The following is a 72,089-nucleotide window of genomic DNA, read 5'->3' as shown; positions in this document are numbered from 1 at the left end:
GGCAAGCATAGGCCAGCTTCCCAGCAGCTGGAATGGGTCAGTGGAACACCTCCAGGCTACGCGATCTTAAGTAACCCCTTTTCTAACATCAGAGCCTGCTTCTTATTCAGGTTTCTCACTTTTCCTGCCAGGACAGCAGATTGAGCCACAAGCCTAGCTCTGAAGAAATGGTCAGATGAGACAGCTGAGCTAAAGTAACAGCTGGCACTGGAGGTAAGGAGAAGTCCTGTGGAGAGACATGTTTCCTGTAAACCCTCCATGATTTCTTTCTTAATAAGCCAGTTCAGATCATGAACCTGGCAAGCATCTCAGTTCGTCTTTGGGGGAGCTGGCTTTCTGCTGGAAGAGTGAACTGAATCTTTCCATCCCCAAGGGCTTGAGTATGACAGCCCATGAGGAGGATGCCACAGCAGCATGCATTTGCTATGCCTCAAAAACCTGAGTAGCTGCTACATAAGAGGTCATTTGGCAAAAGGTTTTGTTTTGCTTTAACAAATGACTGGAAAGTAATGATAATTACAGGTTCAGTCTCACTCAATCACTTAACAGCTCAGATGTTAGTCTTTTACATTGGCAAGTCTTTGGTTAGGCAGAACATGAAAACCAGTCTCCTATTTTCTTCTTTTAATCAGAATTTCCTTTTTTTGATGGGATTTTCTTCTTCTCAAATTATTTTTAAAAAGGCTTAATAATATCTTTGTGTTTTTGATTTGAAGATCTTTAGCTCCCCTCAAAGTCCTTTGAGTTCTGCTTTGTATCTAAGCAAGAGGATGCTCTTAATAAAGATTTGGTGTGTTTTGAGGGAGGGGGTTGGAGAGATGATTTGCTAATTGTGAAACATCTGCAGTATACATAAATTTGAAGAGGTAGCCTTTTTATAATTATAAATATAAATATAAATTATATAAATATAAATATATATAATTTATATTTATATAAATTTATGTAAATATAAATATTTATATAAATTATAATATTTAAAATAAATAATACATGTAGCAGAATGTATTGAATCCTATTTTGTCTGAGTGCTTTTTACACTTGTGCCCACATGGAAAAACAGTACCTTCTGAGGAGTCATAGACACCTGGATTGAAAACCCTAGCAAGCAAAAAACCTCCCTAGACAGCAGGTCACACTGGCAAGTGGGGGTCTCTGTTCCCCATGGCAGGGAGTCTCCCATTGCCATTCCCCCACAGCTTCCTGCTGTGGTGCTGCCAGGCTGAGGTTTAGCCAGCTCATGTGCTTCATGGGACAGAGTCACCAACCCCTCAGCTGCTGCCAGGGCCCTACGCCTGCTCTGTAACTGCAGATCTGCAGGTGGAGCAGGAAACATCTTCCTGATGCTAAGTTTCACAAACTAACAACCTTCACCATGAAGGGAGCCTGCATTTCACAGCTTGATAAGCACAGACTTTGCCTGCCCCTCCTTTGATGCAACTTGGTCTTGTATCTCAAAGGTCTTGGAGGATGTTTAGTCCTGCTTTTTGCACCGATTCCTTGCAGTCTGCTGACCTTCTTCTGCAACTAGTTTACACAGACTCACCACCAGTGCACAACTCCTGTGGCCAAGGACACCCTCTCCTTGTGCTCCAGTGAAAAGCCCCCAGTTTCCTTGAAAAGGAAACCAGCACCTGTAGGGCTGCATCCTCCCTTGGTAGGATGTCAGTGTCAGTGTCTTTGGTGTATCATGGCAGAGCCTCCAGACAGTGCTAGGCAGAGTCCTTTGCAGTGCACTAACACAAGCAATGCTGAGCACCACCTCAGCAGATACTCTGTCCCCCTTCTACATGAAATGTTGCATCTGTTAGCCATATATGTTATCTGGACTCTAGATTTTCTCTTATATTACTAGTTCCAGCTGTCTCTGAGAAAACAGTTAGCACCTTACTTACATAAAAATACTCTTAGTTTCTTTTGCAGAATTGAAATTCTGTTGGTTTAGCATTTCTTTTCTAGAACCCTCTAAGCTTTGAATATTTCACTTATAATGAATAATGAAGGCTGTGCAAGGATATGCCTTGAAAGACTCATAGAATCATAAATCACAGAATGGCTTTGGTTGGCAGGGACTTTAAAGCGCGTCTAGTTCCAACCCCCCTGCCATGGGCAGGGACACCTCCCACCAGACCAGGTTGCCCAAAGCCCCATCCAGCTTGGCCTTGAACACCTCCAGGGATGGGGCACCCACAGCTTCTCTGGGCAACCTGTTCCAGTGCTTCACCACACTCTCAGTGAAGAATTTTGTCCTAGCATCCAATCTAAATCTCCACCGTTAAAAAAAAAATATAATAAAAATAAAAATAAAAAATCCCCTTGCCTTGTCATTATCTGCACGTGTAAAACGTCATTCTCTATCTTTTTTACAAGACTCCTTTAAGTACTGAAAGGCAGCAATGAGGTCTCCCCGGAGCCTTGTCTTTTCCAGGCTGAACATCCCCGGCTCCCTCAGCCTGTCTTCACAGGAGAGCTGCTCCAGCCCCCTGATCATCCTCATGGCCCTCCTCTGGACTCACTATAATACATCCATGCCCTTCTTGTGCTTTGGGCCCCAGAGCAGAACACAGTGCTCCAGGTAGGGTCTCACAAGGGAGAATCACCTCCCTCAACCTGCTGTCCATGACTCTATTGATGCAGCCCAAGCTGTGAGAGCAAGATGAAAAAGTACAACTCAAACAGGCTAAGAGATAGGAGGCAGTGGCTATGGCTGTTCCCTACCTGTCATAGTTGAAATGCCTCTTAGAAAGTCCAGGTGAGGGATACAAATGTAGGTTAAACAAGTACAATCCAGGACTGTGTCCTGAATTTTAGTTTGAAATATTGTTTCTATGCTAAACCACCAACCCCATGACTTGCTAGAATAAACTTACCAAAAAAAAAAAAAAAAAAAGACTGATTTGGCAGATCTTATATGTCTGGAAGGAATAAGTACAAATTATAATGTTCTAAGCACGCACTTCATTGCACTCTACTATGTCTGAGCGATCCAGGACCTGGGAGGTGTCCAAACTTCTTCAACTGGTGAGCAGGAGCAGTACTGACAGCATGCTGCAAACAGGACTAAACTTGTGCTTTCCTGTAAGGAGCAGGCTGCAGAGAGGAGCCATCCGAACCACCAAATGGAAGTACAAAAGGGAATAAAGCTGCCTTAAGTAGACACAGCTGGAGTGACAGGGTTTTGCAAGGTAAACAAGAAAACCTTAAACAGCAGCTATACCTGTGAATTCATGAGAATGGTCTTTCCCCAAAAAGACTCAGTACTATACACCTTTCAGGGTAAAGGATACAAATAGTCTTACTTAGCAATTGACCCACGCAATATAATAAAATAAAAAGACTTATGTGATAGGAGTATAATCTTGAAAGTTCATGTGCTATAATAAGATGAAAGGCCAAGAAAGAGAAACACAAATTCAGTTATAGTTTCAAGATGAATTTGAGCATCCACAGATAAGTCTCAGCAAATATTATTAAGATGAACACAAACTTTTGTGAAATCTTTTTGTATTATGCCATCAATATAAAGTGCTCTGACTTATATAATTACCTATGATCACATTGTTTTATTTTGCTATAAATGAAGGGATACATATGCTTACCTTGGTATGCTTACCTCTTTCTTTACAACCCACAATGAGGAAAAGGCTCTTCTTTTCTCACCTCTTCCCTCTCCTCCCCTCCAGCTTACAAGGGCATTGGCACTAGGCTGAAAGAACACAGTGCAAGGCATCTTCCAGTTGTCTCTGAAGCCCTCAAAAATCCCTACAAAGAGAGAATAAGTTGAGAGCAAGGGAAGTTTTTCTTGGCATGTATTTTTTCCTTTACTTCATTTGTAAAAGTCTGATATTACTTGACACCTGTCATGCCTGATATGGTTTTGGATACCTGTCTGAGCAGAGGCATTGCCATGTTAGAGGTAGTCTTGACCTATCTTTTGCTTCTCTCTACACAGCTGTTTTGTTCTGTTGCACATCTCTTGGATTTCAGCTACTTTCCACACCACTGCTCAGGGACACAATATTAAAAGATGACAGAAACAGCCATTCAAGTCTGAAAAGACATAAAAATTACAGAAAATCTAAGGGCCTGATCAGATCTTTCAAAGCAGTAAGAACCAGAGCCTTAAATCATTGACTTTCACATCTGCCTGTGGCTTCAGGGCAGTCCCTGGAAATAACCATCTTGGATCCTAAATCCTTGGATCCTTGCATTATTTTACCTGTGAGTAGTCTGCTAAAGGGAGGATAAATATTTTGAATTTCCTATAACTCCTTAGCCAAGACTGGATTTCAAAATACCATCCTTTTATCATGCCTTTTGTACTGTGTATCACACACTAAAGAACTGTCAAATTTACAGGTTTGTCATAAAGAACAAGCTATGTGGCCTCACCAGAAACCTTATCTCTCCCCTGTTATAAAGTCATGGGATTCCATTTGAGTCTCTCAACTCACGTATTCCATCACAATCATCATAATAATCTGCTAAAAGACTTAGGTAAGTTCAGTCAAGTACCTACAGGAATGTGCTAAAAGCTGAAACAGAGCATTCCAAATATTCACATAATTTGATGCCTACAGCTGCTGAAAAGATTAAGTCAAAGGAAAAGTGAGTATTGGCAGGGTGAAGTACACTGGGTGTTGTTTTCAGCTAGTGAAAAACATCAGTGGTGTCTAAATAGTGGTTACCTCAAAAGAAAGCTGACCTGTAGCTCTGTAAAACCTGGAGGCAAGGAGTTATTTGCCCTCACGGTCTTCTTCTGGGATCAGTGATGGGATCTCACAGATTCTTCTAAAAGTTAATATTAAGCAGAAACATGCAGTGGAAAAAAAGGTCTGATGTTTCACAGTACAACTGAAATGGGATGCTGTGAGTTTCACTTCAACTCATTTCTTTTGCACATTTTAAGAGTGAAAAACTGTCTTCCATTTAAAAGAGTTTTATTTCGTCTAGTCTTCTGTGTAGAAAGCAAATTCTCTAACTTTTTGTGATTATCTTTTTCTTTTCTTGTAAAAGCATCGGTTGTAATCCACAGTTTTAAACAACCACCCAAATATGCGAAAATGCATAGCAAGATCAGAATAGTAGCTTTGTTCAGATTTATTTATCTACTTATTTATTCCATTTTTTTTCCAAGTAAAACATCTGGAAAAGTCCAAGGAATCTTGTGATTGTATTTAGTGATAAAAAGACAAAAATAAATAAATAAATAAATAAATAAATAAATAAATATGGAAACTTGGCTATAGCTATCAAATAGATCTAAAACTTCCACAGAGAAAACAAACTTCCAAATGTGCTACCCTTTTGGAACAGGTGGGAGGCAATGCATGAAGATAATTTAATCAATGACTCACTGTTAAGTGAGTGACCACTGCCTTTAATGGCTGTTTCCTCATCTGCTGCTCTTTCTAGACACCTCGTTTCAAAATTTGGCTGCAATAGATAACCTTGTGGGCATAGTTACTGCATAATTGCTCTCCCAGTTAGTAAATACAAAAGGCTGTTATTTATTAGTTTGGAAATACCCCAATATGGGGAGCAACAGTTCTAAGGCAGTGAAAACATCATTGGCACTAATTGTCCTTGCTTGTATTTATATAATGACTAGTATGTTTATACAAAAGTCTCTGCTCTTCTGACAGGCATCCAAGATCAGCTCCAAAGAAAGGATGAAAACTCAGTGGTTTTACTCCACCTACAGGGAAGCTTTCAGGGATCAGTTCAGACCAACATCTGGGTAACTCTCAGACTACACAGGCAGGCTGCTATAGACAGACAGTCGTGCACAGGGTGTTTGTTCAAAAGAAAAAGTCAAAGCTAAACTATTTGTATCTTGACATAAAGTCTTGGTCACATGGGGAAGCAAACGTCTCAAGCAGGGGTTGGCCACAGCTGGGTAGTGGAAGGAGTCCCTGTTGCAAGAGTCCTTGCAATGATCTCTTCAGCTGTAGTGAACGAGACTCCATGAAATGCTGTTCTGCTCAGTCCTAATCATCCAGATGACCCATGGTCATATGTCAACTCTCCAGACCATGAGTCGTCCATCGTTTCTCATGGTCATAAAGCATATTAATTTACCTTAACTTACCAATGCATGAAAGACCATGCATATGAAAGACATTGCATCTGCAGGACCAGTTTCTACTGACCATTTACAAGTATCTTACCTATGTTCAGACTCAGCAAGATCTACCTAGGACTGGCCACATTATACTATGTGAAATAACAATTTTTATATTGTTCTGAGCACAACAGGATCCACTTGGGAGGAATTTTTCAAGACAGTCCAAATTCTCACTGAAAAACCTCCTGCTCCACTTAGCCAAATATTCTGCTGTGAGGGTGGCTAGGAGCTCAGCCAGTCACCTACTTTCAAGTTGGTCCGTTTTTATAAATCAGTTCATTATCTCATCTATGAAAATAACTAGAAGTGGAGTCTCTGGACCACCCAGCGAATTAATGACTGAAGTGAACCAGGTGTGTACACAGGCGTTGCCCTGATACCTAGGAATACCATAATTATAAGTAAATGATTACTCATACCTCACTTGTAACTTAAATCCCATCACTCTTGCAAAACTTTGGTCTAAATAAAGCCAGAGGCTTGGCTTCTGCTGTGAGAGGCAGGTCTTCAGTCCTAGACACCAGCAGTCATTCCATTCACTGCTCAACAGATAACAGAGCCAGCAAAACCTGACTCTGGGTTTGTAAAAATTGTTCAGGCAGAACAGACCAACTTTCCTTAGGAAAGTGACCTTCAGAGAAGTCACAGCAGCCTTCTGCAACAGGCAGAGGAAAACAGAGAAAGCAGGAACCCCACAGAAAGCTCTTGTCATGGGTACTGATGGGCTGGATGAAACTGCTCATTTCTCTGTCTACCTAAGTCCCGCCATAGAGCTCAGGCACCCAAAAGGATGTCCAGTGCACAAGGACATCAAATCCAGAGAAGATGCTTACTTTCTACCATACACAGCGTCTCAGTGGTTACCTAGAAGGAGGAAGATGTTACCATATAGCGTGCTTGAAAATGGTAGTTCAGACACAGAAAAAGTAGCAAAGAACTTCATTGGATTAAACATGAATGCCTCAGTGAGCACCAAATTGTTTTTCACATCTCTTTTCCAGCTCTGAACTCTTCAATTCTCTTCCTTACCTTTTTCAGTTCTAACCAGAATTTAGATAAAAAATTATAAGGGTATTGTCCAAATGTTTGCTAACCTTTTCCAACACCTATCAAATCTAGCTAATCAACAATAATGTTATTTATAGTGGCAATGTGGTTTTCTGATTAGTCTGGCTTTAAACCACTCTCAGCTGTTGAGCAAAAGAGTGGCAAATACCTTTATGTACTTCTGTGTTTCCTACTTAAAAAGGCTCTGGCCCAAACACTTAAAACAGTTCCTGATGTTTTCCTTGACACTACTGTGTCTTATCGAAAACAGACAGCTGTGATACAGTCACGAGCCCTTTCAGCTCTGTTCTGCCTTCACAGAAAGTGTCACTTGAAAACAGAGACAGGAAAGATGTCACGAACACTTCATCTGAAATATCTGTCAACTGGCATGGTTTATGTTCCCTGCACCAGCTTGTTCCTAGCTATAAGGGAGCAGCTGCTTTCAAGGAAATAAATTACCAGCAAAACAGATTGCCCCAAGAAAGCACAAGCCTGCTTACCAAGCAAGGTCAGGCTGAGGCCACAATGCTGGATGCTGAGAAGTTTTATTGGTGTACCCTGAGCCTCACAGAAGCCTCAGCTGCTACAACCACTTTGTTCTTCCTTCGATGTGAAGGAAATGATGAGGAGGTGTTGCTCAATAAGGCAATAAGAGTAGTACGATGTCCATCTGTGCTGAGTGGCCTGCAGATGCCCCATTCAGATCTGTTCTCCCAATGGGTGCAAATAATTTTTTTTTGTTATGGATTCTTCCAAAGACTGCTATTTTAGCCTTTTCCAGATTTCACTGTTTCTATTATGGTTTGATAGATTTTTAAGTAACACCATATTTTTACAGGACAGTAATTCTTTTGAAACAAGTAGTATTTTTCCTAAAAACTTACAGCATACATTTTGCTTTGTGAAAACTTTGTGAGAAGTAATTCAACAAAATGAGAAGCAGGTGAACAGTTACGTTTCTCAACTTAAGCAGGGTCCCTCCTGGCATCTTAGAAATACAGAAAGAGGTGCTCTCACCAAAAAATTTTCATTGTTGCCTTTGCTGACTGATGGCTCAGTCCTGACAGCTGTATTCTAAATGAATGAGACTTGTCCTTTCTGCAGAAAGTAGCAAAGTAGATGTCATTTGAGTTTTTCTGCTGCAGACAACAAAAAGTGTATAAACTGTTCTGCATCAAAAAATAGTATTTTCACACTAATCAATTACATGGATGATGTTTTACAACCAAACTACATTGTTATATTAGTAACTCTCTCTAGCTCTCTCTCTCTTTAAGCTATGATGGAGGATGATATATATATATTTGTTGTGAATCTGAATATTATATATATTTCCAATTGTAAAAAGAAGCTGCAGGTGACACTGTTTGAAAATAGTTTGGGAAGCTGTACTTGTGTAATTTTTTTTTTCTCTTTTCTGTCAAAGAAAACTTAAGTACACAAACATTTTTCTGCCAGCAGTGCTTCCATGTTATTCAGTGATCACTGCAAAACATTTCTAACACATACTTTTGTGCAGCGGAAATTCTCGTAATAGACAGCCTGTATTAAAGCCTGCATCGTAAAACCAGTTTGACTTTATAAATGTAGAGGTATCCATACCAAACTTTTTTTCTCAGTTGTAGCATTGTCTCCCTCTTCTGTTATACAGGTCTGGTGTTTTACCTCACATTACAAGAGCAAAACTAGCAAGTACATTTACAGTGGGTTTCTTCTGAACAGGAGTTGAGCAGCAGTTCTACTTGCACAGTCTACTCTTTGACTCCTCTTACTATTCCTTGCAGTCATACTGATCAATCTAAAACAATGTATATATGATGACTAATATCTTACTGCCTTGTATTTGTCATATTACCAGACTGGATATACAGCAGCTTGATTTCATTTCTATAGGCAAAGGTCTTCTTTTCCAATCATTGCATAAAATACTTAGGTCTGGGGTGGCTTGGCATGTGCACAAGCTCCTCCAATCTTGGCCTCCAGGGACTTTCTAAAAATATTCATCAAAACATGCTTTTGTGGATTGTTCTCTCTGCATCTGACTGCATAGACTAAGTGTCTGCACAAACAGCCTTAACTGTTCTGTACTGGCTGCTATGCACAAGCTTTTCTTCTGTTGAGTAAGGTGTATTTATTGGACCTCTGCTTGCTTCTAAGAGCTGCTAAGCCTCTAGCTCGTTCAAATCTTATGTTTTGTCACATATGACAGCTGTTGTACCCAAACCTGCCAGAACATCTGGTACTCTCAAAATGGTTGTTCTGAGCTCTGCCTTCACCACTAGATAAGCTACTAAATTAACCAGGCAGTTTCTGATAACAGATGTTTATGTTTCCTTTTGCTGACATAATGACAAATTATTTTCCTCTAAATTCCATATGCAGATGATGGATGTGCATCTTGAACAAATCTTTTATTTGTTAAATTCCACATGATTCAGAAGATGCAATTAACTTTTCTGGGAGTTCAGTCATGGCTGTTGCCTCCAGACAAGCAAAGATGATTTCAAATGGCTACAAACTGGACCTTACATGCAGGTAACCAGACTTTTATTCTGCACTTTTCTTTTGTCTTCCTTACTGTAGCATATAACTTGATATCACATTTACTTAGTAATTGGATGTATTGAAATATTGCACATAGTGTCTGTTTTATTTCAGAGAATGACCCTAAGCTCCCTCACAGATCAACTCCATAGCTTTGGAAACTACTCCTGCAGGAATACAATGATATAGAGGTGTGCATATGCAAAATCAACCTTATATCTATATTTTCTGTATTTTTTTCCTCAGTTATTCGATGGTGTCACCTTGCTACCACTCATTGCAAGATGCCTGCTTTCATAGTCTGAAATGACTCTGTAACAGATGTAGGGATTTTGCAGTTGTTTTGATTTGTCTCAGGAACAGTCCTTCTGATATCTGCTAGTGTGAAATTATTAATGATATTGTAACAGATATTTCAGGAGTAACTGGGTGTATCCACACAGGGCTCATAAAACACAAAATCTCCAAAATCTCCCCTCTCAGGAGACATCATGTATTCGTGTGTTTGAGATTTATGCAGGCCTGCTAGAAATCACAAATAAAATTGAAATCTTCTTCAGTGGGTTTATGATTGCCTCGTTATGTTAATGTTCTGTGATAAGCTCTTAGACCTGGAGGAAAACTTTAAAAGTATCATTTGCAGTAACCAGTGAAATACAGTTTTTCCTAAATTAGATGGGAACTTCTGTGGGGAAAAAAATATAAATGAAAAAAAATCACAGTGTCTTCTTCAACTCCATATAAATATTCTCACTAAAATTGTAAAGCAAAATAGCCTGATGTCATTGCAGCTTACACAACACTAAACTCAAAATTTTATCTTAAAATGAAAAAAAAAAAAAAAAAAAGTAATTTTAGAAATTGATTAAAACTTATTAAGTTCTAAGAAAAATATCAAAAAAAATCATTGTGGCAGAATACAAAGCAGCTTTTAAATGTTTCCTAGCTTTTAATACACAACTTTACTTTGCACTTTTATTTCAGTGCACAATAAAAGTCTGTCACTTCTTAACAAACTGGTCAGTTACTCTTTTCTATCTGTGACACATCTACAGACATAAATGCAAATGTAAATATAGTGTGCATGCAGAGGGGTGAAGATAGTGAGTCTTGTTTTAATCTCTGATCATTTAATACTACTTCTAATTAAAGTTTCTCAAAGTACAGAGAAACCTCAGTCAGATCTACTCAAGTGCTTGCACTGAAATATTAATTTTCAAATCAGAAATTGACTCATTTCTTGAACGCCAAGCTTTCTGTGGGATCTGGTGAGGACAAGTACAACCCTCAAGCTGCGAAAGCTTCTCTAATAAATTAACTTTTGTCCCCATCAGCGGCTACCTAGCACAGGCAGTGTGCAATTTTGCCTACATAGCTGAGTTAAAGCACTTGTAGCCTGGAGACAGACAGTGTGGAGCCTCCAATCCTCCTGCTGCACAGCTGAGGTATATGCAGCTCTACCCAGTCTCTGATGCTGGAGCAAGGAACAGCTTGTAAACATGGACTTCAGATAGGACAGTCAGATTTACTCTTGCCAGCAATTGGGAACACGTCTGGAACTCACTTATCCTGTAGCTTCACCACATTTTCATGGTTTGTAGCCCCTTCACAATCAGAAATGCATTTTCTGCACATATGTCTATTTCTGCATGTAAGGATACATGTGAGTATTTGTACATGTATGTATGTTTATGCCTATGCATATATTTGCAAGTTTGGGTAAAAATGTTTTCAGTATTTGCTGTAGGTATGCAACAGATATTCCTGATTAATTCCAGCTTTTGGAATTCAGATCCACTTGATAAGCGATGAACTTATCTAATGAGCGGCCATGGTTCTGTGTTTGAAAATTAGTATATGCCCACTGCTGGCATTTACTACAGCATGACTCAAGCAGAGATGCAGAAGTTAGTATTCCAGCCTAAATGATTTTAGATTTTTTTTTATTATTATTATTATTATTATTTTGCCTATTTGCATGGAAACTCATGCAATTCAACCTTACTCCACTTAATAAAAAGCATCTATATCCACATTCAGTCATATGCCGCAAATCAATAGTTGCCAAGATAGAGAGGAAAATTTTCTCAGTTTTAGCTGTGGAAGAGCAGCCATGTAATGCTAGATCCTCAAGACTTTTCAAAAAGGTAGGGGGAGTTGGAAGCTTTGTCAGCATGTAATAAAATTGTCAAGAACCCTACTGACTGCACAAAGGAGGAAAGATCCAGAGGTTGCTGCAGTTCTTATGCTAAGCCCACAAAATTAATGCAGTTTACTTTTCATGCTCTATGCCCATGAAATCATGGTGATTTGTGTTGTGGTTTTTTGTTTGTTTGTTTGTTTTCCCCTTTTTATGTTCATAACTTTCCCTTAATTTAAAACTCAAAACTCAAGTGCCTAATGTCAGGGAATATGCAGGTTTAGATATGTTCTGTCAGCCACCTTAGGCCTTAATTTAGCAAGGTACTTAGATGTATACCCTAACCCAAGAACTCTACTAATTCTGGTACATGATGACAGCTATTCTTTTTTTTTTTTAAAAAAAAAAAAAAGACTTTGCAACCTGCAGCCAATGGAGGTCTATGTTTGATAGGATGTTCAGGAACAAGAGTGTTGCTCTTTCTTCCTCTCTGGTGCAGAAACAGAGTGTCACAGCTCTGAGATGCCATGTGAAAGGATGATTCTCTACCTGGCCCTTCACAAACAGTTACAAAATTTGACCCTTTAGAAAAAGGGTTTGCCATTGTAAGAATGACACATCATTGAATTCCTGTATTGTTAATTTCTTACACTTTCAAAAATATTTTATGGAATTTCTTACCTTAAAAGTGCATGTGGTCCATATGTATAAACCTTCAGCTCTAAAGTTAAGTGCTGTAATACTCCAAAGACTCAAGTTTCTACTTTGTCTAAATGTTTTACACATGGCGTGGTGAGGTGATAAGCATCATTATTAACCATAAATGCTCAACCTGACAGCAAGAGGAGAGGAGAAGAGGACAGGACAGGACAGGAGAAGGAAAGGCGGAGGGGAAGGAAAAGTCCTTCTGCTGTCTTGACTTGTGTCTTAATTATCTGGGAATGATAGAAATCATCTGTAACATAAGATGCTAAAATGATTCTTTCTGGACCTGCAATATCTGTTAGGTCAGCCTCATAAACCCCAGCTCAGGCCTTTGTCTTGCTGTCTGACATATTATTAGCTTTCAGAAGAAATATGAGATGGTTCCTCAGGCAAGGAAAGTGAAGATTAATAATTTAGACTTGCAATTTTTAAAGGTATTGTCTTTCTGTCATTCATGTTTTCCTTTATCCATAAGACAAAGGCAATAGGAACATGACAAAACTTGAATTCAATTTTCCCATTAAAGATGAAAAACAAAGACAGAACCTGTGCACTTTTCCATTATTTTTTTCTGCAGTCTCTGTGAAATGGCTGGACATTTCCCAGAAGGAAACTCCTCTGACTGCAAAAATATTCAATCCTCCATTTCCGTCCTGAAAAATGTTCCACACCAATAAAAGAAATTAAGAGTTTCTATAGTGGTTTTTATATAAGTATACCAATGTCTTCTAGGAGTTGGTTTAATAAATCAAAGCCTTTGGGTTAGTAATTCTGGGTCAATGAACTTGTAGTTCTCATGCTCCCCTTGCAGCAATAAAGCAATACAAGTCTTCCATTATTCTCTAGATATTTAAATGTGCTAGTATGCCAAGGAATTCACAATCAGTGCAAGTAATATTGACATGATATTTTTAGATTACCACCTACACTTTAAAGTATTTGTTTAACTCTGCTCACATGCAAACTAATGTTTTTAGTATCTGAATTAGTATCTGAGTAACATCGTCTGAATTTTAAGTGCATTTTTAGAGTTAAAATACATGTCAGACTCCTGTTATAATTTGGAATAAATTTCTTTTAGATAAAATCCCATCTAAATCATGCAAGTCATAATTATTTTTACTAGGTTAAATTGTGCATGACATAACTACCATAATGTAAGCTAAGGAATAAATATATCACAAATGTGAGCAAACTGTTCTAGAGGTAGAATAGTAATATCAAGAAAAACAGTAGTATCACAAAATAGCATATTATGCATGTAGCAAGAGTACGAAGGAATAACAAAATCTTTTCAAAAGTTATTGTGTTTTTTTTTTTTTTTTTCTTGAATTTGTACTTTTGTAATTTGTATCTTGCAAAATTGAATTGGGTACTTGTTTTAACTGTGTGGGAAAGGTTATGTCTAGGAAGTTGCAGTAGCAACTCAAATACATGTAGACCTAAACAGAGATAAGAACACAGTAGCATTAGGTATTACACAGGTGAAAGCCATTTCATGTGCGTATACATTGCAATTGGTTGGCTTTGGGGACCTGTTCAAATGAAGAGCTCAGTAAAGAAAAATACTTTAAAAAATCAGTGTAACTAAGATCTTAAGGCAAATTATAAAAAACCTTTGCTTTACTCTCTGTCTCAAAATGATTCATAACTCTAAACTGTTTGAAGCAGTTGGAGAGATTTCTCAAACCACAATTCCTCAGCAGTTTAATTTAATGAGAAAATTACTCTCAGTTAATTGTGTCACCTTTGTTATGTAGGGGACCTATTGTGAATATAACACCTTAAACCTTTTCTTCTTTTTCCACTGAAATTTGAATTTGGGGGTGGGAGGTGTGAGGGCAGTGGTAGGGGGAGACACACAGAGATTTGTTTTCTGTAGAACTGTAGAAAAGGCAATATCTTGCTATGGAATATGTTTTAACACTAATAATGTCAATGAATTGCATGGTGGAGCAAAGAAAGGGAAAGTAGGAAAGAGATAATTGTCGAAGCTAACTTTGAATTTCTAGCATTTCACCGCTTGGTGTCACTGTAGCATTTCGTGTCTGTAATTACTTGCCCATTTCTAGCTGCTTTTTTACTTTTTCCGTTAATGCTGGTTTTTTGTTTGTTTGTTTTTGTTTTTGTTTTGCTTTTATACTGTAATCATTGCTGCTGTCCTTTAAAAAGAATGGAAGGCATTAATGAGACTGGTAGATGCTAATAGCCCTCAGATCTAATAATGAATTTTGTTGAGCATTCAATCAACAATATAATGCCTTGGGCACCACACTGATTTGCAATAACCAGCAATGGACAGAACTTGTACAACTTGAGGTGTGGAAATCCCTCAAATCTGTTCATGTAGTAATTGATTAACTTGATCAAGTTCACTGTACTTTTCCCTTTACAGCTATACCCTTCTTAAAATAGATGTCTTCAGACAATGACACTTTTGTGCATGTCTTTCTCTTGGTAACACGGACAGTATTTCACACAAACCATTTACTTGAAAACTATTTGGGCTGTAAATTCATTTCAGTGACTGTCTATGTAACATGCATGGTGTGTCCGATAGGGCTCCTGCATTTCCTAGTGATCCTAGGCATTCTATGCCTAAACTTTCTATGAATTGAAGAAAGAAATAAAAGAAAAAATATCACTCTGAACTGAGAATATTCTAAAACTGAGGCTAGTAGATGAGGACAGGTTGTACCAGTGATGGAGCAAATGTGTCCCTTGGTGTCCATAGTTAATGAGCTGCAACGTTTCTTTTTGAAAGCATACAAATGCATGTACATTTTTGAGTGATTTTAATCATCAGATCTGCTTCTGCTGCTTTTCCTATTATCTTTCCATGCCTGTTCCGTCTAAGTGGCTTGATCTGTTTGTTGTACATGTATATTTTTGTACTTTATCATCATTCATTTCAAAGTAAAATGTAAAAATGAACATTCTAGTTGAAATATAAAATTAATATGGTGTCAGTCCAAAATGCTAACACATTATTTCTTTGTGTTCAGGTTAGGCTTCAAACCTTTGCAATGCTCTGGCAGATTGGCAAGTACATTTCTAACATCAGCCAGTGCAAGGGATGCTGAAGAGTGAAGGGCAGGCCACCAGCTTAAAACCCAATATAATGACAGGAGTTTAATATAATCTATTTTCAAAATGAGAGGAATGAGTCAAAAGAGTATTGGCAAAAATACTGTATCCATGAAACTGGTAAACTGGATCACAAACAGAAGCAATTTCTGCTGATAATTAACATAATTAATGCATGAGTGAAAGGTAACATGGCTTACAAGTGTATTAGTTATATACAAGTATTTACCTATTTTGACGAATCGGAGTGAATTGATAAAATAATAAAGGAAGCAAGCTATCATCATCAGACCTTTATCTTCTTCCTCAAGCTCTTCTAAAATCCTTCTCTTTAAGGGAGAAAAATAAAAAGCTAACAAGTCAATCTTCCCTCTTTTCATTAATTTTACACACACCTTTCACCCACATTATCTTACACTGCTGTGGGGTGGCAAAGACACTCTGAATAATAAAATTGCTAGTTGTGTCCAACACACACATCCAGCCTCAGCATGTTGTCTCACATAAGGACATCCATGGCTAAAGGTACTATAAATGCTCTGGCCTTGGTCCTCAACTGCGATGACGATGTAATTATTATTTCTGTACCAGTTAGACTGTCATCACTAAACATAGCCCACACTGGTTATTGTGCTTTACACTTCTATAGTCCACCCACTCATTAGGAATTCTGAACTGTCTTTTACAAAGCCTTTTTAAGTGGAAAGGTTAAAGAGCTGTTCCTAACTCATGCTAGTTGTTTCTGTTTACTTCTGCTCCTTTCAACAGAATAGCTCACAACGTTTTTTTGTGTGCTGTGATTCCTTGCTGATTTACATTAATGTTTAATGGGTTTTATGTCACCTTAAAGCAAGACAAAGAAAAGTAAACAGCATGTAAATCATATTACTAAAACAAATATCATAAAGTGTGAGTTATGATGAGCACCTGCAGTCCTGTCCTTTCACAAAAGACAAGGTAGAAGCTTTTAAAAGGGAGGATCTGAACCCCAAAAAGGACAGTTACTGGGGAAGAAGTGTAGAACGAAAGACAAGAGCAATGGATTAAATTGGGGTACGGCTAATAATGTGATTGTATAAGATGACACACCTGCTTTTAAGAGTTTCCTAGCTTTCTATCATGAACAAATTTCATTCAAAAAAAGTGTTGAAAATATAAGCTCACTTTGCCTGTTCAAGTTAATTTAGAAATACCCATAGTGCTGATACAGACTTGATGCTGAGTCAAGTGTTCTTGTAATTTTCCATAAGCAAAATGAAAACAAAACTATTGTTCTAATGGTTCTTCTGCCAATTAGACAGTAATTTAATTGTTCTTGCACAAATGACTGAAGTTAACCTACCATCCTAGGAGATTATTACAGGCCTGTCAGTCTCACGTCAGTGCCTAGTAAAATCATGGAGAAGATGGTTCTCGAACTTATTGAGGCGCACCTGGGGGACAAAGCAGTCATTGGTCCCAGCCAGCATGGGTTTGTGAAGGGTAGGTCCTGCCTAACTAACCTGATTTCCTTTTATGATAAGATCACCCGTATGGTAGACCAAGGGAAACCAGCTGATGTGATTTTTTTGGACTTCAGCAAGGCTTTTGACACGGTTTCCCATAGGATCCTACTGGACAAAATGTCCACCATACAGCTAAATAAAAACATCATACGATGGGTGAGCAATTGGCTAACAGGCAGGGCCCAAAGGGTTATGGTAAATGGGGCTGCGTCAGGCTGGCGGGCAGTCACCAGTGGGGTCCCTCAAGGCTCCATTTTAGGGCCGGTACTTTTCAATATTTTTATAAACGATCTGGATGTAGGAATAGAAGGTATTTTGAGCAAGTTTGCTGATGACACCAAACTTGGAGGAGTTGTGGACTCTGTTGAGGGTGGAAAGGCCTTGCAGAGGGATCTGGATAGGTTGGAGAGCTGGGCGATCACCAACCGCATGAAGTTCAAGAAGAGCAAGTGCCGGGTCCTGCACCTGGGACGGGGAAACCCTGGCTGCACGTACAGACTGGGCGATGAGACGCTGGAGAGCAGCCTAGAAGAGAGGGATCTGGGGGTCGTGGTAGACAGCAAGTTGAATATGAGCCAGCAGTGTGCCCTGGCAGCCAGGAGGGCCAACCGTGTCCTGGGGTGCATCAAGCACGGCATCGCTAGTAGGTCAAGGGAGGTGATTGTCCCGCTCTACTCTGCGCTGGTGCGGCCCCACCTCGAGTACTGTGTGCAGTTCTGGGCACCACAGTATAAAAAGGACATGAAACTGTTGGAGAGTGTCCAGAGGAGGGCTACGAAGATGGTGAAAGGCCTGGAGGGGAAGACGTACGAGGAACGGCTGAGGGCACTGGGCCTGTTCAGCCTGGAGAAGAGGAGGCTGAGGGGAGACCTCATCGCAGTCTACAACTTCCTCATAAGGGGGTGTCGAGAGGCAGGAGACCTTTTCTCCATTAACACCAGCGACAGGACCCGCGGGAACGGGGTTAAGCTGAGGCAGGGGAAGTTTAGGCTTGACATCAGGAGGGGGTTCTTCACAGAGAGAGTGGTTGCACACTGGAACAGGCTCCCCAGGGAAGTGGTCGCTGCACCGAGCCGGTCTGAATTTAAGAAGAGATTGGACTGTGCACTTAGTCACATGGTCTGAACTTTTGGGTAGACCTGTGCGGTGCCAAGAGTTGGACTTGATGATCCTTAAGGGTCCCTTCCAACTCAGGATATTCTATGATTCTATGATTCTATGATTCTATGATCTAGTGCACAGGGTGGATAATGAATACAGAGTAACCACAAATTATTGTGGTTAAATTGCATGAAGACTAGAGGAGCTGTCATTCCATGCTGTGGAATGATGAAGTGGCAGCTTACTTTTTTCAAATTTTATTTTCAATATTTTAGTGAAAATTTTCTGTCTCAACATCAAAATATTGAAAAATGCTTTAACAAGCAAATTAAAGTCTAAGAATAGATGTGTCCTGATTAAAAATTATAATGGTCAACAACTGGTGACCAGATTTGCAATTTGTAGGAGCAATGCAATTTCTATACTAGGGTTAAGCAGCAGAAAAATAATCCTTAGCCTTTTCTTGAAGTATTTTTAATTTGACTCATGAAATGATTTACAGAAAAGATTCTTGATCCCTGTTGATTTGTATGGGTACCTTTTCAATGACTGTGAAATCTCTTTTTTCATGTTGAATATTTTATGGTATCCTACCACATGCCCTGGTCAATCCCATTCCATGCTGCACTTTCTCCATGACCATTGTTTCATTATTAATATAGATCCCTTATGTCATGACCCTGTCCTTTATTTTAGCAAAAAAATGGAAAGTTAGCAATGCCAAAGACAGCCCAGCTCCCAAACCAAGAAGAACACAGATTTTACAGGCTAACAGACTCCTTCAACTAAGATAAGTGAAAGCAGAGTATATTATTCTCCAAGGTAGTTGATTTAGAACAGTTTAACTGTGATTGATGAAGGTATACTGATACTCCATTCTCTCCAACAGGCCTAGTGCATTTGTCATCTGATCATTGTAAGTGTCATGGCTTATAATTTAGTCTCTTTTCTGGCACAAGAAATCAGTGTTTTAGGGGTTTGAGTTTTATTCTAAATTGCATACTGTCTACACTCAAACATAATTGTGCATGAAGAGAGTCATGGTTGCCTGCTGGTTGTAAAAAATGAGATCTGAGAATACAAAGTAAGGACAAGCTTTATGTGAGGGCTGGTAAGCTATCTCAGCACTCAAGTGCAAGGAGGGGGAAATTAAGGGCAGAACATTGTCTGTTAGCAAGTTGTGAGTGCGGGATGGTGATGCTTCTTTTATCTGTAATAACTCAGCTTGTTTAACAGCTTCAAAGTTTTCTGGGATGGAATGGTACTTCCACACAAATTTCTAGTTCTGTATTTGGTTTAGGCTGTCACATAATGGACTAGTTCAGAGGACCTATCTAGTGTGACTGACATCTTCTCACAAACAATATACATGTTCTATAAACACTGGCAGTATGCCTTTATGTTTTCTGTTCTTACACTACAGTTTCAGACACATTTGAAATAAAGGGACATGTTATTGTTGAGCCTTATCTCACTGCAACTTGTTTGATTCTCTCCTGAATGGACCTACAGCGTTCAAATGAAGAGTTTATTTTGCATTTGGAAAGTTCATGTCTTGTTTCTGAGGATGAGAGCTGGTATGCAAGCTACAGTCACAACACCTAACAGTAATTACTCTCATCCAAAATAGATTTTGCATATTTCATTACTCGCAGAGTATATGGCTAAATGACATTATTTCAGTGAATTCCTCTGAAAGGATTTTGTGACATTTCTTTGTATCAGACTAGGCAGAGCAGAGGCAAATACAAGTGGTAGGGCAACTCTGTTATATAAAGATAATTCATCAGCCTTACGTTCATGTAAATGTATCCCAGATACATTTCTTAACCTCATATAGGACAGAGGGAGGAATTGTGGCAACTGGGACAGTGTTTCATCCCACAAGTTTGCTTCTGGAATTAGGTACTGAGAGTCAATCTGGAAGTACACATACAATAAGAATTCTATTCTCGATACTTTTTTTGTTCAGACCTCGGCATGAAAACCAAAATAAACAATACCCACATATAACACACTTGAAATAAGCATGCTGGTAAGGTCCAAACATAACCTCTTGGTGTTTTCAGGAAAGTGCCATTACTTTCTTTTTTTTTTTACTATGGATAAGAAGTTCAAGTCAAAATAAGTTCTGAGTTGCAGAAGTATTCCTCAGTTTACTGATGGTTAATATTTACTTCTGCAAACAGGCAGGTTACAGGAAGAAGAGAGGAGTAATTCCTCCCTGATGTTCTTCTCTTCTGTAGTTATTTCTATTTCCTTTTTTAAGATGGTGAGTTTCTTGTAGCTGCTTTTCAAGGGGAGAAACATGTGATGTATGAATCAGTTGGAAGTAGACCATGGTAGTTACAAAAATATATCTTTGTTTTCACTTACTCACACAAATATACATCCCGCTCATTTAGAGGCAGAAAACCAGACATAACTATCTGGCTCCATCAAGTGCTAGAACCATTTCTTCTGAAAACATCGGCATCAAAGGAAACCTGTTAGCCACAAAAAATCTTTGAGCTCATATGCTCTAGGATTTTTATCACACATTCCTGGATCCTTCCTAGAAATGCCGGCTGCTGTACAAAGCACCTTAGCTGGAAAGAGAAAAACTTTTGCTCCTGTTTTGTTATGTTGACCAGATGATGTTGATTTAACAGATGTCTAACTAGCCTTTATCATCCATTCAGTTGAATGGGGAAAGCAAAATATGATTCTAAAAATGAATTTTATCAGGTGTATCTATATGCATGCTGTCCTCTGCCACAGTCCTTCATGGAGTAGCCTTCTCAAAATCAGACAGTCCCTGAAGTAAAGGAAAGATAAGAGGCTGAGCAAATTGACTTTTTCCTCTGTAGGAGCTGATATGCATAAGCATCAGTAGCAATAGGGAAGAAAAATTACTTCCATATCTTACTCTTGTAATTAAATTGCTCAGCAGTTTGGAAAGCTTCTGCCAGGGTCATTACTCTGGGCATCTCTCTGCTCCACTGATCCAGCCACCATCAGACAGACCTCGTGCAGCGTGCTATGGAAAAGACTGCAATCATAGTCTCCGCTGATTTCCTCTGCTGCACCAACAAAACCCTGCAAGTATAGTCACTCTAGTAGCTATATGAGAGGAAGCTGAGCCTGTATGATAGTGCTAAGGAGTGGGTGCCGTTTGCTGATCCTTTCCCAAGCCCAAATAGCTAGCATCTGCTGCTTCATCCAAAGGAACAAATCCTACTCCACTGGTTCAGGCAGTACCAAGCTAAGAGGAGAGCAAAAATACGGCTGACACCTCCAGAGACTACATCTCCAATATTTGGAAAGCCTGTTACAGGTTTGAGCACCACCACCTCAATTCCTCCCACTGCAAGGTTGCTGCATGCCACAAACCCAGGTGCAGTGAAAGGTGGGAGTGGGACAGAGGCACCCATCTCTCTGCACCAAGGAGGGTGCACCACCACAAAAGTCTGCCTGCAATGAAGAGCCTGGTGCTTTCCAGGATAGGCTGAAAGACAAGGCTCTAGACCCCTAGGTCCCAGGAACAACCCCAGACACCATCCATGTCATTCCTGCTCCAGGCGTCCTCTGAAGAGGACCAAGGATTTAGCAGCTCTCCAATGGTAGTTGTTAGCTAGTGGAGATACTGCATCTAGCAAAGCATGTGCAAGTCTCTTTCTCACTTTCCTCATCTATTTATTTATTTATTCATTTGTTTGTTTGTTCATTCATTCAGCTGATAAAATCAATCTCTGTGTCAGGAAGATATATTCCAGCCCACAAAACAATGCCCTTCTTGAGGGTTATCCTCTCTTCCATTTACTCTGTAAACCACTCTGTTTTAATGTTTGGTATGTCCTTCTTTTATTCTTAAACTTGTATATTACTTAAGACCATAATGATCTTGAACATAAGTAATCTCTGGGAATTAAAACGTCAACAGGGAGATGCATCGTTATTTTAACAACATCAGACAAAGAAATAGATTAGGTTCATAAATCATGTAGGGGATTCCTGATTCCACGGGCTGGGGACACAGTCTCTGAGAGTAATGTGTGCTGTGTGTGCAGCTGTGACTTCTGAAAGCAATGTCTGAGCCCTGCAGTTACGGTGGTAGGGAGGTTTCTCTTTAGGGAATAGCAAACTGGTTAAGCTCTTTCGTGGTTTCTAACCCTCAGCTGTAAGCAGCTCAGCTCTAGCACTGGAAATGATGGACTGAGTCTGGGGACCTCCCTCTTTTCTAACCCCTTCTCAAAGACAGATTTTTAAGGGTCGCCAAAAAAAAAATGTCTCACTGAAAATAATGTACAGATCTGGGGCTTTTCCTTAAGGCAGGTGGTGCCCATTTGTTCACCTGTTGTGCTGTGTGACAAGTGTGTGTTTGTTCACATGCATGTAACGGTCCATCTCCCACAGCAGACAGGACTGCTGGCAGGTCATCCCAAAGATCTCCAAGTGCTTCTGAGGTGAGAAATACAGCTCCATATCCAAAAGAGAACATCTTCATCTGCAGAATATGCTCCGAAAGCCTTCTAGCCTTGCTGCACTCTCTCCTAGTAAACCTTTATAATGCTATTTATTCCAGAACCACTTAGGTGATAACATTTTACAGCATGGTTGCTAGTGGTGCGAATGAAATGTAAATGCTCTGACCTCCCATTGTATTCCATTTTTTCACCCTATTATGTTGATTGATTTGGCAAAAGGTGCTTCTCTGTTTGTACACATGAATTTGCAGCTTGCTGCCTTCAGGATCATCTGTTTTGACGAGGATTGTGAGTCCAGCTTTGGCACATGTACACTAAAGCCAACCCTGTGGCCAGATGTGAGGAGAAAAGAAGGGTCAAAATGTTGAGTTCACTGGTGCACCCTTAACTCCTATCAAAAATTTGCCCAGAATATTATACATAGAATACATTTTGGGTGCTGTGAAGAAGGTGCGTATAGTTCTTGGAGAACCTCCAAAAGTGTCAGGATGGTTCTGGAACTAAGCAGCCAGCTCCCCTGTCTTCATTATTGAGACAATGAGAAAAGGGAGAGAGGTTTAGGATTTTTCTGGAGGACTGAGAGTTTTTTCTAGGAGGAAGGAGGTGGATTCTTTTTGTTTCTTTGTTATTGTTGTTGTTCTTTGTTGCAATTCCAATCATCATTCTCATAGATCGTCTCATTACTGTAAAATAATTTTTATGCTAACTATTACACTTTGTTAATTGTTTAGATTTGCAGATGGTGAGAGCAGTGTACTTCACATCTCCCTGTCAGTGGAGACAGCAGCTTAGGGAGTATTATCAGTGTCCTCTTGTGACTTACAAGATTGCACTTCATGACTTGGACTGTCTGAAATGGTCATAATGGTGCAGCACCAGAAGCTCAAGACAGTACTTATTTTATTAGGGTCAACCTCTACAAACCATAGCAAAAGCCTCCAAACTTTTCAAGTTCATTTATTTTATCACTACTGAAATGTGTTGGGGAAAAAAATAATAATAAAAAATATTAAAAAAAAATGGCAAATTTTAATCTGTTTCTGTCAGACCTATTTCATCTATCTGTGCTACATCTGTACTGTCACCATATGACCTAATCTTGGTGAGCATTGTTACAAGGCCTGTTTAACTGATTAATAATTGTCATTTATTTGCAAATGCAAACATTAAGCCCATAAAGTTTTAACGTGTTAAAATAATCACAATATTTATACCTCTGTAACTTCTAGATAAAAAGTAGTATGAGCAGTCTCACTTTTACTTTCTGTTTGCTAAAGCACTCATTTTTATCAGCTGGCAAGTAACCTTTAGTAACAGCTTTATTAAAACCAAATACTTATTTGTGATAGTTCATTTGAAATACAAATACTGTGAGTGCCAGAATATCTTTTGGTTTCACAATATTTCTAATTAAACTATTTCCCATGCAGCTTTCCAGGCCACAGTCACAAAGGTCTTCAATGCAATGAATAATGATAGCAGAAGTACTAAAATGAAGATATTGCACTGAAATAGAAAATCTGTTGAATGCTAATTTACTGAGTTCTCTGTGAGATACAGAATGAGGGTTTTCTTTCTGTGCTCTTAATCTCTTCTTGTGAAAAAGATGTCTCCACATCTCTTTCTTTAAATGCTTGTTTCAGCATTGCCTTACGAAGTTCAAGAGCCATGTTCTTTATGTGCATGCTTGTATGCTCATCTCTTTCAGTTTATGCATTTAGGATTCAGTTTAGGATTTCATTTTCACCAGGATTTCAGAATTGTATATTGCAAATGCATTGGAACATTTTAAGACCAATGCTCATCTTCACTAACAGGCATCAAAAATTCTTCTCTTACTGAATCTATATATGTTACTAAAATTTGTTTGCTTTTGAAGTGTTTTGATTCATTTTATCAAAAAAAGAAGTACTTAAGTGAGCAAATTCTGTTGAAAAAATAAAGCATTGTTGTACAAAGCTCATCAGAATTTGGTTTTACTGCTCTGTTTCTCAACCACAGTGTAACACTCTGGTACACTGTCCACCTTTGAAGCTCTGTGCTTCCCTCACCTGCATTTACAGGTTCAGTGCTGACATTTCTCTTGATTCTGTGGTGAACCCCACAGTATTTTCCTAACATCACAGCTTCTGGGATTGTTAGTGCTTGATTAAATAAATAAATAAATAAATAAATAAATAAATAGTGAAACTTTTAAGCTCTCAGGGGTAATTTCATGAGTTAAAAAGGAAAAAAATAGGTAAGGGCATACCAGATATGCACCAAACAACCCACAACTCATCCCTCAAGCCAATTTTCCAATTTCCTTTAAGCAGTATTTTAGGAGTTGATTTTTTACACAGGAATTTGTGGTGTTGAATTAAGAGTTGGGTGATTGGCATTTATTATGAATTACATGAAAAGTTTTCAAGCTTCCTCATCTAAATTAAACCAAGATTAGAAACATCAGATCATCTTTTAGCTAGTAGAAGCACAGACAAAATGCCTCGTTACTATAACCCCTCCTTTCTAAGGAGCAACAGAATCTCTGAATAATGCCTTTTCCAAATGACTTTCTTGATAGAGTGGAATATATTCCGCTAGTGAACAGATTGTTTAGTCTTATCCCCACAAATCAAATTATTTTAAAAGATCCTGGAGGAGTAAAGTCTCTTTACTGTCATGAATTCAACTCCTGGTGAAGTAGAAAAACCATGACAATTGCAGTCACTTTAATGAAATGTATGTCTCAAATCACATTTTCTCTGTTTGACTTGTTTATTAGGGCAAGAAAACGCAGCATGGGCTTCACGAACATATTAGCTAATTAGGCAACATTTTCTGAAATTAGCACGCACTTCACAGCCGGTAAAGGACAAACAATGGTCTGTGAGAAGGTATTACCATTCCTTTGGATGAGGAATCCTAAACAAATTCACTTTTCACTGCAAGAAGTACAGAAGGAGCCTTTGGAGCATGGGAGGAGTGCTTTTATTCAATTTATTGAATTGAATAATTCAATAATTCAAATTGGTTTATTCAATTTGTTTTGTACACTGCTGCACATTTTTGTATCAAAAAGTGTTGACTGCAAATTTGGTAGGATGCTGACTTCCTACAGTAAACCTTCTGTAATCAGAGATATACTTTACTTGTAAGCCTTATCTGGAGCTACAGTTTTGAGGTTCTTGTCTCACAAGACTGAAGTAACAGAAATAACAGAGAGGAGCTATAGTTTGCAGACAGTGGGATTCTGCTTTTTTCCACTTGCCTGAATTTTGAGAATACTAGTAGGTGATATTTTCAAGGTGAGATTATGTCATTTCAATTAATTTTCTCAAAGTTTCGTTTTTTGTTGTTGTTAGGTCAGTTGTTTTTAATAAAATGTAAATTGAAGGTGTGCAGAGAAAAAAAAAAAAAGACATCATAGAGAGCAAGAGTGAGATTGGTATTTAACCAAGCACCTCTATTTTTAACCTCTACCAAAGATTTGCCTACAGCCCCTAATATACCTCAGGCTGGAAAAATTTCTTTTACAGCTCAGCCTGCATTAAAGATCAAGACAGGGAAAGAAGTCTCCATAGAGAAAATTCATATCGGAAACCCACAGCCACAAACAGCGTTGAGAGTAAACTGACTTTCCATTCTTTTGAGTCTGGTAAACTGTAATGTCCCTGGGCTACCATCTTGGACCTGCTCTTGAATGTTTTATGAAATACCTGAATGAGCTACTCAGGTTGAGCTGATTTGAAAGTTTTATCTTTCTGTAGCATCACATAAGAGTTATGAAGAGAGAACTTATTCATGTGAACTACTGGAGGGTTAAATCCCCTTCTGCCACAGTTTGACACTCCACTTTAGACTAGGAACTGTCTATAACTCTCACCTGAAATCCCAGAGACATGATTTAATGTCCTTGCAAACATTATGGAATAGGGCTTTTTGCAACACGGGATGTTATTAGCAAGTACTACAATCATTAAACTTGATGGGATATGAGGTGAGAACAGAGAAAGGCACATGATATGGTTTATCTCATTTTTACAGGTTTTTATTGAATAATTCAGAAGCACTGCAATAGCAGTGGTATGAGGTTCCAGACTGAGTGATGACAACGATACAGTGAAAAACTTTCACTATCCTTGATCTTTCCGAACTTTGTGCCTAACTCTCTTTCAAATCTAAACAACAAGTGGTCTTCGGAGCATTAATATTATTTCAGTTCTAGTTATGCATTAAAATATATTCATTTTCTGAAGTATCTGTTCTTCCTGCTATGATTATTGTTACTACTTTGAGTAGTAACTCAAGATATCAAAGAGATATAAACTGTTGGGGGAGAAGTAATTTGTCTTCTGTTATGATTAGTGTTTCTCCTAGATCTGATTTATTTGTCTCATAGAGGTCTAATGAGGTTCAACTGAATGCAATTCATTATTTTAAAGTTATAGTTGTAATTTCCAGCCTTTTTCTGCAAATCTAGGAAATACAACTTTATATTTCCTCAGCACTATTGAAACTGTGGACTTTATTATAAAGATTTACCTGTTGTACTTTCATCTTTACTTTTACTTTAGCCATCTTATTAATAAAAGAAGAAAACTGCATAAAGTTGTCCTGATAAAGTACATAGGGTGAACATTGTTGTTAAATGACCTAATGTTCTTGATCAACAATTATGCTTCCATTTTAAGAAAGGGCTTGGACATTACAAATCTATTTATATGCTATGCCTTAGGCTTGTGGAAATATTAAATAATCCCCTTAATACACTACAAAAGCAGCAGTGAACTCCACTCAAAACTGAGTGACCAAATACAAGCATAACAATTTTAGGCCTACAGACCTCAAATTCAGTGCAGTGACTTTTTTTTTTTTTTGGTCTGATGGAAGAAAATGAACAAATACCTCAATTCACTTTAACGGTATCAAAAAAGGTAAGTGATATCATTTAATCATGTGGCTGCACCTTCTGTTTCACTGCAAAGAAGTGCTCAGACTTCTAGGCAAAGAGACAGACTCTTTCATAAAGGACTTCAAGGTCAAATTCCCTTTGACTTCAGTGGGCTGTTACCATGCATATATGAACAAGGCAAAATTCTTGCTCTTGACCAGATGGTATTTTCATTGTTGTGAATGAACTGTTGAAATTCCAACAGAATTTTGCAATTAGCCTTGAGGATTTCCCTCTGCTGCGGAAAAGATAGATTCTAGTTAAACATCAGTTCTGAACCTGTTGTTGGAAGGATCTGACTGAATCTTTGATGTGTACCTTTCAGTCCTTCAGCCACACCTTAGGTGAAGTTTACCTAAGTACTCAAAAACTTTCTAATGTTTTTCTCAGCAGTTTCTGGACACACAACTTTGTGGGGAGAGGACTCCTAGCTATTCCAGCCCAGGAAGTTAAATTGTGGTTAATTACTACCTTGGCAGATGGCATGGACTCCTCAAGGCTGTTAAGTAACCTCGCCAGTCCTGAATGAGTAAGAGGGTAGAGAAGGGATTATTTTAGTCCTGGTTTCATTAGCACAGATCACTGCTCACTCACTTTCGCTTACAAAATCCGTTCTTGATAATTTTCAGTTACTTGATAACACAGAAACTAGAAATGCAGAGCCGGGAGTTTTTTAGTGCTGTTTTTATGTTGGTATCTGTTTGTTAGGGGGAAGGATTGATGGTGGTTTGGTTTTTCTTTCCTGAATAGATTTTTCTCACCCTATAGAGGGAAAGTGAATCAGAGTGAGGTGAAGGAGTTAATGTCTTGCTGATGTTCCCAGCACAGAAATAAGTAATGGTGAAGAGAGGGTGCATTGAAGACACCAGCCCAGTGCTTTGACTACGTGGGCAGTATATAAATCTGAACTCCTAGCAAGAGTCTTGTTTCCTGTTTGACTTAGGAACTTACATGTACTTCTGCTGTTTCCATTTTCCTCATATCAGATAATCACTACACCATGTGCTGAGCTAGAAAAGAGAAATTGGACAGAAAATGAACTTCACCTTAAAAAGCAAATTAAAAACCTAAAACAGAGATGATCAGTCTGGGTCTAACAGATCAGTATGACCAGTTATGCAAATATCAGTGCAGCAAATAGAGAATTAAGGAAACAAGTAGGATAACTCTTCACAGTACCAGTTTGAATTGAGGTTGGTTTAAATTATGTAAGCTTGACCCAATTTAAACTATTATGGTCAGGCTTGAGGTGAGTTCTGAGTGCAGATTTTAGACTTTTCAGTAGGATTCAGCAGGTGATTATGCACGAGGTTCAGATTGGAATGGGATAGCTTTAGGCACAAGCCCTACGTTTCTGATCAATGCTGGGTAAAAATGCCCTTAGCATCACCCTCAGAGAATGTTTTCCTTTTGGTTTTGCTGGCTTTTTAGCAAGTTCTCAGGCATTTTACTGAGGAAAACATAATTTTTTAAACTGAAAAGTACAGTCTGAACAGGGAATGGGGTGCCAGATACACTGTTCAGAATGACTCAGAGGGATTGTGTTAGGTTTACCTGGCAAGGTTTTGGTAGTGGGGGGCTGCAGGAGTAGTCTCTGTGAGCAGAGCCCCATGTCAGAGCAGAGCCAGCTCCAGCTGAAATGAGAGCTATATCCCTGCAGCCCCCCCCACTACTCACTCACCTGTGGCTCTTTTCAGTGATACCCAGCACCAGGACAGGAGACAAGGAGCACAAGGTGAAACACAAGAGGTTCTGTCTGAAAATAATCACTTCTTGACTGAGCATGTAATTGACATACTTTTCCCAGAGACGCTATGTTTATCTCCACTACTGCAGATTCAAAAGCAATGCCATACTCCTCTCCCAGCACATCTACCCCACTGGAATCATCAGGCACACAAGGAAGCAGCAGGAAAGTAGAAGGAAGCAGCAGTAGTAGGAATAGTGACATCAGGACATTGACAGCAGTTCAGAGACTTTTTCTGTGGTTTTTATTTTTTTGCTTTTATTTGTTCAGTGTCTGACAATTAGATTCATACTACTATTGAGAGCCTCTAGGTACCCCTAGAGGGGCTGGTGTTTACCCCAGCAGCTGGCCTGGCCCTGGTTTGCCTGCTCCTGGGGCACCACCCTAGTGTCACTGGTGCAATGCCCTCTAGGGGGCCAGAGAGTTGGGGGAGGCCGATGCCCTCCTTCTGGGGGCTTGTCGTCCCCCCCTTCGTGAGTGGCCTCTGCCCTGTTGACCAGCAGAAGGACCAGCCACAGCCTCCCCTGGCTCCTCCTGAGGCACTTCATCACCACAAATGGGAAAACAGACAGAAGAGGGGTGGCTGAGGCCCCCATGAGGAGCAGCAGTGGAGGAGCTAGGAAGTCCTTCTACGTTGGCTCTGGCAGGGCTGCCGGAGGAGAACACAGCAGGAGTGGAAGACTCTCCCAAGGACACAGAGAGCCCAGGGGAAGTTTCAGGGCTGTCTTCCAGCCCCATGGCAGCATGAAAGTTATCTAGGCTCAGCAGACGACGTGCCTCCCGAAAACATTGACGTACAATGAACTTAATGAGCTGGTGAACAAACATTACCGTGTGATTTTTCAGGTAGAACTGCAGCCACGGGACTAAAGCATCTTCTTGCAGCCCAAAGGTGCGCAGGCTGGACAGAATGAGGTCTTCCACCACTTCTGCTTGGCAGTTCTCAGCACGAAGAAGATGATGAAGTTCACGGTCCAGCCAGGGCAATAGGGGCTGGAGCAAAGCTGGGTATTCTCGGAAGAGCGATGCCCACAGAAAGGGATGGATGCCACCCAGAGGAGCACTGGAAACCAGCCCCACAGACAATAGCTGGGATGCTGCAGGGCGGCGGGGGCTGCGTAACGATGAGAGTTGAGTAGGTCTTCTTTCACGGCTGATAAAGAAAGAGGCCCCCACAGGTGGTCCGATGGTCACTTCTTCAAAGTTGTCGTCTGCCTGCACCGAATGCACAATGGAGGTCACTCTCCCCTTGCAAAGGGGGCACTCAGGCTTCCTCTCTGCCCAGCGCTGGATGCACTTAAAACAAAACCGGTGCAGGCACGGCAGTACATAGCCAGCATTACTCCACGTGTCTAGGCAGATTGGGCAGCGCTTATCTGGTGCTGAGGCCATGCTCTATGTGCTCTGAAGGGCTGGGCAGAGGTGGGACGACAAGCTGCTCCCTCCCACTGGTGCTGTAGCAGCTGCTGTCACACTACAAAAGGAGGAGAGGACAAGGTCATTGGCTGAGCCGGGGAGTGGTGGAAGAATTGTCCAGCACCCTTGAGGAAGAAACCCTTACAGCTGACCAGGAGGACGTGTCCCCACAGTGCTCACCTCTGCTCTTCCAAGATCACCTCCCGGGTGCCCTGCCTGAACTAGGCAGGGCCGTGGGAGAAGCTCTGCTGGCTCGAGGGCTGCTCCAGCAACTCGCAAAGCACAGAGCCAGGACCAAGGCAACCCTTGCTCCTCACTCTAGACTTAACATAAAAGCTCAGCTGGGACACAGGCGCAAGCTGACTGCATGACACCTTGCCCAGATGAACAGCGATGACCACACAGTCACAATCCATCACTTGCAGATGTCACTGTCCACCAGTCACTGACATCACAATTGGCTCTCACCCACAGCGCTTGCCCTAACAGTGTTCTAGCCTGCATCAACACTTGCACCATTACACACGTGTCTATGCCATCCTACAAAATGCCCTTGTCCACTCCATCCCCTGCATCATTTGGCTTCTGATGAACTTCCAAGTTTCATGACAGTTGACAAGGCCTTGGCTGGCCATGGCTTCCCAGGGCCCAGTCAAGTCACTCAGGCAATGGTACGCATTTCTTGCAAGGATTAGTCAGAACATTAACTGCAGCAGGTCTCACAAACCCAAACCGCCCCAGAACAACAGATTTCCAAAAGTGATATATCCCTCAACATATGAGAAAATTCACTTTTTATCCAACACAACAAAATGTGCAATGAAACTAAAGAATCCAAGAAATGAATTAAAGTCTTGCTCCTAGTTGACACTTAATGTTCACAATTGATGACTTAAATGGAGAGCCAGTGGAAGGAAAGCTTTGGCACAGTCAACAAAAGGGCACTCATAGCATCAGTGTGCTCTCTTCACAGTCCCTGCTGGATGCTTACCTATAACATAATGCTAGAGAAGTCACCACAGTTCCCTCAATGTACTCACCAGAACTCATCCTGATTCTGATGCTCCAGGCATCAAACCCACTCACAATGAAGGAAATACTCGCTGTCTTGGAATTAAGCTTTTGAACAAATGTTTGAGGAATTTTTTGCTGCCTCAGTCTTCTGCACTTTGAATGTAGAAACTACATGCCTGTACTGAACAGGTGGTACAAACATTTCTCTTGTGTGTCAGTGGCATTTGGCCCAAACTCACTGACAGACAGAATGTCAGTACAGAAGTACAGCATTTTCTGATTACTTCAGAAACTGGACAAAGGGCACCAAGAACAGGCAAGAAAGCTCTAAGTAGTAAATACTAGCTTTAAAGAAAAAAATACATAGGAAATTCAATAAATTAATGGTTGCAGAAAAGACAAAATGAAAAGTTCTAGAGAAGTGAAATTCATCTCAGTTAATTTGTTTACTATAGATGACTACACCTGAATTGCCTATTTTTCCTCTACAGTTAATGGAGAGGTGGTGATAATCCCCCCAAGGGGAAGAAAAAGCATACAACACTGAAGAAGTGCCGGATCAATACAGCCAGTAGGGAAAGCAGTATTTCTCTGCTTTTCTCACTCTTAAAGGTTCTGGGACACTCACTGCTATAAGAAACAGAATTATAAAGGAAAAAAAAGGAAGAAAAGAAAAACATAATCCCAACAAATGTATAAACTGGGAGAAAAGTGGCTGGAGAGCAGCTCAGCAGGAAGGGATGTGGGAGTGCTGGTGACAGCAGGCTCAGTATGAGTCCGCGGTGTGCCGTGACAGCCAAGAAGGCAAACTGCACTGTGGGGTGCATTAACCACAGCACAACTAGACAGTCATAAAGAGATGATTCTCTCACTGTATTTAGCATCGGCATAGCCTCACCTTGAATACAGTGTGCAGTTCTGGGCTCCACAATATAAGAAAGGTGTCAAGGTACTTGAAAGCATCCAGAGGAGGAAAACAAAGCTGGTAAAAGGGCTGGAAGGCACCTCCTATGAGAAGTTGAGGACACTTAGGTTGTCCAGTCTGGAGAAGGAGGCCAAGAAGCAATCTCAGGGCTATCTGCAAATCCCTGAGGAGAGGTAGGACAGAGGGAGGTGCTGGCCTCTGCTCCCTGGAAACCAACAACAGGGCTTGGAACAGGAGAAAGCTGCACCAGGGGAAGTTCAGACTGGACATTAGGAGAATTTTCTTTACCATGAAGGCAGGAAAACAACGGAACAGGATTTCTAGAGAGGTTGTTGATGCCCCATGCCTGTCAACATACAAGATGCATTTGGGTAATGCCCTCACTAATAAGCTTCAGCTTTTGGATAGCCCTGAAGTGCTCATGCAGTTGGACAAGATCTTCGAAGGTCATAGAATCATAGAAACACAAGGTTGGAAAGGACCTACAAGATCATCTAGTCCAACCGTCCTCCTATCACCAATACTACCCACTAAGCTGCTAAATCATATATCGTAGCACTTTGTCCAGGCCCTTCTTGAACACTGCCAAGGACAGTGACTCCATCACCTCCCTGGGCTGGGTCCTATCAAACTATCCTGTAAATTCCACTGATAGCAATACAGTCTCACCCTAGCCACTTTCCACAGTAAGAAGTGTTGTTCTCCTCCTTTGCTTGCACAAACACAGCTTTTCAAGGTAATGATGAGCTACTGTGCAGACAAAAATGTAACAAAAATATATTAATCTTGCTGATCCTGGTGCTGTGCCTTATGATCCAAGCATAATTTGTTGACTGATAATAGTATATAGGAGTGAGAAGAGCAGTTATAACTAATTTATTTCTTAGGATATCCCTGGGAAAATTTTAGAATCCTTCTTAGCAATGTCAAGACACCTCCAGCAGTGACACAGGATCAGTACCTCAATGACTGCAGGCAGGATGAACCCAACAGTATTCATTCTGCAAAAAAATCACAATCCACTTAAACACCAAGGGTGAAACAATTCATAGCCAAGTGTGACTTTTACCCAAAGCTAACAAAAATGCTATTTCTGACTTTCCTGAAGCTCCATTGCTAAATGCCAACACCATTGGACATTCTCAAATTTACTTATGTATCCTGGAAGACAGCCTCAATTTAGTCCCCAGGATAGGAAGGAACCTGTTAAAAAATTATGGTTCAAGAGTTTCTAACAAATTGCATGGACAGTGCTTGAAGAAAACCAGTTTCACAGCTCACAGACACTGAGATTCCCAAGACTACACAAATGCCACTGAATGCCTGTTTATCTTGAGTTCATTGTGTCCAAAGCTGTTTTGGTGAGAAATACTATCTTTGGAGCTGGAAAGGGTATTCCCCCAGTACACTTTTTTCATTTCCCACAAGTAGCATTCTTTATTGAAACACAGGGACTGCAATGAGTTTGCATTTTCACAGAGTCAGAGAACAAGGAATGGCTGAGGGTGGAAGCCATCCCTGGAAATCACCTGGCCCAAACCCCTGCTCAAACAGGCCACCTATAGCAGGTTGCCCAGGACCACATCCAAACAGCTTTTGATTATCTCTGAGGGAGGCTCCACCACTTCTCTGACCTCTCCAGCACTGAGAAGAGGGGAAGGATGAACTCCCTCCACCTGCTCTCAATACCTTGCCTAACACAGTTCAGGTTACCATTATCCTTCTTTGTGGCAATGGCACGCTGCTGGCTCATATTCCACTTGGTGTGCACCAGGTCCCCTACAGCCTTCTCTTCTATGCAGCCGGGTCAACCTCAGCATGTCCTAGCGCCTGATGTTGTTCCTCTGAAGGTGCACAACTCTGCACTTCTTGTAGAACTTCAAGGAGATCTGTGAGATTATTACTGCAGCCTGCCCATGTCCCTCTCGATAGCAGCATGTTCTTTTCATGTATCTGCCACTCCTCCCACTTCTGGGTTGTCGGCAGATCTGCTGAGGGTACACACTGGCATATCACCCACATCATCAGTGAGGGTATTTAATAAGAGCCGACCCCTATTGACCCCTGGAATAGACCACTAGTTACTGGCCCCCAAAACTGACTTTGCACCACTTACCACTGCTCTCTCATTCTGGCTGTTCAGCCAGTTTTTGTTCTGTCTCGCTATCTGCTGATTAAGCATCTCTATAAGGATCTTGTGCCTCAGCATCAAAGGCCTTACTGAAGTAAGGAAAGACAATATGCACTGCTCTCCCGAGACCTACCTACCCAGTCATTTCATTGCAGAATTTTATCGACTTCCCCTTGGTGAAGTCACATTGACTACTCCTGATAGTTTTCTTCTCTATCATTTGCCTAGAAATGCTTTCCAGGAGTAGCTATTCCACCACCTTCCCAGGCATTGACATAAGGCTGACCAGCCGGATTCCCTGGACAGTCCCCCCCTGCCCTTCTTGAAGACAGGAGCGTCATCTGCCTTCCTTTAGTCATAGGGCACTTCTCCCAGGCACCATGATCAACCAAAGATTATCAAGAATATCCTCACAATGACACCTGCCAGCTCCCTCAGCACTCATGAGTGCATCCCATCAGGGCCCATGGACATAACATTGCCCAGATTGCCTGAGCTGACTCTCTTCTACCACATATACCTTGTCTTTGCTCAAGCCTTTCACTCTGGCCTCTGGGATTCATGAAGGCTGGTCTTGCCAGTTAAGACAGCTTTGTTAGCCTGAAGCAGCCTGTTCTCTCCAGTCAGCAGAGGAGCAAAGAGAGCCTACAAGAGTACCTCAGGGTTCAGGTGAAGTCTCTTCCTCCTGCAGGTGCTTCTGCTTCTGCAAGCTCCATGCTGATCAGCCTCTCCCCCTTAAATGCCCCTCCCTCTGTTAAATGCCCCTCCCTCTGTTAAATGCCCCTCCCTCTGGTAAATGCCCCACCCTGCCCTCCTGGGTGGGCCACAATTAACCCATGTGGAATGGGTGCTGGGGTGCAGGAGGGCATGTGGTGATCTGTGTGGTGCAACAGAACCAAATCTGAAGAGTTTTGTGTCTGGGTTCTCCCCGTGACAGAAAAATGCGACCAAAATTGGGGTGTTTTGTGTTTGGTCAGAGGGAGGGCAGGCTGGAAACTTTGTGTCTCTGGTGCCACCTCAGTAATTACCCAGCGTGATCTCTAAGGACATAGAGGGGGAAGATAACACGGTCCTGGGGGACGTGCCTGTGACCAGGTGGTGAAGTACTTGTGTCTGTGGGTGTGCAGGTGACCTGGCTTGGTGTGCACGCCTGTGCAGGGACAGCAAGGTAAGGGAGAGCGGGATGTGCTCAGCACACACGAGAACAAGCAGCAAACGTAGTGAGGAAGACCACTGACAACCACCAGAGACCCTCAGAAGACCACCAGTGCATTCAGGGACATTGGCATGTTTATAACAAGTTATGGGAAATTGACTATATTGATAATCTCTCAGGAATGTAACAGATATGTATGTGTTGGCTGTTTATACCCCCTGTAGCTTGGACAATTTGGCACACACTCTAGGTGAAGCAATTCCCCGTGCATCTGGCACCGCAATTAAAGAATGCCTGCTTTCTGAAACTCCAAACTGAGTTTCTTCAACCAGCTTTTACCATATCAAGCCTAGAAAAGCTTGCTCAGAGTGCTGTCCGTGTGAGTTTTGAATGTCTTCAAGAATAGGCATTTTACATCTCCAGGTCACTCGTCTCAGCATTTTAGGAGACTCTTCTGTAGTTTTCATTAGTTTTCATGCCTTTATTTTAGTTTTCATGCCTATATCTGATCATTAGGTCTGTAATACTAAAGAAAGTGCCCCCTCCCCCCCCTCTATCTCCTTGGTGACTGCAGAGTGACCCAGCTGCTGGCATGGTCCTGCTATTGCCAGATCCCAGGGCACCCTCCTAGTGTAATCTAAGAGCTTGCTTATGAGGGCACCTGCCAACATTCCTCTACTGGGGGCACCAAAGCCCACCATGTGAATGATGCTCCTGGGCAGGAGCTGTTGGGCCTTCTGCAGCCTCACCACCCTCCTCCTGCAGCTGCTCCTCCTCCCCTGGGATGGGAACAGGGGTGGGGGGAAAGTAGCTGGGACCCCTACGCAGGGCAGCTGTGGAGCTGCTGGGAAGCTCTTCTGCATTGGATGCAGCGGGGATGTGATGGCAGGACAGGTCAGGGGCAGGAGTTGTCCCTGCAGAGGCAGTGCTGGAGGCCGGGAGGCCCAGCAGATGTCGGGCCTCCCTGCTGCAGTGGTGCACAATGATGTCAACAAGCTTCTGCACAAATATCACCGTGTGCCATCTCAGAGACAGCCACAGCAGCTGGATCAGGGCATTCTCATCCAAGCCAACGAGGCACAGACTGGACATGATGACACCCTCCGCTGCAGCTGCTTCCCAACATTCATGCCCAAAGAACTGCCTCAGCTCTCCACGCAGCCAGGGAAGCAGGGACTGAAGCAAATCTGGGTATTCTCGGAAGAGCGATGCCCAGGTGCTGGCCTGAACGGCACCCACAGAACAGCTGGGCGCAAATCCTGCGGTCAATGACTGAGATGCTGCAGGGCGGTGGGAGCTGCGTATGGCTGGGCCTCCACGAGCTCTCCTTCTACGGTGGATGACGACGAAGGCCCCCACAGGTGGTCTGATGGTCACTTCTTCAAAGTTGTCGTCTGCCTGCACCGAATGCACAATGGAGGTCACTCTCCCCTTGCAAAGGGGGCACTCAGGCTTCCTCTCTGCCCAGCACTGGATGCACTTAAAACAAAACCGGTGCAGGCACGGCAGTACATAGCCAGCATTACTCCACGTGTCTAGGCAGATTGGGCAGCGCTTATCCAGTACTGAGGCCATACTCTCCACATGCTCTAAAGGGCTGGGCAGAGGTGGGACGACAAGCTGCTCCCTCCCACTGGTGCTGTAGCAGCTGCTGTCACACTACAAAAGGAGGAGAGGACAAGGTCATCGGCTGAGCTGGGGAGTGGTGGAAGAATTGTCCAGCACCCTCAAGGAAGAAACCCTTACAGCTGACCAGGAGGACGTGTCCCCACGGCGCTCACCTCTGCTCTTCCAAGATCACCTCCCGGGTGCCCTGGCTGCCTGAACCAGGCAGGGCCGTGGGAGAAGCTCTGCTGGCTCGAGGGCTGCTCCAGCAACTCCCAAAGCACAGCGCCAGGACCAAGGCAACCCTTGCTCCTCACTCCAGACCTCCAAACCACGCTTAGCTGGAGTGCAGGCACAAGCTGGTACAGTGAGACTATGCACCCGCATATCAGCAGTGATGACCACGCGGTCACAATCCATCACTTGCAGACATCACTGTCTGCCAGTCAGGGACATCACAATGGCCATCCTCACATGCAACAATAGCCGTAGCCTGCACCAGCACTTGCACCACTACACACAACCATGCAAGGAGAGCTCCTGGAAGCCCAGCTGCACACAGTCTCCCTCACCCTTCAGCATCCCAGCCTTTGGCTGTGGGATCATTGGCTAGTGTTCCTCTGTGTGGCCTCCAACCCCACATCTGGGCATCACTTTTCCAAGACTGCTTTCCAAGCTTTGCTCCAGTCCCTGCTGCCTGGCTGCACCACAAACTGCAGCTACTTCTTGGGGCTGAGAATCCCCAAGCAGATGTGGTGGAGGACCTAATGATGTCCCACCTATGCACCTTCAGGCAGCAAGAAAATGTCTTGATCAGGCTGCTGGGGTTCCTTCTGAAAAGTATTACAGCAATGTTTGTTCACCAGCTTATTGACTTTAGGCACCAATGCATTCAAGAGGACTGCCATTTGCTGAGCCTACAGGACTTCTGTGCTGCCACGAGGCAGGAAGGCAGCCCTGTAGCTTCCCCTGGATCTGCTGTGTCCTTGGGAGAGTCTCCCGCTTTTGCCCTGTTCCTCACCACCAGCTCTGCGAGAGATCCTCTACTGACTGCTCCTCATGGTGGTCTGACCCACCCCTCTTCTGTCCCTTTTTCTGTACTTGAGGATGAAGTGCCCTGGAAAGAGAGGAGGCTGTGGCCAGTCCTGTGGCCAGTCCCTACACTGCTGTACAGGGCAGAGATCACTCACACATATTCTAAACTATTTTAAATAGCTGCTTTAAAAACATGAGTCCTTCTTCTTCCCACTCATACATATGAGAAGAAACAAAAAGCCAAACTAGAGCAGGCTGACTTTGCGTCAAAATAGTGAAGAATAGCTGGCTTTGAAAGTGGTTAAGCACAGGACAGATAAAGAAGTAAATATTCCCAGTTATCCCTGTCATAGTGTGTGATCTCTGCTCAGATTTAGTTCTCAAATACATGCCAAGCCAAAGGTATCTTTGAACTCATACAGCTTTTTGACTGATTTTGTATTTGTAATCCCTTTTGAGCTGATGTAAATCCTCTGACATTCACAGTATGCTCTGACAAAGATTGTGTAGCTATATATAGATACTAGACTCAGTGAGGTGAGACATGATATTAATGAGTGTTTTAGTAATTGTAAAGCATTTGCTTACAGCTATACTGTAATACAGTGATTTTGTTTTTAGTTCATAAATTTAGAGAGGAAACTGCCTGCCGGTGAGGTAAAGAAATTTTCATAGATGGTTGAGAAGGTAATAACAACAGGAATGCTGCTAGAATGAGCTAATATACTTCACACTGCAACATTCTTTGGAATAGCGTAGAGCACCCTAGATTCATGTGACAAAGAAGATATGCACACAACTTTACACACAAAGCAGTGGGTACTGAGGTGATTATTATAACAGCCAGTCTCATGAAAACAGTCAGTGCACATGTGAATGGTTGTGAATATAAAACCATGTGCATTAGAGAAACACTTTAGTGCTGAGTGCAATATTGTTATGCAAAGAGATGTATGGAATAGCCCTAATTTTTCCAGAAGTTTTTTCCCATGGTTAAAATCTTTTGGATATATATATATATATATATTAGTTTTGAGAGTCCTACTTGCTTAGCACTTTGAAAAGACAACATAGTTCCACTAGTGTGGATTCATTTGCTGTCTCAGTCTGGATTAGCAATCCCAACAATATCACTGATATGAAACATTTCCTTCTCAGTGGTTGATTGCTGTCTTAGAGAAGAACAGTTAAAAAAAAAAAATGTCTTCTGTTAAACACATGCACTGAGACAATATTTATTTCTTTTCATTCCTGCACACAGTGTATTTGTAAAGGGCAAAGAACAATAAAGATTCAGCACCTCATTGTTGTTTCATTGAATCAAACTGCACAACTCTCTACCAGTTGGGGAATATTGACAAGAACAAGATACACTGGAGTTTATAAGTTTTCTGATCAGAGACATCTGTACTCTCTCAAGCTCAGCTAAAGTCAATGATAGAAAGGAAAGAGCATGGGTGTGAGATTTTTTTTGGTCTTTGTGATATACTTGGTCTTGACCACATTCTTAAAGATAGTGTTTATCACTATGTTAGACAAACTAAACAGTTCACGTGTTCTGCAAATTTGCTGTTTTTAGAGAAAGAAAAACAAACAAACGCATGCAAAATGCATGCAAGAACGTTCAACATTGGGGTTATCTTTGTTATAAATGAAGTCTCAACTCAATCTGAATTGAGTAATATTTATAAAGAAATATTTATAAAAGGTATAAAAGGCAAGCAAATAGCGCTGGGTGTGCAGGGAGTCTACACTCCACCAACACACACACGAACATCAAACATTCTAAATACACAGAACATTGCTTTTACATACTAAACCAGAGTATGCCCGATTGTACATATGTACAATCAGAAAAGGTAACAAACAATCCTTTAAGTCTATTACTATCAATGTCTATTCCTGGGGGCGCATAGTTGGCCTGGGTGAAGTGCTCCCCTATCTTCCATGACTTATAACAGTCTCCATTTTCCATTCCTTTTCTTGATTACAAAAAAGTCTCCATTTTCCATTCCTTTTGAACACTATGTCTTGCTTTAAGTTGTCAAGCAACTCGGTCTTCAAGCTTTATGTGTCCCGTTCCTCCCGGATCTAAGAAAAGCATATCCATCTCCTCTTCAAGGCCAATAGTCTGGGTCAAAAGGCACGTCCAGGTCACCAGGGGGCGTAGCAGCAGAGGCCTGCGATGGTTGTAGTGGGGGGGAGGGGGGGGGAGCGATGGTGTAGCAGTCGGATCAGTAAAGCAGCCCGCAGCTCCCTCACGGTCTGGCAAACCACACGTTTCTGACTATGGTCCCACATGGCTACTTAAGGCCTCAGAGACTGCTCGCCAGGTGCCGAACAATCCCACTGCAACCTTGTCGTTTTTAGTTGCAGAGTCCCACGCCTTGACCTCAATTTGGTCCCATGTTTCAGGATCACAAACTGTCCGATTGTTAATAAGGAGAATAAGCTGTAAGGTTACCAGGACAGTCTTTGTTTCTAAGGACGTATGATTCCCCATAATGAGCAACTGCTTACCAGCGAGGGGCAGCTGTGTGCATGGCTCCGCTTCTCTCAGCTTGAGCTTCTCTCCAGATCCAGTGCACCCAGTTCCAGCGACTTTGAGTACGAGCTTCTCTGAGCAGTTTGCAGAGTCTGGCCGAACCTACCTCAGCGAGGCGATCAATGTGCCTGTTCCCGTCCTGGTCTCCGTTCTGCTAGCCCGTTCCTTTTCATTCCTTCTTTCTGCTTCTTCATTGATGACATAACTTCATTATATCGTGTTGCCTTTTTTTTTTACCTTAAGGGCAGGCTCCCCTCTTATACCCTTCTCCCCACAGCAGTTCTTTTCAAAAACTTTTCATTGGTCAAACAACTTTGCATATAACAGCAACAGCAAACACCCAGCAACTTCCGTGCCTTAACAGCTGGAAAACAAGCAACCCTAGATGGCATGGCATCTCCTGAATCACCCTTCTTTGTTCCCTCCAAACTCTTTTACATTCCTGATGGCCTCATCGTTAAGAGTCTGATGTTATCATTGACCACGGGGCTTGCCGACCCCCATGGCCACACTCCCACATCTCCCGTTTCTTTATTAATATCAACCATTTTCTCAACACGAATTACCACTCCATATACAACATCTTGGATCCCTGGCAAGGAGATTGTCACTGGAGCCAGAAGAGTTCTGAGAACTGAAAAGCTCTGTAGCTGTGAGAAACACTCTGTAGCCAATAACTTAGGCTCAGGCGAGGATCTCAGTGAAGTAGTAATTTATTCGCGATTGCAATGGCGGGCGCCCCACAAGCAGGAGAGAGCGCATCTACTAGTTCCAAAACACAGTTTATATACCTTTTGATGGCAGGACCCTCCCCTGTTTCCCCACTGAGTGGGTAATCCAGGTTCACAATCTATCTGATGCTTCACAAACAATGCATGGCCTTCAGTTGCCGGCCTGTTAAATTTCAAATTTCTTTTGACATTTTTACTGTTTGAAGTGGTAATGTTTCTTCACTTATCTGACTTGACTTGATACCGTGATTTTCACCTAATTGTCCTAAGGAGTCTGGTTGTCTGCATTTTACTAGGTCGCCTGCTAAACTTTCTTATCACTGTAAGCATATCTCAGTACCACATTCCCTCCTTCTAAACAATGTAACTCTGCAAAAACAACATTTCTATTCCCACAATTCCCCCCTTTTCTTTTTTTTTTATAAACTGTTGATTTTTGCAAAACCTTTCTCTAAGGTGTAATTTGATAGACTTCTTCTTTTTTGTTTTCTTTGCTTTCCATCTCCTCATTATCTCCTTATCTGAGTAAGGTGGTAGCTCCATGGTCATTTGTTTCAATAGTGCAGTTTCAGTTAACCACTGTACTAGTCCTCTTACACAGAGGATAATGCAGCAACCAATGGCTGTCAAAACTCCTACAACTACGATCAATGTTGCAAATATGCCTATTTTTTTTTTATTTTATTTTTTTTTCTGCCAATTCACTGGCAAGGGTGGTAAGCCCTTGCAATGCTCTTGTTACCGAGCCATCTGGGACACTATTGTTGGGTATAAGATTGCAACAATGGTTGCTCAGTATTACACACACAAACACACCTCCTTCCTCTGCGAGCATCATATCTAATGCTATCCTGTTTTCCCAAGCCATTTTGCTGATGGCATCTAGTTGTTCAGTGATTCCTCTCATTGCATCCTTGGTATAATTGATGAATCTCTGCTGATTATAATAGAAATAATTAATCCAATCCACATTTTTATTGATTGTTACCCACCAGAACAGTGACTCAAACCCTGCAGCAATTTGATTTCTGGCTTTATGTTCATCTGCAACTCCTCTAGGTACCCCAATAGAATCTATGTATACTCTATCATCAAATGATATTCCTAAGCCTCTTTTACTTCCTCTGGGTATTTGTGATGTTTCTCTTTCAAATGCCAGGGTGAAGGGTATAGCTAATTGAACAAGTGCACAAGTGCCTTCCCAATTAGATGGTAGGGTGGACCGTAAGATCTTCCCTCCACCATACCACCAGAGATCTGCCCTGGGGATCTCTAGTCTTGAGCAGTTTCCCATCAAGTCCTTGGTAGCACAAGGCAAATTCTCGTAGATGCCAGGTAGCACTCACACCCTGCCGTGAGAGGCAAGCTGTATGGTTACCTATAGCTGTAGAGAATGCAGGGGGAACCGTGATACTGTTATCATGCAAGGAACAGCAAAGAGAGACTTACAGGCCTCATTTCCCCAGGCAGTCTTTTCTTGGTACAATGCAATCATACATCACATCCCTTGGGAGTCTTTGGTCCACCACCATGGGAAAGGCACTATCTGGGCAATCGGTCATCCCGAGGCACAAGCATAGCAGTAGCTACGGTTGAGACTCTGGACGGTATATTTGACCCATTCTATCCAGGCATTCACATCCCCATACCTTGTTTGAACTGACACATTTCAGAGGGCTTCCTGTTTTCTCTCCTGTTTTCTCCTTGAGTTTCTCCCTTTCTCTGATGGCAATAGAGGATTGTTTCCATACAGCTATTCTCAATCTGGCTGTTGGGTCTCTCCCAGTTATTTGTTCTCTCTGCTCAATTGTCGTTGGGCATTTAGATCTCCACAAGCTAACACCTCACAAACATCAAACGTGACAGAATGTGGTACATAACCCTCTGTCACAGTCACCCATATTTTGATGGGGTATCCCGTTTTTGCTATTATCTGGTCATGCCTTTTGCAAGTTGCCAATTGACCAAGGCCTTCTCTGAGGCCTAGAATCACTAAAAACAAAATTAGTAATCAATTTTTCCCTGTCATTATTTTTAAACCTTAGGTTTCCAAATAATTATCGATACAAAAAAATAAGATGTACACTACTACTATAACAACCCCCCCCTTGGGAGCACTGCATTTCGCTATAGGTCTGTTCTTTCTTTCAATCACAAGTCGCAGTCGTTAGTTACCTGTGAAAATAAAGGTTAGTTTACAATTGTAAGCTCTTATCCTGCTCAGAGTCCACTATGAGATTTTTCTATTCAATTTCAACTTCCAACAAGTCTTTTGTAGGAACAGCTTCCCAGGTACTAGCGTCGACGGATGCCTTCACTCGAGTATAGTGAGTCCAACCTTTTTCCGCAGTTCTTACGGCTGTTTCAGTGGTTAGTAATTGTCCTTCCCATTCAGGCCAGAGTTGACTCTTTCCAGGTCCGAATCAGGACCCGGTTTCCTGGGTGATGGTGGTGAATGGGGAATTCCAAAGGTGGGGTTTGAGCCGACAACCCACAGGTCCTGAGAAATGACAAAGAAGAGGACAACCCCAGAATACAGTTCTTAAGAAAACTCTCTGGTTTTGAATTGTGGTATCTCATCCCTTCTGCCCAGATAGGGCAATCTGAACAGCATCTCATATGGTGAAATTCCTATGTCCTTTCTTGGTGCTGTTTAAACCTGTAGGAGTAAGCATTTTACCCAAGGAAGTTGGGTTTCTAACACTAGTTTAGTTAATTGCTTCTTTAATGTCTGATTCATTAGCTCCACCTTCCCAGAAGAGGAGGGGTGCCAGGGGCTGTGAAAATCCCACTCAATCGCTAAGGCCCGCTTTAACCCTTGCAGTAAAGCTTTACACCCATCCAGACACGTGGTCAATTAGGACAAACAAGTAACTCAGTAAAATTTACCTGTATACTTTGGAAAGGTCAAACCCCTGGCTCCCGTCCCCCTCTAGATGGGTTACAGAAGATCTTTTTATTTACCTTTTGACATATGGTACATCCTCTACATATGTGCTTTGCTAAAGTGTATATTCCTATACAGACATACTTTCGTAGCACAACATCACACGTTGCTTGCACCTCCCAATGACTCTTTTGATGTAAAACAGTTAATATTTGCCTCATTATCACTTTATTCAGCATTTCTCTCCCATCAAGGAGTATCCATTTTCTTTCAGACTTCATAGCTCCTGATTCCTTAAAAAAATCTTTCTTTTAAAACTTTTTAGTTCTTTCTTAATTTTCAACAATTCCCTGAATCCTCTCTGCATTTATCCTGTTTTCCTTCAGACATTAGATGCCTTAAATACCTGACTTCTCTTTCTCCATATTGTAATTTATTTTTCAATACTCCCAAGCCCTGCTTTCCCAGAAAGTTGAATAGCTTGTTAGTAGCTTTCTTCACAACTCTTTTCTCCTGTCCTGACAATAGAAAATGATCCACATATTTGTTAACATTAATACCTCCTTGGGAGGTTGTAATTGCTCCAAAATCTATTTATTTTTATTTTTATTATTATTATTATTATTATTTTTTTTTTTTTAAAATTTACCCAAATGGATAGGTGGCCCTGTAAACCCCTGAGGTAAAATTGGATAAATTTGTCCACCTATATTGTTGCTTCCGCCCCCATTTCAGGGTCTTTCCAGTCAGAGGTGAACACACATGTATGTTTGCTCTCAGGGCCTGAGAGCACTCCATTAATAACACTGTTATTCCAGTCTAACAATTTACTATTTGAATGCCCAATTTAATCATCAAATCCCTTCTCAACAAGTTAGTCCCTGCCTTGGGTACATACAATAATTACCCAGTGATCATTTTATCCCCTGGTCTCAGCTTGGTATCCCTCAAAAGTGGTACTGTTATCCCAGTTCCTTCTGCCCCCGTCACTTTTTAGGGTTTCATTAGTTAATTTAATCCCTGATACTTTACAAGTCAGTAATGACCTAGCTGTTCCCCAGTGTATTGGGTTTGATGGCAAGGTTCGGGAGCTGTGAGTGGGGGGCGTGGGAAACTGCAGTGGCAGCCCCCGTGAGAAAAACCCAGAAGCCTCCCCGTGGCAGGTAATTCAATTCAATTTCAAACACTTTCATCCGGCCCCTAAGGGGCTCACTGCCGCCCAGAGCCAAGCCATGAGCAATACAGTCCGTGCCTCTGTGAGAGCACATCCACGAAAACAAACAAACAAAGAAACAAACAAAAACCTGCTGCTCAACAGCAGTTGGGAGAGCGAGAAGCCCCCCCGCAGACACCAAAGTCAGTGCAGAAGGAGGGGGAGGAGGCGCTCCAGGCGCTGGAGCCGAAGCCCCCCTGCGGCCGCTGGAGAGGCTCCTGGTGGAGCAGGCTGTTCCCCCCCACCGTCCCCCTCCCCGATGCTTGGGAAACTGACCAAACACCACAGCAAATATACCAAAACTTCTAGACTGTTACTTAGATAATGCCTACATCCCCTTTCCCTGCTCATTCAACTTCAAACAGCTCTGTTAAATACTACATACCACACCTTTAACCCCTTCAGCAACCCTTTTAACACTTCCTTTATCTTTCTCCAGCCTGTACTTTAATACCAGCACCAAAGGCTCAGTCAGGGTCCAACTTAATTCCATACTTTTTCCCTCCAAGATAAACAACATATCAATATAGCATATTTCATCCCATTTTCCTTCTTCCCTCCTTCTTCCACTCCACATATTCCTATTCGAAGTGGCCAGCCTGGCCACACTTAAAACATCTTATCAAAGCCTGTCCCTGCTAGGACTCAGGCCACAACACAGGCAGCCTTCTTTGCCTGCCATTCCTTCATCTCTCTTCCTCTCCTTTCCATCCTGGCCCTGACTCCCCCTGAAGATTTTCTTCCTCTTTCTCCAACCCTCTGCCTCACTACCCGCTGCACTGTCAATACCATTAGTTTCGCTCTTTTTTTTTTTTTTTTTTTCCTTCTTATCTCCCCTTCGGACACACACCTCCATGGCCTCCCGCAGGAGGGTCCCCCAGTGACTGTTCACTACATCCCCCCACCTTCTGAATCATTTTCTGCGTATTTTGCCAGGCTTTAATCACACAATGAACTTTCAAGAGCCCTTGGGTTACTGGGTCCTCAGGTCTCATCCCCAAGTACTTTCTCATTCTGACCCCAAGTCTCTCATATGATTTCTGTGTTGCACACTATTATTATTCCAGCCAGGATTGGCAAGTGGGTATTTCTGCCCTGCCGGTATTACCCCTGGTCCTGGAGGATGAGCTCTTTCCCATTCTTGTATAGCAGCTCTCCTCCTGATCATTCCCATTTCTTTCCCTGTAAACAACATACTTATAGACATAATTCCCTCCCCCAAGAGTATAAATCAGGTCGTAGGAACTGGTCTAATTGTTCAACTAGGCTGTCGGGGTCCTCGAATAAAGACTTCCTCTCCTTCTTAAAAGTCCTAACCTCTCTGCTGGTAAGGAGGAGGGGGTAGTTCACCTAAGAGGATACACAGTTAGTGTTAGTACTGTTAGTATCAGGGAAGGCAAAATTCTTAATATCTCTTCTACCTTGTTCTAATTCTTGCCGGAGCCTAGGGTACGATACTTTTTTTTTAGGGACAGTGTTAATTATAGTCCCTGTCTCCCTTCCTGGAGTGACTGCTGCTGCCACCAGTTCAATATTAAGATTATAGGGAGCATAACTTGGCTCCTTCTCTGAAAAAGGAATCTTCTTGTTTGCACATAAATTTAAAGCCTGAATTTTCATCAGACCCGTATTTTGGCCAAAATACTGCTGTTTCCTTAATTGGTTCTTTTGTCCAGACTGATACACAATATTTAACCTTTTTTTTTTTTTTTAATTATTTTTCTTTTACAATCCCTCTAATTTTGGGATTATGTTTCCAATCTCTTATAATTCTTCAGGAAGAACTATTAGTAGGCACTCCCCCAGGGATATCTCCCTGTCCCCTGGAACTCATATCTTCCCATTTTTCCTAACCCTCGCCCGTATGTGCTACAGAAATTTCCCTTCTGCAGTGTACCACACACCAACGTACTGAAAAATGGGGGTGTACCGCCAAGCACTTCCCTGTGCCAGCGTTACCGCACACCTATGAGTTTACCAGATTCCCTGGAACTCGTACTTCCCATCTTTCCTAACCCTCGCCAGTATGTGCTACAGAAATTTCCCTTCTGCAGTGTACCACACACCAACGTACTGAAAGATGGGGGTGTACCGCCAAGCACTTCCCCGTGCCAGCGTTACCGCACACCTGAGTTTACCAGATTCCCTGGTGTACTTCCAAGCACTTCCCCGTGCAAGGATTACCGTACACCAGATTCCCCTGGTGTAGTGCCAGCACTTCCCCGTGCAAGGGCTTACCATACACCAGATACCCGACCCCCAAGGCAATACTTAATATTTCTTACCTTGGTCTGTGCACAGAGTTACCGGATCGATTCTTAAAAACCCGGAGTGCCTACCTTCTTCCTTTCCCCACTACTTCACGGATCCTGCCTCTTTAACCAGTCTCGGGCCCTCTGTCAGCTTTCCGCAGAACCGCCACCGTCGATGCACAGGACCGCTGAAATCAGCGGGGCATGCCTTCCTGCTGCTGCGGCGGTGGAGCTCCCCAGTAGGTGACTGGATCCCGGACGAGCCCCCAAATTGTGAGAAACACTCTGTAGCCAATAACTTAGGCTCAGGCGAGGATCTCAGTGAAGTAGTAATTTATTCGCGATTGCAATGGCGGGCGCCCCACAAGCAGGAGAGAGCGCATCTACTAGTTCCAAAACACAGTTTATATACCTTTTGATGGCAGGACCCTCCCCTGTTTCCCCACTGAGTGGGTAATCCAGGTTCACAATCTATCTGATGCTTCACAAACAATGCATGGCCTTCAGTTGCCGGCCTGTTAAATTTCAAATTTCTTTTGACATTTTTACTGTTTGAAGTGGTAATGTTTCTTCACTTATCTGACTTGACTTGATACCGTGATTTTCACCTAATTGTCCTAAGGAGTCTGGTTGTCTGCATTTTACTAGGTCGCCTGCTAAACTTTCTTATCACTGTAAGCATATCTCAGTACCACATTCCCTCCTTCTAAACAATGTAACTCTGCAAAAACAACATTTCTATTCCCACAGTAGCCAAGAGCTACTGCGTGCTGAAGAATCAGGGTACAAGTGACAACATTTTGAAGTCTCTGTGGCTGGAATCCAATGCAAGTTTTGTTTGCTTGTTTGTCTTCCTGCAGGAAATACCACATGGAGGTACTCTATATTCATTATAGAGTATTTTCATTGTATATATTGTATACATATATACCTATAATATGTATTATAGATATAGATATAGGTATCTATACTTATTATGGAGTACCTGGAGGTACTCTATATTCATTGACACAGGCACACACACACATTATAGAGTATATTCGTTGTATATATTATATACATATATATAATATATACTATAGATATACATATATATATAGAGTACCTGGAGGTTGACACACACACACACACACACAGAAACACACACAGAAGCACACAGACACACATTTCCTTTCTCTCTCTCTCTCAACCCCCTCCCCCCACACACACACGCTTCTAGATTGTTCTTTTATTTGTTTCTTTTTATTGACACTGAGCATTTTGGTGGGGCGGGCCACCCTCCTGCCCCGCTCCCGGCGCCGAGGAGCAGCCGGTGCCTCGGGCAGCCCCGGGGCTGTACATTTTATTCCCTGCCGGGCTGTATCCGTGTCTCCTGTCCCACCACCACAGCACCGCCCCGCCGCCATCCTCTTCCCACCCCCACCCCTCTCCGCCCACAAGATGGCGGCGCCGCCCTCCCCGCCGCCATTCCCGCCGTGCCCCGCGCCCCGCGTCCCCGCCCCGGCGGCCGGGGGCATCGCGGCGCTGCGGGCTGGCGGCGGGCATGGCGCTGGAGGCGCGGAGGATGGAGGGCGACGTGGAGGACGGCGAGCTCTCCGACTCGGACTCCGACATGCCCGGGGCCGGCTCCCCGGGGGGACAGCAGCAGGTGAGGGCGCGGCGGGTGCGGCCTTCCCGGCCTCCCAGTGTGGGTGTGGGCCGGGCTGTTGTGGGGGGGGGTGGGTGGTTGGGGAGCCCCCCTCAGGCTCCGGTGGCCCTCGGGGGTTGGGGGCTGTGAGGGGGCAGCCCCGCGGCTCTGGCGGGGAACAAAAGGCACAAACAGCCCCGGGCACGCGTGGGGGCGGCGGGCGGCCTGCCCGGCTGGAGGCCCGGCTGCGCCCCGGGGCGCTGGGGGAAGGGGGGGGCAAGGGGTGTGCGGCATCAAAAAACATCAAATACAGGTGTTTTGTAATGAAAAATAAGTCGGGGGCCTCTCTCCCTGCTTATAGGAAGAGAAGAGGTGTCACCCTAATTGTGGTGAGCGCAGTGAGGGATTTTAACCTCGGTGTAAAAGAAGCCGAAATGTAACTATCGCAGCACAGGGCACAGCTTTGTGATAAGAAAAATCCCGGCCGGGGGAAGCCTGGGATTAGCAATAAGGAAAGTGCTCGTTGAATGGTATGGGCAGCGTGGCCAGAATTTCCCTCCAGGTGTGAATAGGGGTTCTGGGTTATGTTGCCGGTGGTGTTTCCATGGATTAGGCAGGTTTGAATTGATGTTTTAAGTTTACCTATCAGATAGGTGAGTTATTAACTGTCTTATGAATATTGCAGCAATTGGACTTGTTTGTAGAAAATTCTAAACAAAACCTTTCGTTTTGTTGGTTTTTTTTTGGTCTGTTTTTTTTTTTTTGTTTGTTTGTTTCTTTAGTCTAAATTAGTAAGTAACTACAATGAGTCAATAGCATGTTTTTGCTTTAAAAGAAGAAAAAAACGAAGCATGGGAGGCTCTTGCTGAATATGAGGGGGAACTTCTTTACTGTGCAGGTAACAGAGCTCTGGAACAGGCTGCCCAGAGAGGTTGTGGAGTCTGCTTCTCTGGAAACACTCAAAATTCTCTGGATGCCATCCTGTGCAATGTGCTCTAGGTGATCCTGCTCAGCAGGGGGTTGGACTAGGTGATCTTCCAAGGTCCTTTCCAACCTTGGCCATTCTGTGATTCTGTGAAAACAGAGTTCTTATCTAAGGTATTACCATCACTAATTGTTCATGTCCTGTCCTATGTGAATCAGAATCAGCACGCCCAGTTCACTTCTCAAAGTGTAAGCAGCATCCAAGTATTGTGGGATTGTAGTTCTTTTTCTTCTTTTCCTTCTCGCTAACGACCTGAGGAGCACTATTGTCATTACAGGTCACACTAGTTCAGATCTCATTCTGGCAGGTCAGACTACAGAGAAAACATTATTTTCTCTACTGTTACAAAACCTTTCACTAAGTTGATCTGGTGGTTTGCTTCCTTAAAACCTCTGTGCATGTGTCTCATCTGAATTGGGATTTGTAATAAATAGGTTTGCCAGTCTCTTAATAATCTTATTTAATGTGATTCAATAAAAGTTATGTTAAGCAGATCAGTGACTCTTGATTTGTTCGTTTATGGTTTTGTTTTTTTTTCCTGTAGCAACCATGCTGTAGAAGCATTCAAAATAGAAGGAATTTCATAAGATGCTCGTGTCAACTGTAGTCCATAACATGTTTATAGAAGACTGCCCAAACAGCCATAAATCAAGATTAATAACTGCTAACTAATGAAATTTTTGGCATGACTTGATAGCTCTTTTTCTTTACAGAAGTAATTGAATTAACAGACATTTATTTCTTCATTCCAGAAATCTCATGATGGCAGTAATTCAGGCAGACCTTTCCAGAGCAGCATTTCATCCTGTGCACCAAGCGTTCCTTATCGAACAACCAAAAGTGTGGATTCAAGTGATGAAAGCTTTTCCGAATCTGATGATGACAGCTGTCTGTGGAAACGAAAGCGACAGAAATGTTTCAACCTTCCTCCTGCAAAGCCTGAGCCTTTTCCACTTAGCCAGAGCCACCAAAAACAAACTGCTGTAGGTGGTAAGAAGGTCAACAATATTTGGGGTGTTGTGCTTCAGGAGCAGAATCAGGATGCAGTGGCTACTGAACTTGGGATTCTAGGGATGGATGGCAGTATTGACAGAAGCAGGCAGTCTGAGACTTACAATTATTTATTGGCTAAAAAGCTGATGAAGGAAGCTCAGCAAAAGGAGGCAGAGACGTTAGATAAAGAACTGGATGAATACATGCATGACGACAAGAAAACAACTCCAGCAGAAGAGGAAAATGGACAAGGCTTTCTCAAACGGAAGCGGCCTGTAAAAGATAGACTGGGTGAAAGGCAAGAAATGAAATATAAAGGAAGGTATGAAATAACAGAAGAAGATTCAGAGGAAAAAGTGGCGGATGAAATAGCTTATCGGTAAGTTGGGTAATGATGCATCTGCCTCAAATATGGGTAAGATGTTGATAGAAACAAAGGCAAAAAAAAATACAAAGCTTTCTAGTTGCTAAACCTGTAATACCAATCTACAAAAAGCATGAGTGCCTTGTGGCAATTTCCAAAGTCCTGAAATGAAAATACAGCATTATAATTGTTGTCTTTTAGAAGCATCCAGGAATGGTGTCCAAATTTTTGTTTCTTTTTTGAAAGAGGTAGGTAGAGGTTGACTGGAATGATGTGTTATTTGACAGCAGTGGCAAGGACAAATACTGTTTGTCACTATTTAGATTTAACAGTGGCTTTTTGAGGAAATACTCTGTATTTGAAAATGTGAATTTAAAGTTAGACACCAACGTACACTTGCTGTTTTCACCACGAAAATCTGAGTTACAAATGTTTGAAACTGTAGTTGACTTAGGTGGTGTAGTGCTTTGGAGCATGGCTTCTGAAACAAGTTTGCTTCACATGCATGGAACATCCCTGTCTGCAGAGACATTTCACTGCTGCTGTAACTGAGGGCTGTGCCAGGGCTAGACACCAGCACTGAAATTAAGTGTCTTGTCTCGTTCTGTGTTGTAAAACTGCTGCTGTTCTGTGCTAATCTATGCCAGCCATTGTTAGGGTTATCAAGTTTCAGCCACGCACATTATCAAATCCTTTTCACAGTCCTGCTCTTTACTGACTGCACACTGAGCTGAGAATCTGAGAATTTACCTGTTCAAAATCCTATTGTTTGGTTGTTTTGTTGTTGTTTTTTTTTTTTCTTTTTTAAGGGTTAGTTTTCAGGTAAGTTTGTTTCCCCTATCAGTTTGCTTCACAGGCTCCTTTAAGCTTGCACTGGCAGGGCTGACTGATGCAGGGGGATATGGGAGCACATGGCAGTAGTGATTTAAGATTGATTTAAGCTGCTGTAGTCTTTTCAGCAGTGCAAAGGAACAAAATTGATAACTAGGCAACAGGAGCTAAAAGACTTACGGATTTGTCTATTGACATCTCAGCTGGCTTTGTTGATCGTTGTTGATTTCTGACATATGATATTGGTATTGCCAGATGCTGAAATTTAGCAATTAGGCAGTGATTAATGCTGTTATCAGTTCTCACTATCTTTTCATTTGTGAATCTGAAAACCTAGAGCATGTCTCTTGTAATAAACTTTTCTTTATTCTGTTTAGCAGACCCCCTTTTTTTTTTTCTAATTGCTTATAGGAATAGCTGCACTGAACTATGTCAGTAGAACTGTGCTTATAGAGATGACAGCACCATTATTTAAGCTGTGCTGTGCCATCTGTGTGTGTGGATTCATAACCTTGTGTTGTGCTGGCCCACACAGTGCATGGAAATGAAAGAGGTTTTCTGTCAGTCTTGTATCATTTTTGCCTCCTTTCTTGCTCAGTCCCTGTTGGCTCTGCACAGCATTAAAGTGCCCAAAAGAGGGTTGTACTGGGGTAGAATGAGCACTAGGTGGAGATCTGACTTCATCAGGCTGCTGCTGCTACTAACAGAAACCTTTGCAAGGAGTCCTGGTTATCTTAAAGTTGTCTGCATCTTTGAGAAACCTTTTCCTCTCTTCCAGTAATTCACAATTTAGAACTCAATCCTGTAAAAATATAAGAAAGCATTCACTTTCTGATGCCTTATCATTCTTTGAATTCAGTTAAGCACAGTATAAAATGTAGCTGGCTTGGTGAACATTTGCATGGTTAGGACAATTGTCATTATGTGGGGAGATTCAACATGTAATGTATGTAGCTGTGTAGCAGTCATGTCACTTAAGAGTGCTGAGGGCTGGAGATGGTTTTCAAGAAATTTTTGTAATTACTTTGATCTGTTGGTCCTCAAAGGTTAAACCTACTGTTTGGGACTGTGCATAATTAGCTTTGTCATTTAAAAAAGAGTTCAGAGCATGAACTCTTGCTCTGGACAGGTAGTTTTGGTTTGTGGGCTTAGGTTTTTTTCCAGTAGGAGTTCACAGTTTGGCACCGTGACTTGATGCTGTGTAAAAACTTCTCTTTCATGCAGACTCACAATAGAAAACTTTACTTAGGACATCGTTGTTGGAGGAAAAAAAAAAAAGCAATCTAACTCAGTAGTAATGATTTTTTTTTTCTGATGGCACTTGATAAATTAGGTAGATAGTTTGATAGGTTGGATCACAGGTTGGTCAACATCCTGTTTTATTTTTTATTATGTGGGTTTGTTTGAGTTGCACATGCTAGAGGGTAACTTTTACATTTGCTGTTATCTCCTGTTACTTGTTGATTTAACTTTCTAACTAGCCTAAATGTTACATTTACTGTAATGTCCGTCTTCCTTGCTGACTTTGTACTCATAATTCTTTTAAAGTCACAGTTTGGTGTAACACTTCTTTTATATTGTAATTTCAGATGTTTAAAAAGAGCTTTACAGTTTCTTATATGACTTACCCTCTATTGAATTGTAAGAAGTTAAGCAGTGCATTTTTATTGAAATAATTATTTAAAATGCATACTTTAGAAGTTACTGGTACGTAGAAACTCAATATTATAAAATTAGATTTTAGAAGCCACTGAAACACATCTAAATTTGTAGACACAGGTTTCAGCACAGTTCCACGTCCTGCAGAATATGTTGATGATTATGGAAGTTTTTTGGCTGATTTTACTTGAAATTCTGCTGACTGTACACGTGTTTGTTTGTTTTCTCTCTTTAAAGACTTTGTGAGCCAAAGAAAGATTTAATTGCCCGAGTAGTGAAAATAATTGGAAAGCGAAAAGCCATTGAACTGCTTATGGAAACAGCCGAAGTGGAACAAAATGGTGGACTGTTCATAGTGGTAAGGAGGATGTGATATTGTGGGTTTGGGGGTGGGGAGGATGCTTTTTACTTGCAGAACATTTAAGTAATACATGTACTATTGCATAGCCTTCACATTTAACAGGTTCTCCCAGATGCCATGCGTTAACCTATGGCCTTCTTTCAGGAAGGAGGTCTTTCATTTGAGCCATGAAAGTGACTTAGCAGTAAATACTAATGTAACCATCAGCAGGGTTAGTGAAAACAGTGAGATGAATGAAACTGGAAATTGCCCAACTTTGTGTCCTCAGATCAGTATATCTTTTGCAGCATTAACATGTGTAACCTGCCTTCTCTTGTGTTGTTTCCCTCACAAAATTAAGAGTAAGGAATTCTAAATCCTGAATAAAAGCTTCTATTTTTAGGCTGTTTCATGGCACTAGCCTACTTAGGTTAATCAGCATGCAGTCAGAGGTCAACATACTGTGCTGAGCATATCTAATACCACATTTGAAAACGAACTTAAAAAAGCGAATCTGTTAGCTTTATTATAGGACTTCTAGTTTCTGTACCAGGAGAGCAGAAACAATCACTGATTTCTATTACAAATTATACTAAAAATCCTATATGTAATGAATAGGCTGTAAGTTTCTGCGCATGTTTTTGTTAAATAACGATCTATAAGGCAAGTAAAAACAAAAATTGAAGGAGGAGCAGGAAGAACCTTGTATATAGTTTATATTTTTTACATTCAATCATTGCAGATCAGGTAGAAAGCTTTCTAACTAGTGAATTCTCTTAAAAGCCGTCTATTGTCATGAAGGATTAAAGTGTTTAATAAGTATTTACAAAGGAGATGAAAGGTACCACTAGGAGTTGTGTCAGGTTCTTTGGCTTGCAGATCTGAGTATACCATTCGAAAGGCAGATTTTGTATACTGTTTGTCTTGGTTGGGATTTTGTGCAACTAGGTTGATAAAAGTATGTGGCAATCTGCTGTTTCAAGAACAGATGTAAAAATTGAGGCTTCTTGTTAAAACTTTTGGATCGTGTTTGTTATGCAGTAGAAAAGTGTCATTTACTACAGTATTAGTGCATTAAAGCAGCAGATCAACTTTATATGATGTGAATTGTAGTTGAAAAATATTCTGATAATTAGTATTTATAATTCATAAAGATTTCAAAGTTGGGTCTGTTCATGCTTTGGTATTAGGCATCACGCCACTGTTGTTCCGCTGAAAACTACTGCATTGTGGGGAGAAACTTACGCCTTAGGCAAAAATGCAAAATTCTGCAGATAAATAAATTAGATTCTACATAACTTTATGAAATTAATTTTTGACTTTGTACTATGCTTTTATGTTAGGAATATTTTGAATATCTAACCTAATACATGCATTATTGCAGATAGCTGTGAGGGTAGTTAGAATACATTAGCATTTTATGTCTTCGCAATCAAAATCAGAAGCAGAGTGTAGCTGAACAGTTTGATGTGATGTTCTAAAACGGATTTTTTTTTGAAGCCTCATGCATTACCTGTCAAAATATAGCAACCTAGTAGTTGACCTTCTTATGATTAGAACAGCCACAGGTAAAAAAGAACCATGGTGATGGTTATATAACACATAGCACAGCAGAACTTAACCTATGTCTCAGTAGAAAGCATCGTCTTTTGTGCTGTTTTTATATTAAAAAGTTCTTGTTAGGTTTGCTGTTATCACTAATTCACTTTTTCCCTATTAAGAATGGTACCAGGAGGAGAACACCAGGGGGTGTTTATTTAAACCTGCTGAAGAATACACCCAGTGTCAAAGAAGAACAAATCAAGGTAAAATTGTCAAGAGTACAAGTGGTTGTCCAAAGTAAACTGGGGAGGGAAGGGTATTCTGCCAGAAATGTTACAATTGAATCCTTCTCATAACTTTTAGCAAGTTTAATTCTATTATTTCAAAGGAAGTATATTCCAAAGAAGCCAACTTTTCATATTAAAAATACAAGCAAATAACAATTGATGAAGTACATTCACACAATGCAAAAGGAACACCTTTTATGTATTGCTAGTCACAAAAACTTGTCAGGAATAATGAGATTGTAGAGTCTGAAGAGTTAAATGCTGTATTTTCTTTACTTTGTATATGCTTTGCAGCAATGTTACCTACAGTTATTTTAGTTATTACAATATTTTTCCGTTTGGACTAATGGTGTTCTCTTATAAAATACTTCTGTCCTGCACAGCTCTAACTGTAGCACCAGGCAGTATGGACTGTCACACTGTGGTCTGAACCTAGTTTTAACTGCTCTCTGGCCTCATTTGTGGTGATCACCACCTTAGTTTTGAGAGCTTGTAAATATTACTGCTTTTCATTTTACAGTATGGAATGGTCTGATATGGTATTTTTCATGCTATTAAAACAACTTGGTTCTTGAACAGTATTTGCCACTTATTTAAGTGTGTTTCAAGAATGACTCACTTACTTGCTTGTAGGTGGCTAGTGGCTAGAGCTCACTCTATGTATCATCCCAGTATCTTGTACTGGGAAAGAGATGAATTAACATAAATGTGATTTGTTTGTTATATGTTTAAAAAAAAATCTTCCACAGCTTACAGTAGTCACAAGAAGATGTGACTTTAATCGCTTCACCTCATTTCCAAATTAAAAAAAAAACTCGTAATAGAAACTTTCTGTCAGGATTTCTCTACAGGTCACCTTTAAAAAATTCTTTCAACTTGGCAAACATTTTTCTTAGAGTGGTGTACATTGGAAGAGACCTCTGGAGGTAGATCCTCTGGCCTGCACAAAGCAGGGCCCCACTACTAGAGGTTGCCCAGGACCACATCCAGGCAGCTTCTAATTGTTTCAGAAATTCAGACAACTGAAAATTATGCCAGTATACAGTCATCCTTACAGTCAAAAAATATCTGCCAGCGTTCAGGAGGAACCTTCGGTGTTTCAGTTTGTGCCTGTTGCCTCTTGTCCTGGCACTGGGCACCACTGAAAAGAACCTGTCTGATTTCTTCACGCTTTTCCTTCAGGTATTTGTATATATTAATGAGATACGGGCCCTCTGGAGCCTACTTTTCTCCAGGCTAACATCTTAGTGGCCCGTCACTGGACTCTTCCCAATATGTTCGTATGGCTCCTGCAATCGGTAGCCCAGACCTGGACACAGCGCTCCAGGTGTGGCTTCTCCATTGCTGAGGAAAGAGGAAGGATCACGTCTCAGAAATTATATAATAGAATTATTTATGGGGCATTTTTCTTAATTGCTATCTCTACTCATACTTTTACTCTGAACAATGTATATATTAGTTATTGCTCAGCTAGTCATAAAAAGAATTTTACTTCATGTTCTCTTTAGGAAGCACTAGTAAAATGAATGTACCAAACTTTTTTTTTTTTTCTTTCAAGGAAATATTCTATCTGGAAAACCAAAAGGAGTATGAAAACAAGAAAGCTGCAAAGAAGAGGAGAATACAAGTTCTAGGAAAGAAGATGAAAAAAGCCATCAAAGGGCTTAACTTGCAAGAATACGATGATGCATCTCGTGAGACTTTTGCTAGTGATACAAATGAAGCTCTGGCTTCTCTGGATGATTTACAGGATGGACACCATGAAGCAAAGATGGAACCTGAAGATATTATAGAAATTGATAATGCTCATGATTTGGAGATCTTTTAGTTCACAGTGATAACAAAGTCTCCATGAAACACATTAAATGAGTGTTTCTTATTATCCCATGACTTCATGTTTTCGTAAGTTGCAGAAACATGGGAAATATTTGATGGTGAAGAAAGTGACATAATTCCTAGCTAAATTTAACAGCATGAAACGTTAGTTGTCCTGTTACTTGTTTGCTAAGTCTTCAAAAACTGATAAGATTTTTCTAGATGACAACTGCATCACTGTGTTTGTCCCTTAGGAACTTTTTTCTAGCCATATATTAAATTTAGGCATTAAGTCTGTTTTAACCAAATACATCCTACTTAATCTGCTGAAGCTAACAAAGTTGCCATCAAATGGGGGATATTCCTAGTTACAGCTGGACAGAAACACTATTATAAAGTCAGTTTTGATGTGAAAGATCCTGTGGTCTTAATATGACAGTGAGTTGACAAGAATAGCAATGTTTATAGGATGAAGACCTGTAAAAGCAGATTGGCTTGTGAAATTAACCAAATTTTCATAGCTACTGACTTTTTGATAACAACCTTGTAAATAAGTACTGTTGAACAATGGATGTTGTAAATTTCTGCAGCAGTTCACTCCATTTTATAATAGTGGTTTGAGCTTCCAACTTGTTCTGTCTAAGCTTTTTCTGTGAACCCACAGACAACTTATACAGATTTTTTTGTTCTAAAACATAAGTGAATTCTTCCTGAGCAGAGATTTAATTTGTGTTTCATTGAGGATTCTGTAAGCTCTATGTGCAGGTATGAATATTGCAATTCTTGTCTCCATGCTTTTTCTCATGTGAAGTAGAATTAAGCAATGTGCAGCTTGCAAAAATTCAGAAGTTTTTCTTTGCCTGAATCTCAAGAAAATAATAGTATGCAAAAGATAATTTTTATTTGATGCAGAAGACTTATGTAGTTCATAAGTTTGAAGATAACTTTTACATTGAACATTGTGTTTAATATAATTGAAGAACATTTGCAACACTGATATGTATGATATCTTGGTCACTAATAAGTTGTGTTTTCTGTGAATATATGCTATTTTTCAGTATAAAATCTTTCCGCGTTTTTAATTCACTTTCAAACCCAACAACAAAGTTCTGGGCATGAATTTTGCTTACCTGGAAGTCTTTGGATTTCAGGTGATTTGCTGCTATTTACTGTGTATTTTTTTAATGTTACTGGTTTTAGTGTTTATTTCCCAGGTAAGGACTACTGAAACAGTGTATAAAGTTGTCGTTTTAACGAAAGGAAGATCATGCCAACGATGTCTACTGTCTAACTGGCATTTTACTTGTTTTCTGTGTGTGTTTTTTTTTTTTTTTCCTCTTGTCTATGGCTTTTACCGTGGTCCTTTCAAAAGGAAGTACATCTCCTGTGGGCTGCATCTGTTTGCACAGCATGGCAATGGCCACATCCTAAGTCTGTGGGTGACGGAGTTTGGGGCTGGTAGAGGCAAGACTTGAGCTGAGCATGGAGCTCAGTTCTGCAGCTGAGGAGCCCAGAGATTTGGAAGAGTGGGATGCTCAGTCCAACTTGGTTTTCACGTTGGCCTGATGCAAATGTGTAAGGGTGAGAGAGAACACGTCGTGATCTTCCTTTGTATTGCTAGAGGTCAGGCTTTTTTCTCTGTATTTAACTGAGTTTGCTGGAAAGTGGGAGGAACATTTTGGTGATCATTGGCAGCTTCCTCATCAACCAGTTTTGCATTCCTCCATGCTTTGTCCTTTCCCAAAACTGCAGAGCAAGAAGCACAGGCTAAGGCTTCAGCGTTTTTTTCAACTGACAGGTGTACTGAATTTATTTAGTCTGTGCTGCACTGGTACTTGCAGAGGTAGTGGCTCTACAGTGTTTGTCATAAGTTTTGACCAAACTGAATGCCGTTTTGTCTGGAAGCTGATGTTCCTGGCTGTTTAGGATGCTAGTAGATGATGCTATACGGACAAAAATGTAAACATAAAGGTTGAGGGTTTTGTTCTTGAGAAGTTTCTCTGCTGGGCACATGCAACTGACACACTAGGTCTACTTGAGCTTTTACTGCCAGGACAGACATCCTCCATCCACCAGGAATATACAAAAACATCTCTATTGTGTCCGAGGCAGACAGTGGCAAATAAGGGAAGTACGGTCTCATTTGAAAACACAAAGCTTGTTTGTGGGCACTTTTCTCCATATATTGACAACCCAGATAACTACATTTTTCTGTATCACCGGAAAAATTGATTTATCAATGATCCAGGTTCATAGTGGATCATGAAAGCATCACTTCATATATAAATATGATATTACAGATCCCTCTTCCCCTTCCAAGTACATCTGAGTCTCATGTATCCTTGTTATCTTTTCAGATGTAGTAAGGTAACTTGAAATTGTTTTTTTTCTTCCAGGATTGTCTGTCATTTAGCAAAACACTCAAGCATGGAATGACCCAGTGCATATTGTGATGCCTTCAACAGAAGACTCAAAAAATAAGTTCAATTTAAAGGTAGTGATAGTGAGATTTGAAAGCATTTTTCTGCTGTATGTAGCTAAACAGTTGTCCCAGATTCTTTAAAAAAAAAAAAAAAAACTGCTCCTAGCATCATTTACTAATTGATAAGCAGTAATTTCTGGCAGAGGAGGGAAAGCTAAATTTGCTATCTTTCTGCACTGCTACAGTAAATTCCTCCAGGTCTTATCAGACTGTGTCTCCTTTGTAATGGTCTGAGAAACAGCTAGATACAGAAATGTCTCTCAGAAAGAGACAGATACTCTGTCACATATGCAGGGATTCTCATCATACGGATAGGTTTGCTAAAGACTGGGTGGTGTCTGAAAGACCTATTAGGAGCCAGAGGGAGAGGAGGGGGAAAACAGCAACGAAGAGGTATTATTGGTGTTGGAAAAGGTGAAGGAAAAGGAGAAGACTGCATTAATTATGACAACCACTGTTTTGGAGAAGAATTTCTCATACTGTTTCAGAACAAAACAAGATGTGAAGATACTGACTGGGTGACTAAGAAACTAATGAGTTTTTCTGAAGCTTGTTTAAATCTGTTAGAAAGCTTGGCTATGACAGCCCTCCTTACTTATCTCCTTAATTTATGCCATCCTGTGCTCCTGCTGTTTTGACACAGAAAAGTATGCCAGAGGCACTTCTTTAGAGCTCAGATAATGTCAATGTATAGAGGAGAATTGTAGCCCAGAAAATAAGAGCTTACTTGTTGCCTCACTGCTATTTGTAGTTCCTAAGTCAGCAGTAGTCCAGAGATACAAATTTATTTCTACATTACTGTGGTATTTCACTGTTTTGGGGAATACTGAGCCTTATATTTAATGCATCGGAGTTGCATTAAACTCCGGCAGATGTATAATCCGCTGCAGCCGGCAGATGTATAATCCACTGGCAACCTCTGTGGAGACTAACGCCTCTTGGTATTTTGCATCCTCTGCATCCTGTTTCACATGTGGCTCACCAGGCCTTAGAAAACATTTTCAGAACAAAGCTTCCCAATATTTAGAAAGGATATTTTGAAGCTTTCTCACTTCCTTATCTGCAATACTGGTGGATTACCCTTTTTCAGAGCTGTACAAGGAGGAGGGAAGACTCAGCCGTGGTAGACTTAATATTGCCAAGCCAAAACCATTTCTAGAATCACACCTAGACCTAAATGCTGATAACCAATGAAAATGAGAAATACATACCTGAAGTCACAACACAAAAACTAGGTATTCAAGATGCTACCTTTAACATCAAAATTTGTGTCTTAAATGGAAGATTATTCTTGTTTTGTTTTGCTTTAAAAAATATCAGTAAATGAACAGTAAAATATATTGAAACATTTTTTCTTTAGATATATTTCTTATTTTGATGTGGTTTTGTTTTTGTTTTTTTTTTTGTGATTCAGCATACCAGCATTCTTCTTTAAAACATTTTAGCTTTGAAAGGCATTCTTAGTTTTTCAAGAAACTGAACTTTTTAATTTGCCTCCTAAATTTTTCATTTGTTCTACAAATGTTTGTAGAACATTTGTTTGGTGGTTGTTTTTCTGTTGTTTGGTTTTGTCTTCTAAATAATAACGCAGCTATTCACAGATCCTGTTTTACAGATGTTATTAAGTCACCATTGACTGAGTTTTCCACTGACAACTTTTATCCACTTGAATTTCTCTATTCAGCATGCAGAAATTGGTGGAGTATACACTGAGGCTCTGGAAGGAGCACCAGGAAACGCTTGGGCATGAAGAAAGAAAAAGCCTCCAAGGAAAAAAATAATGATCAGGAAATATTAGCAAGTACTAACTGCTGGTACCTCCATGTAGTCTCATTTCTCCAGATACTGGACAACTGTTACTTCTCTTCTGTGCAGGAGAAAACCCTTTCTTCTTCCATTTATCTATGGAATGGTATAGCCTGTAAGGTTTAAATTGCATACAAAATTAATCAAATTGCTGCATGGGTTATACAGAGAAAAGTCAAAAATGTGCCTTAAAGTTGACTTGCTGTCCTTGGTAAAGGAGAAACCAAAGCATTTTGGACTCAAGATTTTGGTGGAAAATCAAATGTCCATGTAGATGGACAGGAGATAGATAGGTGGCAGCCTACTCCTGTGCTGTGTGCTGTTTCCTTCTTTTAAAGTCCTTATGGCTTTCTCCTATTCCTCACACATCATCTGAAAGTGAGCCTATTCTTTTTTTTTTTTTCTTGTCCTCAAGATATTTTTCAGACCTGTCTTAAATTCTCTCTTGTTTTGGCGGTATTCTTATTTCTCTGCCTAACTCAAATATAAATAAAAATAATTTTTGGAAGATACACAGCCAAATATGGTTCTGCAGCATCACAGAATGGTTGAGGTTGGAAGGGTGCTCTGGAGATCATGTAGACCAACCCTCCTGCTCAAGTAGGGTCACCTACAGCAGGTGGCACATCAGCTTCTGGAAATTGTCCAACTCGTGTTGCTTTGATTGCTGGGTTTGTCTCTAACTCATCAAGTGGGTTGACACATGTAGTGGTCTCTCAAGCATAGTACAGTAGAATAAGATTGTCTGAAGGAAGAATTTCTTATCTACAGTCACTGGCAGCCTGCAAACAAATAGGAGATGAAAGTGTCTCAAGAGCCACCAGGGAAGATATGTGCTGCAGATCTAAGTGAAGAATAAGACAAAGTAAATGAAGGCATAAAATAAATGAACTCCACACATGATGGCAATAGGCTGCAGCCATCCAAATGCATTCCCTATAATACTATCAGTCCAAACAAGATACTTTTAAGAAGAAATACCATTTAATTTTGTATTTTGATTCACCAATTCCTCATGGTGGAAATGTACACCTTAAAAAGGCTTTTTAATGCTGTAGCATAGTAAGTGGGAAATCATAAGAAAAAACATAATTCTGTGAGGTGTTGAGTATTTTTAAAATTTTCCAGAAAGTATTTTTAATATCTGGGATATGTTTAGCATTTGCTTTATGTGGTACAATTAAGTTTGTTTACTGTGATGGTTGTTTACATACTTAATTGTTGTCATTTAAAATATTATAAACAGAAACTTCATCTTAGCTTACTCACCACAAAAATGTACATTATTCTAATTAAGTCTCTCTTCATATTCTGTTTTGTAACAGACTTCATTAAATCCAATGGACAGAAGCTGCCTTGAAGGCTGTCGGTACTTAGTAATAGAAATACAAAATTGCCATGGAAATGAACAGAAGGGCTTTGAAGATTTTCTACACTTACTGTCAATATAGTTTTGTGTGCGTAGACATGGTAATCACAAAATTGTTTTTTGTTTTTTGTTTCTTCCTTAAAAGGTCTCAAATCTAAAAAAGTTGCGTTTGTATTTCTTTAGGAAAATATATAGTATATATTTTGTACTTTGTTATTTCTCCCTACAGTATTTGTTATAGTGGATAAAAATCTGTGATTGATACAAGCTTCTTTTCCACAGAATGTAATAAAAATTAGCTAATTTATGATTGCTGTTGATTGTAGGTGAGTCTGTTTCTCTGCTCTCAAAGAACATGTAACATTTTCTTGTTCTGTTCTTAGTTGATTTTACTTTTCAGTGCTATTCCTCTGAGCTTTCTGTTTTCTGAAAACTGCTTCATTTCTTACATTATCCAGATTTTACCCAATGAAAGGCATTAAAGGTTAGTTTCTGTGTAAGAATATCTACAGTACCTTTCACAAGACTGATGCTTCAGTAATTTATTGTTTTTAACATAATCCTTGGGGGCAAATTGAACCTTCTACCTGATCAGTTTGTTCATTTTTGTTTGTTTGTTTTTGTAGTGGTGGTGTTTTGTTTGATTTTGTTTTTTAATGAATTATTGATTATCCAGTGCTCTGTTTTGGTGTTTTCAGAAATCAGAACATGTGCACATGGAAGGAGAGTAGCAGTGTCATACTCCTTTTTCAGTTTTTTAAAGGATTAATTATTATAGCCCCTTGTCAAAACACATGTAACTGGGAATAAGAGAATACCAAGCGTGCTTATGAAATTTCCACAGGAATTGTTTGATAGTAACTATTACTCCAGTTTAACATCTCAGTCTCTTTCCTCTGTGGGTTACAAATTGAAGACATACTCAGCATCCTTCAATTTACACAGGATTGTATTTTCCTGGTTTAGCCCAAAGAGCACAGAGCAAACGAATTCCTGAGCACCACCATGGCTGTAAAACTGTAATCTTCTTGGTGCTTTTCAGAATACATGGAAAGAAGCAGGTACCAAGCAAGCTAGAAGAGAAGGGCCTTAGGTTTCCCTACCCTTGATAGTGAAGTAGCTGAACAGAGGAATTTTTCTTGCACTGCTCTCCCTGCCATGGCAGTCTGCTGTAAATGATTTTCTGTGCTCAGCAGCTGTTTGGCAGTGTTAACACCCCAGTGGGTTTCCTGTAGATATAAAAGCATATACTGGATAGGCGATACACCAGTTTGCCTGGCCTCTGCAAAATATTTTCCCTCCTCCCTCCCTTTCATCCTTCCTTCCTCCCTGCTACGGTTTTGTCTATTTTTTTTTCCACCAGTCTGCAAGCAAATCAATCCTCAGCAGAGGCTTTCACAGGTTGGAGGGAAGCATATCCCCACTGCAGTTTACTATGGTTTACTAGGCGATCCCATAGAGAACAGAGGACCATGTATATGAAACAGGCTTTGGAGTAATGCTAAGTGTGAGTTCACGTTAGCAATTATGTGAGGAGTTACACAGATGAGATCATAGCAGATACGAAAGAGGATGTTCATGTAAGTGGCATATGACACTGCTGATTTCTACAAGATCATTGTCCAAGAAATTTCTGAGAGTGACATCAACAGGCTCCTCAAACTAGCCTTTGAAAAAGGGGGGAAAGAAAAATACTTCCTCCTTTCTGGAGTTTCCAAATCTCTCTGGGGAAATTTGAACCTCCTGGCTGTGAACTGGGTCTCTGCAGAATTACTTGAGTTGAGGAATAAAAAGATTTTTAAATAATTTATTTTTACAAGGAAATGAGCTCAAAAGGGGCAATAGCAGAAGATTCTTCCCTAAAGACATAATTACATGCAATTTCAATGCTGCCAAGTATTCAGAAATGATAGCAGCTGCTTCAGAAACACTTAACTAAAAGAAGATCTGTGCATCTTGATCTTTCAGTTCAAGAGAATGTGGTTGTATGTTGACAGTTCAACATGCAATATTATTAACCTTTTAGAACAACATGCAGGGTGATATAATGAACCCCTTTCAAAAGCCTTTAACCTATACAGAGTCTGCAAACCACAGTTTACAAGGGAGCAGATACAGTGGGCCTGAGAAAAGATGTTCAGTGCTGCATACATACCAGGGGTGAGAGGGATGTTCAAGAGCAACACGTAAGAAAATTTCACTTGTTTGTTCCTGTTCCAGTTGCCCAGCTGTTCCTGCATTGCTTCACATTTATGTCTGTCTCCACAAGCATGCTATTCGTGCAGCTCTGCAACTGTCCATCATCCCTCTTTCCAACACCGGCCCAACTACATGTTCGCTCCAGTTGTCTCCCAAGGTGATCAGACTTCAGCTACAGAAAACAGACCCTGGGACATCTTTAAATGTGTCAAAGCAGTCATTTCCACTCTGTTTTTTGTAGAATGTTTCAAAAGAAGAGGTGGACCTTGACAGAGGTGATACTCAGCCTCACTGGGGAATGAGTTTACTCATGCTTAATGGTCAAAAGGAAAAATGTTAAGGGCCACAGGATGAGGAGCTGAGCTGCAGTGCTTGAAGGCTGAGAGAGGTCATTCAGGAAGCCTGGAAGAAACTTTTTTTTTTTTTTTTCCCCATTTGATTTTTTTAAGTGGAAATACATACAGGAAGGAGTTTGTTTCAGCAACTCTGGAGCTTTCAGGCTGAAGAACTGGAAGAGAGACCAAAGTGAGCAGTTGGTTCATGGAAGGAAATTCTCCCCAGGTGCCGGAAAACATACTGAACCAAGACTGTGAAGCATCTAGGAGGAAATCTGCATCTAGTCTGTGGCTAAGCTTCCCCAGAGGAAGAGAAATTGAGGAAACAACATTCTATTGTCTAAAACCTTCTAAGGAGGTGTTTACAGCAGGACCCAGAGCCAAACTCAGTAAGCCCTGTTTTAAAGTTGCACTGGGGGCTCACTGAAGACCAAACAAGGGCACTCACCATGCCTTGGACTCAGCATCAAGTGGAAAATTAAAAAAATATCCAAATGTAACCAAAAAAATAAAACGTTAACAAAAGGTGTGTGATCTCTTTCCTCCTGTAAGTGTCGCACTTGCCCCAACATTTCCTAGCAAAGCCAAAGGCACGAAGAGAGTTTTCTCAAAAAGTGCTGGCCACGGGGATAAGTTCATGTGGGTTGTATGCGTATGTCAGAGACCAACAGTAATTCTATTTATTTAAAAAATAATAATTTTAAAAAATAACGTATCCGTGTTAATTTGTTCTTCCAAGCCAGACGTCTCTTTAAAAGACGTTTTATCATCTTGTGGTTTCATACCGCTGGCCGGCTAACCACGACTCAAACGAAGGGGGGAGAGAAATACAATAGAAAGGGCTCAAGGTTTGAGATAAGGGCAGGGAGATCAACCAACAATTACCGTCAAGGGAAAAACAGGCTCAAGGAGGGGAGATTAATATTGTCTGGTACTAACAGGACAAAGTAGTCACAACAAAAACTAAAAACACCTCCCTATCCACCCTCTTCCACCTCCTCCTGAGTGGTGTGGGGGAATGGGGCTGCAGTCAGTCCCTAATGCTCCATCTCCCATGGATGCCGTCCTGCCCGAACTGAGCCCGTGGGGGCTGCCCACAGGCAGCAGCTCCTCAAGCACTGCTCCCACACGGCTCTGTCCCACGGGGTCCATCCATCCATCCCCCAGGAGCAAACTGCTCCAGCACGGGTCCCCCACGGGTGGGGGCAGCTCCCCCCAGACCCCTGCTCCTGCGGGGGCTCCTCTCCACGGGCTGCAGCTGCGGCCCGGGGCCTGCTCCTGCGGGGGCTCTCCATGGGCCGCAGCCTCCTCCAGGCCACATCCACCTGCTCCAGCGGGGGCTCCTCCACCCATGGGGGGGCTGCAGCGTGGAGATCTGCTCCATGGGGGACCCATGGGCTGCAGGGGGACAGCCTGCTCCACCAGGGGCCTCTCCCTGCACAGCCCGCAGGGGAACTGCTGCTGCCTGCCTGCCTGCAGCACCTCCTGGCCTCCTGCGGCCCTTCTCTTGGGAGCTGCAGGGCTGCTTCTCTCACGCTTTCACAATCCTCTCTCTCCCAGCTGCTGTTGCACAGCACTATTTTCCCCCCTTCCTTAAATCTGCTCCCCCGAAGCCCACCCAGCAGCACTCCCTGCCTCGGCTCTGGCCAGCAGCAGGTCCTTTTTGGAGCCATCTGGAGCTGGCTCTGCTCTGTTGCTGACAAGATGGGGCTGCATTCATTTCCAAACTGGCTCTCCTAAAGGCCTTCACCTTTGCATTACATTGAGGCAGCGGTGATCTCAGCCTTGTTGTAGTTCTCTGCGTAATGTAGCTCCCAAAAGAGATCCCAAGGTCCAGAACAGACATGGAAATAACTGGGGGGTTGTAAGGAAAACAATTGTATTCCATCCTACAGCAACACCAGAGCTGTCTGGAGAGTTTAGGAGTCATCTGAATTTTGTTATTTGTGTTTGATCTGAACTAAGGAAGAAAGGACCAGTTACTAGAAAAGAATGCATGTCTGACAATGATACAACCAGATGGGAGGCTGTTTGATCTGGGTCTGTGGGTTTTGGATCTGTATGCTGTTGAGGAGCTTGTTGGAATTCTGATTACAGAATAAAGATCCTCCAGAAAGTGCAGGACGCCAGTGCTGGATGGAGAGCACGGCTCACACTTTGACGCTTCCTGGGACTGCCTAGCACATGAACAGGTCTCGGCCCAAAATGGCTGTGCTTCAAAAAGGTTTCCCTCTCTCAGGCATTTGCTGCTCTGCACTTCCTTTTCTTTCACTGGAGAGTCAGATCAATTGGTTGCTTTGCACTTGGACATGTTCCTTGGAAAGCTGCTTAAACTCTCTTCAAACCCTGGACTACCTGGGAATTGATTGCTTCCTCTAACTGGCACTGATGCTGTAGCTGGATCCCTCGAAATCCCGTTTGACTGCTTCTGCTTCCTGAGCAGGTGACAGAAACTTTCACAACCAGAGAGCAGAGAAGAAGGAGTTGGACTTCTGCATAGGGGAAATATTTGGAAGTTTTGAAGATGTTTCCCCTGCTCAGCTGCCAACCCTACGTTAACCAATCACCTGATCTTTTGCATTCCAGTGTGAGGCAGGTTTTAGCAATTCGTGTCAATAGAGAGCTTGAAGGGAAATGCGTTCCTTTCATACATTGTAAACTTTGATTCTTGCCCTATTTGCAAGACTGAGCCATTTCTAACACCAGCAAAAGTCTCAAATCAGTTAGGAAGGAAAGTTAGTTCTGAAAACACTCAGTCACCTCTGTGCATGCCAAACCCTTAATGGCACTGTGCAAAACGCAGATTGCAGTGATGAATCGCGTTGTGGAATGAATGGCAACATACATATTTGGCTCCAGATCCAAAATGTCACTTATTTGGCCATTTTATTTAGGGTAGCACTCCCCTCCCCTCCCATTCCCTCCCTGGCCCATTCCTTACTTCCCACCAATACCCCTCCCCTCCCCTTCCCTCCCCTCCCCTCCCCTAAACTCCCCTCCCCTAAACTACCCTCCCCTAAACTACCCTAAACTACCCTCCCCTAAACTACCCTAAACTACCCTCCCCTCCCCTCCCCTAAACTCCCCTCCCCTAAACTCCCCTCCACTCCCCTCCCCTAAACTCCCCTCCCCTAAACTCCCCTCCCCTCCCCTAAACTCCCCTCGCCTCCCCTAAACTCCCCTCCCCTCCTCTAAACTCCCCTCGCCTCCCCTAAACTCCCCTCCCCTCCTCTAAACTCCCCTCGCCTCCCCTAAACTCCCCTCCCCTCCTCTAAACTCCCCTCGCCTCCCCTAAACTCCCCTAAGCTCCCCTCCCCTAAACTCCCCTCCCCTAAACTCCCCTCCCCTAAACTCCCCTAAACTCCCCTCCCCTCCCCTAAATTCCCCTAAGCTCCCCTCCCCTAAACTCCCCTAAGCTCCCCTCCCCTAAACTCACCTCCCCTCCCCTAAACTCCCCTCCCCTCCACTCCTCTAAACTCCCCTCCACTCCACTCCCCTATGCTCCTCTACACTTCCCTCCTCTACACTCCCCTCCCTACACTATCCTCCGCTACACTCCCCTCCCCTACACTCCCCTACACTCCCCTTCCCTAGACTCCCCTCCCCTACACTCCCCTAAACTCCCCTCCCCTACATTCCCCTACACTACACTCCCCCAAACCCCCTACACTACACTCCCCTGCACTCCCCTCCTCTATGCTCATCTCCCCTGCACTCCCCGCCCCTGCACTCCCCTCCCTACACTATCCTCCCCTACACTCCCCTCCCCTACACTCCCCTACACTCCCCTCACTATCCTACACTATCCCAACACTATCCTACACTAGCCTACTCTCCCCTACAATGCCCTACATGCCCCTGCCCTGCCCTTCCCTCCTATTCCCTCCCCTCCCCTCCCTTTCCCTCCCCTTCCCTCCCCTTCCCTCCCTTCTTGTCCTTTTCTTTCCCCCTCTCTTCTCTTCTCCCCTCTTCTTCTCCCCTCTTCTCCTTCCTTTCACGGATCTGAACGCAGAAGGGGGAGAAGCGTAACTCCAGATCGCTTCAGTCCCTCTGGCAGCTTGTGTCACTGGCTGATCCATGGGAATCCATCAGCAGCAATCGGAAGCGTTCCAGCTGCTGTGGGACCAGTCAGGGAACAGTCTCAAACTGGGAAGCGCTGACTTCCTTCCGCGGCTCAGACAGGTGACTTTCAATTTCGCCCTGGCTGGGTTGTGTCCCCTTGCTCTGTCCCCACCTACGCTGCAGTTTGGTTTAGAAGCAGCAGCACGGTTTGGAAGTAGTTCCACTACTTCCATTTTCGGTGATTTGCCTTGGCTCGCCAAGTGGTTTCTGTCAACAGAACACAAGAAGGAGATTTTTGTTAGAAACAACTACATGAGGAGCTCCTTTCCACATGGGCAATGAATATTTATCCTTTCCTAATGGAGACTACAGTGTAAGAGATAAGGACAGATCATTCCGAGAGATTTTTCAGAGAATTGTCCCTTGGGGGTGCTTAGTCCAGAGGACCAGAGTTCATCTGTCCAAAGTACACCATGGAAGCACTCTGAATTACTTCCTAACAGAAGCATGGCCTTACCATGTCTGATACGGCTTCGGCTGGTTTCAGTGTTCTTCTTCACTTCATAAATACCTACATTAAGTACTGTCCTATCAAGCAAGTACCTTATTCTCTTGATATCTCTGAGTTGATGGAAGACCCAAGACATTTGGCTCTTCACATCATTGGAAGAACCAAGTGTACTTCCAATATTCACAGCTTCGGAGGAAATGGAGATGAGGTTGAGAGTGGATGAAAAACACCAAGTGTTCTTCCCATCTTCACAGCTTCTAAGCAAGTGGAGATGAGGCTGTGCAAGAACCAAACAAACTGCTGATCCAGAAGCAGCCTAAAGACTGTCTTTAACCAGGGCCTTGCATTCTTCATCTTTCTACCATTACTCGCCTTCAAGGGCATGATCGTGATCTTATTGACTTCCTACCACTACAGCAACGCACCTGCTTCTCTCACAAAACTTACGGGTGGGAACTGGAAAGATTCACCAGCATTCTGTATTTCACTCCTCATCTCAATTCTCTTTTGGCCTGCGAAGCTTTTCAGATCAGAGATGAAGATCAGATGTAATCTGGAGTTTGGGAT

General features: G+C 41.8%; 2 protein-coding genes and 1 long non-coding RNA gene across 4 annotated transcripts; 1 reads left to right on the top strand and 2 right to left on the bottom strand.

Moving 5' to 3' along the window:
- Positions 1-29,626: 29,626 nt before the first annotated feature.
- Positions 29,627-35,644, bottom strand: LOC137848415 (E3 ubiquitin-protein ligase Topors-like). 2 transcript variants are annotated; one of them, XM_068667523.1, is made up of 2 exons: positions 35,549-35,644; positions 29,627-30,879 (listed from the first exon to the last, which is right to left on the bottom strand). In XM_068667523.1, the coding sequence occupies exon 2, from the start codon at positions 30,795-30,797 to the stop codon at positions 29,814-29,816; it is 984 nt and encodes a 327-aa protein (XP_068523624.1). In that variant the 5' UTR covers positions 30,798-30,879; positions 35,549-35,644; the 3' UTR covers positions 29,627-29,813. The 2 variants fall into 2 exon arrangements, with proteins under 2 accessions (XP_068523624.1, XP_068523625.1); XM_068667524.1 differs by having other exon boundaries at positions 35,412-35,550.
- Positions 35,645-41,927: 6,283 nt separating this feature from the next.
- On the bottom strand, positions 41,928-49,062 carry LOC137848251 (uncharacterized). The gene is made up of 2 exons (XR_011091236.1): positions 48,349-49,062; positions 41,928-44,622 (listed from the first exon to the last, which is right to left on the bottom strand). It is a non-coding gene; the product is annotated as an uncharacterized lncRNA (long non-coding RNA).
- Positions 49,063-49,773: 711 nt separating this feature from the next.
- PHAX (phosphorylated adaptor for RNA export) lies at positions 49,774-59,823 on the top strand. The gene is made up of 5 exons (XM_068666814.1): positions 49,774-49,963; positions 51,680-52,299; positions 55,012-55,132; positions 56,836-56,919; positions 58,502-59,823. The coding sequence occupies exons 1-5, from the start codon at positions 49,859-49,861 to the stop codon at positions 58,769-58,771; spliced, it is 1,200 nt and encodes a 399-aa protein (XP_068522915.1). The 5' UTR covers positions 49,774-49,858; the 3' UTR covers positions 58,772-59,823.
- Positions 59,824-72,089: the final 12,266 nt, after the last annotated feature.

Source organism: Anas acuta, chromosome Z, assembly GCF_963932015.1.
Source record: "Anas acuta chromosome Z, bAnaAcu1.1, whole genome shotgun sequence".
NCBI classification, from domain to species: Eukaryota; Metazoa; Chordata; class Aves; order Anseriformes; family Anatidae; genus Anas; species Anas acuta.
The sequence above is the reverse complement of the archived record's forward strand: the minus strand, read 5'-3'. Positions and strand labels throughout refer to the sequence as shown.

What these genes read in the sequence shown, in the direction of transcription:
- PHAX (XM_068666814.1), top strand. Translation starts at nt 49,859, where the DNA reads ATGGCGCTGGAGGCGCGGAGGATGGAGGGCGACGTGGAGGACGGCGAG. An exon ending in ATGGTGGACTGTTCATAGTG is followed by an intron (nt 55,133 to 56,835) that starts GTAAGGAGGATG and finishes TTCCCTATTAAG; the next exon opens with AATGGTACCAGGAGGAGAAC. An exon ending in TCAAAGAAGAACAAATCAAG is followed by an intron (nt 56,920 to 58,501) that starts GTAAAATTGTCA and finishes TTTTCTTTCAAG; the next exon opens with GAAATATTCTATCTGGAAAA.
- LOC137848415 (XM_068667523.1), bottom strand. Translation starts at nt 30,797, where the DNA reads ATGGCCTCAGCACCAGATAAGCGCTGCCCAATCTGCCTAGACACGTGG.